Source organism: Haliotis cracherodii, unplaced genomic scaffold (assembly GCF_022045235.1).
Source record: "Haliotis cracherodii isolate W230 unplaced genomic scaffold, xgHalCrac1.p SCAF_24, whole genome shotgun sequence".
Lineage (NCBI taxonomy): Eukaryota > Metazoa > Mollusca > Gastropoda > Lepetellida > Haliotidae > Haliotis > Haliotis cracherodii.
In genome coordinates, this window is record NW_027266280.1 from 7,884,743 (window position 1) to 7,940,003 (window position 55,261).

Below are 55,261 nucleotides of genomic sequence, written 5' to 3' on the forward strand. Positions count from 1 at the left end.
AATCGTCTCTACATTTTGGTTGCAGAACATTCTTAAAGCAAGATTTCATCCTTTTTATTACCTGATGGCGATGAAGACGACATAAGGGCTACTTTATATGTTAGATGTTTTCTCTGTGAGTACCGGAAGCACAGGTGACGATACAGTCGGAACGTACTGTATGACTTCCATTAACGCGACAAGTATTGCAACGTTGCTATGGCGATTCATTCCGATAGAGTTCCGATTGAATCGCCGAGGTTATAAACCATGCACCAGGAGGAAAGGTTGACTTTGCATAAACTTTTCTTTCGATTATGTTTATTGTGGGAATGGATATTTTTATCAAGAGAAGAATGCTGATCGAGACGAAAAGAAATCATTCGTTAATGGAACAGGCTCCGGTTTCGCCATGTTCACATGTTTCAAGAGCACGTAAAATCGTTATTTTCTATGCGCATTCAGATAAATTTTCCATAATATGACTAAAAAGTAATTATCCTTCTGACGATTTTTTGTTTTCAGAGAATAAGAGAATGAAATATTTATATATTTTCTCTTGACAGATATGGTGGAAATGTATTTGCAGGCCCCACTCTTCTGCAATAAAACTGGAGCGACTAAATATATATCAAACACCGTTGTGTCGAAGTTGAAGGTCCACGCTTGAGTCATCATTTGAACAGCAAACAATGGCATATCTCATTTATCTTAAGTGTTACAGCAATAATCATCCGACTGTCAACACGTGGATATCCGGGGTTGAATAGGTCTTCAGCAACCCATGCTTGCCCTAAAAGGTGACTATGCTTGTCGTAAAAAGGCGACTTACGGGATCGGGTGGTCAGGCTCGCTGATTTGGTTGATGCATGTCATCGATTCCAATTGCGTGGATCGATGTTCATGATGTCAATCACTGGATTGTCTGGTCCAGACTCGATTATTTACAGAGCGCCGTCATATAGCTGGAATATTGCTGAGTGCGGCGTTAAACAACAAACCAACCAACCTGGGTTTGATTCCTGTCGTGGGTACAATGTGCGAAGCCCATTTCTGGTGTCACCCGCCTTGATTTTGCTGGAACATTGCTAAAAGCGGTGCAAAACAACACTCACTCACTCATTCACTTCTGCTATAGTTATAATATTCTGGTGCAGATACAACATGGGTGGTAACCTATCGGTAGGGCAGGACATGCTTACCCTTGCAAACACCCGGTGTCATAACTTGATTTTCAGTGATCCATTCATACAATTTTCACCCTATTTTGCCGTTCGGATAATCGAGACTGGTTATTCCCTGACGTTCTATATATAATAAAGATATACAACGATGGCCTGTTTCTGATATTTGTAGTTATACATTGTTCCATATATTCAGAGTATGTCTGAAACGTGGTTGTTATACCAATGGGGGAGGTGATATCTGATTTGTCACGTAACTTGTATCTGGTAGTATCAGATATAATTAGTGGTAGCAATGCACATGTGTTATATTAGATTTCTATCAATTGGTAAGCAGTTCAATGTCACACTAATCCTGACAGGTATTTGCATAATAATTTATGCTGTAGGAAATAGTTGTGCATTCTCTGGAAAATATATGCACTCGAATAACTTATCAAGACAAGATTTCAATTATATAAAATAATATTTGGTAGAAATCATCCTCTAGTACGGTGCGGTAGGGTAACCTAGTGTTCAAAGCGTTCGCTCGTCACGCAGAAGGCCAAGGTTCAATTCCCCACATAGATACAAAGTATGTAGGGTCCCCCTTCGTGATATTGCTATGCGCGGCGAAAAAAAACACCTTCTCCCTAAATCCCTCCCATCCACTCCATCTATCGTTTTTAATAATGAATATAACATATCGGGTACACATGCCCCTATACTAAGCGGACACCCTGATATTGCTGAAATACTGTTCACAGTGGCGCAAAACCCAACTCACTCACTCACTCCTTTGATACCCAGTCTCCCCCGACTTACCGAAGATATAAATGACGCTATGGGGATAGTAAAATATTCGGCAATGCGAGTTCACTATCTACCGACTCTTTGTTTGGGGCGGTGGGGTAGTCTGGTGGTTAAAGCGTTCGCTCGCTACGCCGAAGACCAGGGTTCGATTCCAACATGGGTACAATGTGTGAAGCCCATTTCTGGTGTCCCCCGCCGTGATATTGCTAAAGGCGGCATAAAACCATAGTCGCTCACTCATTGTTCTTGAAAACACTGATAACAGTATTATAACAATTCAGTTGCTGTCATCTACAGGGCGAAATTACCAAGTATCAACTGGGCCGTATTACCAAGTATCAACTGGTCGATGTTAAAGTAAAAACAGTACAGGCAAATTTTCATACGTCTTTATATTTCAGTACACAACATATTCTCATGACATAAACAGGTCTAGCGCCCCACGAGCACAACACGTCCACCTTTTTATGTACAGTAATTCATCCAGGGTGCCGTTGTACAAAGCGATCTTAGCGCCAAGGTGATCGTAACTCACATACCTTAACATAGACTTACGACCGTCGTAGCGCTGAGGTTGTTTTGTGCAACGGTACCCTGTAGACAACACACCGCTGCCTCACCACATGCAATGAAAGTAGGCTAGTGCGTTTGAACACGACCGTTCATAACCGTGACAATGGGGAAATTTACACAAAATAGGTGGCCTTTATGGTGATACATATTTTAACGGGACGTCACGGACAATGACATGTGCTTTAAATGGACGTCTTTAGTGTGGAAATAAATTCAGAGCGCTATTGTCACACCCTATTGTAATCCAAATAAACGCCTCCTTGGGACGAAAGCTTTACCAGTTGCCACTAAGAGGGAAATATGCTCTGAATGGACCGTATCAATAGGGCAACATGTACTATGAGGGAAGTATTCTGAATGGACGGTATCAATAGGGCAACATGTACTAAGAGGGAAATATTCTGAATGGACGGTATCAATAGGGCAACATGTACGGAGAGGGAAATATTCTGAACGGACGGTATCAATAGGGCAACATGTACTAAGAGGGAAATATTCTGAATGGACGGTATCAATAGGGTAACATGTCCTAAAAGGGAAATATTCTGAATGGACGGTATCAATAGGGCAACATGTACTAAGAGGGAAATATTCTGAACGGACGGTATCAATAGGGCAACATGTACTGAGAGGGAAATATTCTGAACGGACGGTATCAATAGGGCAACATGTACTAAGAGGGAAATATTCTGAATGGACGGTATCAATAGGGCAACATGTACGGAGAGGGAAATATTCTGAACGGACGGTATCAATAGGGCAACATGTACTAAGAGGGAACTATTCTGAATGGACAGTATCAATAGGTAGCAGGGACTAAGGGAAATATTCTGAATGGACCTTATCCATAGGGCAACATGTACTAAGAGGGAGATATTCTGAATGGACGACATCAATAGGTAGCAGGGACTAAGGGAAATATTCTGAATAGACGGTATCAATAGGGCAACATGTACTAAGAGGGAAATATTCTGAATGGACGGAATCAATAGGGCAACATGTACTAAGAGGGAAATATTCTGAATGGACGGCATCAATAGGTAGCAGGGACTAAGGGAAATATTCTGAATGGACCTTATCCATAGGGTAACATGTACTAAGAGGGAGATATTCTGAACGGACGGCGTCAATAGGTAGCAGGGACTAAGAGGGAGATATTCTGAATGGACGGCGCAATAGGGTTGCAGGGACTAAGAGGGAGATATTCTGAATGGACGGCGTCAATAGGTAGCAGGGACTAAGAGGGAGATATTCTGAATGGACGGCGCAATAGGGTTGCAGGGACTAAGAGGGAGATATTCTGAATGGACGGCGTCAATAGGTAGCAGGGACTAAGAGGGAGATATTCTGAATGGACGGCGTCAATAGGTAGCAGGGACTAAGAGGGAGATATTCTGAATGGACGGCGCAATAGGGTTGCAGGGACTAAGAGGGAGATATTCTGAATGGACGGCGTCAATAGGTAGCAGGGACTAAGAGGGAGATATTCTGAATGGACGGCGTCAATAGGTAGCAGGGACTAAGAGGGAGATATTCTGAACGGACGGCGCAATAGGGTTGCAGGGACTAAGAGGGAGATATTCTGAATGGACGGCGTCAATAGGTAGCAGGGACTAAGAGGGAGATATTCTGAATGGACGGCATCAATAGGTAGCAGGGACTAAGAGGGAGATATTCTGAATGGACGGCGCAATAGGGTTGCAGGGACTAAGAGGGAGATATTCTGAATGGACGGCGTCAATAGGTAGCAGGGACTAAGAGGGAGATATTCTGAATGGACGGCGTCAATAGGTAGCAGGGACTAAGAGGGAGATATTCTGAATGGACGGCGTCAATAGGTAGCAGGGACTAAGAGGGAGATATCTCGGATGGACGGCGCAATAGGGTTGCAGGGACTAAGAGGGAGATATTCTGAATGGACGGCGTCAATAGGTAGCAGGGACTAAGAGGGAGATATTCTGAACGGACGGCGCAATAGGGTTGCAGGGACTAAGAGGGAGATATTCTGAATGGACGGCGTCAATAGGTAGCAGGGACTAAGAGGGAGATATTCTGAATGGACGGCGTCAATAGGTAGCAGGGACTAAGAGGGAGATATTCTGAACGGACGGTGCAATAGGGTAATATGTACTGAGAAGAAAATATGCTCTGAAAGGATGGCAGATATTGGTAAAATGTACGGAATATACCCGAATGGATGGAATCAATAGGGTTACACCTACTAAGAGGGAAATATTCACTATCTTGAGGGAAATATGCCTTAATACATAATGGCTGTTAATAGTAAAATACTCTGAATAGACATTGTCACGAGGGTATACAGACTATACGCTTTTTGTGGACGCGACCCACATGTTCTAAATATTCTAAATGGAAGGCACCAATGGATAAATAAATCCTAAATGGACGGGAATATAGTGTATGGTTTTACTGGAATGAAATGGCACAGTCTGTGGTACATGTCATGTTTTCTGTGTAAACACCAGTCTGAAAACCACCTTTATACAATAACTTGATATAAACTTTTCTTGGGAGAAGTCCAGTAGAGAATATTTAAATATGCACAATGTGTTTGTGTATATGACAAATAGGACATCTTAATTTCATGGTGGGCAGATGTTGTCCCTTGTAGGCTCATGGTGATGATTCGAATCCATCTGCACTCTACCCTACATCTTCCTCCATCACAAAAACCCTTCTGTCCGGTATAATCATCTATATCCTGTTTCGAATCAAAGCTAGAGCTTACGTAATTTTATTGAATTTTCCTCTCTACCAAGAAACTAGAAATGGAATATTGTATTTTAAAACAGACAGTAATGTGATGAAAATAACATACTGGGGGAGAAACATGACTTAAGGAAGGAGCTGCATCATTGGAGCTCTCTGCAGTCCTGATGTTCCTGTTAGAGCCGTCATCGTTCGTGTTTGTTGTTGTCAAGTGACATCCTATGTTGATGTATAGCACAGGGTGTCTCCAGGTAGATGATTAGGCTTGCACAACGGGGTCCAAGAAATATAGTGGGTTGAGCTGAAGAAGTTCTCATTAGGGTCATCTGATGTTAGACTTCTTACTGGGCAGGGCGTATGGGGCTTCAGAAAGAATAACTTCGTAACGGCAGAGAAGGATTTCAGAAAGGGTCGAGAAGAACTTCATGAAGGTGGAGAAGAACTTCACGAAGGGTGGAGAAGATCTTCACGAAGGGTGGAGGAGAACTTCATGGAGGGCAGAGAAGAACTTCACGAAGGGTGGTGAAGAATTTCACAAAAAGTGGAGAAGAATTTCACGAAAGGTGGAGAAGAACTTCACGAAGGGTGGAGAAGAACTTCACGAAGGGTGGAGAAGAACTTCATGAAGGGCAGAGCAGAACTTCACAAAAGGGTGGAGAAGAACGTCATGAAGGGCAGAGAAGAACTTAGTGGAGGGCAGAGAAGAACTTCATGGAGGGCAGAGAAGAACTTCACGAAGGGGAGAAGATCTTCAAGAAATGGGGAGAAGAACTTCAGGAAGGGTGGAGAAGAACTTCAGGAAGGGTGGAGAAGAACTTCATTGAGAGCGGAGAAGAACTTCATGGATGGTGGAGAATAACTTCATAAAGGTTGGAGAAGAACTTCATGAAAGGCAGAGAAAAACTTGCTTACTGGTGGAGAAGCACTTAAAATCCCTGGTGAGAAACACATAATTAGAGGTGGAGAAATACGTCTTAAAGGATATATGTTTCATAAAGGGTAGAGATGGTTTAATAAGTGGGATATCAGAGTGGGCTATGTTGTGGACATTATAACAGCTTTTGAATGAGTGAGTGAGAGAGTTTATGCTTTACGTCACATCGGCAATATTTCAGCCATATCTAACGAGCTTTTGAATGAATGATTTGGGTTTTAAGAACCAGTTGAGATAGTGGATTTTGGACTGAAATGAGATTAGGGTCTTTAGAAGTTCAGCATAAGTTGGGATTTGAAACTTTAGGATTAATTGAGATTTCAGAGCATGGTCTGAGATATGCATCATAACAACTGAGCAAGCATGGACTTCACACTGTGTTGAGATCAGGGAAGTCTGGACTGTTTCAGACTTGGGACATTAAAATGAATCGGTGCTTAGGAATGCTTAAGAATTGCGTAAGAATGAGCCTTGAAAACAAATAGAGACTTAAAAAAAACACAGCCAACACAAAACTATTGACTAATAAGGAAGTATGTTTGTACAAAACAACACAACACGAATATATTTTGGCATAACCCTGCTCTCCAGACTTCCCGCAGAGTCTCTCCTGGGCCCAGAGGGACAGAGCTACTAAAAAAGGGTCACTGTTGACAGGACAATGTGTGTCCTGTCACCACATTGCTCCTCTGCACATATAAACTGCCAGGAAAAAGAAAGTATACACTTGAAATTGGATTTGACCAAAAGATTACAAATATTATCAAAACATTACAAGCCTAACAGTCGCCGAAACATGCCAGACTTAAGGTCCAAACATTACTTTGGTACCCGTATCAAATACATCACTATTGAAAAAACATTTCTTGTTTGTTTCATTTTTAGCCACCATCAAACATAGTGTATAATGTCTTTTACCCAGCAGATTATCAGGAATTATCAGTAACTCTGTCCTGAAACCAATCAAATAGGTACCCGTCTGTTTCACCCGTCTGTCTGGGGTGAAATCTTGGCATCATCACAGATGTGGTATCATCACGACATTCCAATACACACACTACATGCCCAGGAATTAATTCTTCCATGTTTCTCGAGAATCCTCCAGTCAGAACAATGTCCATCGATTTGTTGTCACTGGAATACATTCTGTACAGTCACTATATCTTAATTCAATGATCTCGCTTCGACAAGACACGTCACAGTTTGACCAGTTGAGCAAACAGGGCTTGTGTATGATCATAACGGTGAACACCACCTTGAAACTGGAAGAGATTTGGTGAATTTGGCTGCATAGATGAGAGCTTATGTAATAGTGCATCACTCCGACATGAAACACACAAACATTAAACACAGATTGTTGAGATCTTGTGTGACATTTCCTGGGAAAAAACACCAAGGTCACAGATCAGGGCCACCAAGAAAGATAACTACCAACGTTTTGTACAAAGGGAGGTAATAAATAACTGAAGGACACACTTGTTATTTAAATGAGGATCCATAGTTTGTTTCTTCTTGGTGTATTTCGATTTCAGTCCATTTCCCATACTGTGTTTTTGGAAATAAACTCTGACAAGAGACATGACACAATGATGCTCAAGATGCACTATCAGAGCAGCTATTCCCACGATGAGTGATTCCATAATGGCATCCAACACATTTCATAATTGTCAAAGGAACCTTTTACTTAATGCTACTATCACAGATCTGTTTGAGCGTTGCTATGGAAACATTGTGGTCACCTAATCGTGGATGACCCTGGATACAGTTTATGTGGGAGGTCTGACCGAGGTCGTTGTGACAAGTCATGTGACCTGGTGGCTAGCCGATGTTGCTGCTCGATCTCGCCCTCTAGCTCCCGCACCTCCAGAAGTAGCTTCTCATTCATGTCTCGGATGGCGTCTGAAACACAAACATGACAATATTTATGTAGATTATGGTGTCTGTAACAAAAATGTAACAATATTTATGTGGATGTGGGTGTCTGTAACACAAATGTAACAATATCTATGTGGATGTGGGTGTCTGTAACACAAATGTAACAATATTTATGTGGATGTGGGTGTCTGTAACACAAATGTAACAATATTTATGTTTTGGTTTGTTGTTTAACGTTGCACTCGGCAATATTACAGCTATATGACGGTGGTCTGTAAAATAATCGAGTCTGGACCAGACAATCCAGTGATTGACCTCATGAGCATCGATCCACGCAATTGGCAATATTTATGTGGATGTGGGTGTCTGTAACACAAATGTAACAATATTTATGTAGTATATGTCATCTGGGACACAAAAGTATCACTGTATTTATGTAGGGTATGGTATATGTAGCACAAAAGTATCACTGTATTTATGTAGGGTATGGTATATGTAGCACAAAAGAATCACTGTATTTATGTAGGGTATAGTATATGTAGAACAAAAGTATCACTCTATGTAATGTATGATATATGTAGCAAAAAAGAATCACTGTATTTATGTAGGGTATAGTATATGTAGCACAAAAGTATCGCTGTATTTATGTAGGGTATAGTATATGTATCACAAAAGAATCACTGTACTTATGTAGGGTATAGTACATGTAGCACAAAAGAATCACTGTATTTATGTAGGTTATAGTATATGTAGCACAAAAGTATCACTCTATGTAATGTATGGTATATGTAGCACAAAAGAATCACTGTATTTCTGTAGGGTATAGTATATGTAGCACAAAAGTATCGCTGTATTTATGTTGCTGAGGAATATTACAATATATCTATGGAAAACAGAAACAATGTATTTATAATACGATACGATCATTTATCTTCAGACCCTTATATTTTGACATGACAGAATGACAAACAACGCATGACACACACAGGAGGCAGAGACGTCTCACAACACAAACAAGATGGAGTGCAACATTACAAACATAACTGAAAATTGTGCTCTGTAACACGGTGTCAAATTTCAGCTTGGAGTCTCAGGGTTCAAACTCTATCAAACACTGATATCTATGATACTTAGGTACACACGATACCTGAATCATCAGTTTGTGAGATCGTGATACACTATAAATAGAACAGGAACTAAAAGAGTTACTTCCCTTAATGGCAGAAGTAGCACAGCGCCATCTGTAAGCATGGCAGAACACAAGGTTGTAGCAGCTGAGGTCATTGTACTACTAACTGTTAAATTTAACAACCATCCCTTTATTTAAAACTGTTTTGTTCTTGCGGTTTTCTTTGATAAAGTTTTTGAGACACCAATACAAAAATGTATGAAGAAAAAGGTTTTAGAGCTATATTTGAGTTATTTCATGATTTCTTACTATTTGATGTAGTGTATCGTGATGCCAGTAGTATCGTCAGTCCGTACCGTGATACCAATCATATCGCAAGATACCAGCCGATACTCAGCTCTAGTTCAAACCATTGCCATATTTATTTTACACCACAGAAATTCAGTCAGTCTGAGTGCCCGTGAAGATCCGGGGTAGAATAGGTCTTCAGCAACCCATGCTTGCCATAAAAGGTGACAATGCTTGTCGTAAGAGGCAACTAACGGGATTGGGTGGTCATGCTCGATGCCTTGGTTGATGCTTGCCATCGATCCCAATTGCGTGGATCGATGTTCATGTTATCAATCACTGGATTGTCTGGTCCAGACTCGATTATTTACAGACCACCGTCATATAGCTGGAATATTGCTGAGTGCTGCGTTAAACAACAAACAAACAAACAAACATTCAGTCCGAGAACACCACTCAGCTTCTCACTACCACTGTCAACTGTCTAATACCTATTCAGGCTGTCCACTATGTGCAGAATTACAATGTCTACACATATCCCCGTAAGCAGTAATAGTGCAAGTGGGCTTGTAAGTAGTCAATTTCATCTGTCGATAAATATTTTATTTTTCAGATAGCTTCTGATATTAGCGTGTTCGCTGAATGAACATTTGAGTTTTCGCAACAAACATTCAATCATTCGAGAAACATCAGGAAAAATTCCAGATTAATTATCTTTTCCTCCGGAGAGTCTTAGTCATTAACAGTCAAGCCATACTTTAAAAAAATTAAAACACTATACATAGTGCCGAACATTATTGGCTGAAGTTTCATTTGTTTGTTGTTTATCCCGCTGTAAGCAATAATCCAACTATATCACGGCAGCCTGTAGATAGTCAAGTCTGGGCCTGGGAAACAGAGAGTTGTTAACATGATCAATGTCCCCCACAAATCGGAGGGTGCAAACCTTTAGCTTTTCGTACGCCGGATGTTGGACCCTTTTTCCAGACGCCGCAGTGCCATATAATGTTCTTTCTTGTACGTGGATGCCAATATTTAAACGTTGACATTTATTTTTGATCTTTTTTTTTCTTGCAAAGGGTGACAAATCAATATAATATTTAGCCCTAAGTTTATGAGCATGCATGGTCATGCATTCTTTTAGAAAATCCCAGTCTAATGTCGTTGTACTAGCTATAAACACTGACCAAAACTTAAAAGTTAAACTGGATGCCAAGAAAAATGAAGCCTAGAGTGTTGGGATTGTCACCCTTGGCAGGGTATGATCACACACAATGAGCCAGGCCAGAAAGACTGACCACCCAGTCCTTAAAGTTGGCTATCATGACAAGCATGCGATAAAGGGACTTATTCTGACCCGCAAATATCACTGCTTGGGTTTGTTTGTTTATTTGTTTGTTTGTTTGTTGTTTAATGCCGCACTCAGCAATATTCCAGCTATATATGACGGCGGTCTGTAAAATAATCGAGTCTGGACCAGACAATCCAGTAATTGACATCATGAGAATCGATCCACGCAATTGGGATCGATGACATGTATCAACCACCCGATCACCCGATCCCGTTAGTCGCCTTTTACGACAAGCATAGTCGCCTTTTACGGCAAGTATGGGTTCTTGAAGACATATTCTACCCCGGAATCTTCACGGGTCACTCCTTGGGGATAGTGCTTTTGAAGTCACTTATAACATTTTTTTTGTATTGCATGGGCAATGGGGTAGCCTTGTGATTAAAGCATTTGCTCATCACACCCTACACCACGGTTCTATTCCCATTGTTGGAACAATGAAACCCATCCTTGACATGATATGGCTGGAATATTGCTAAGAGCAGCATAAAACCATAATCATTGTTATCGCAAACACTGGCCCTGTCAACTCTGAAGCTCTCGAAAAGCTCAAAGCTCCTTCCCAGCGCGTGACACCTTCGAAATTCATAAAAGGTGACAATGCTTGTCGTAAGAGGCAACTAACGGGATTGGGTGGTCATGCTCGATGCCTTGGTTGATGCTTGCCATCGATCCCAATTGCGTGGATCGATGTTCATGTTATCAATCACTGGATTGTCTGGTCCAGACTCGATTATTTACAGACCACCATCATATAGCTGGAATATTGCTGAGTGCTGCGTTAAACAACAAACAAACAAACAAACATTCAGTCCGAGAACACCACTCAGCTTCTCACTACCACTGTCAACTGTCTAATACCTATTCAGGCTGTCCACTGTCCACTATGTGCACTCTCGGTAACATCGCTGCCACCAGTGTGGGCGCGGCCTTTACAAGAATCTTCAAACTTACCCTCTAACCCAAAATGTTGAAACGTTATACTTTTGTTTATGTCTTTGGGAATGCCATTACAGTAAATTTTGACTGACCATATTTCCAAGATGAATTTACCTTTTTGTTTGTTTGATCGGATTGCTTCAAGATTGCAAACGAATGGAGAAATCAACTTTTCCCTTACATTCTTACTATACCAATTACATGATAGTTGTAAAGAAACAGAAATTCAAAAAATAAACAAGAGTTTGCCACTAACTTGGCTATATCCCCCTCCCCTGTTGCAGGATTTATGACGTAATTAAATCTAAACAAACCCTAACATTTTTTAACCGAGGTGGAACTTGTTGTCATGGAAATTGTAAAAAAAAAGACGAGTTTGCCACTAACATGGCCAAGTCTCCTGTCCAGCAAATGAAGTGTATATTATGTCAACAATAGTCAAATTTGATCACACAAACATACATTTTGGGGGAATTTAAAAGAAGAATTCATTAATTTCTAAAAGTCCATTTTGTTGCCATGGAAAAGTAAAAAATAAAAATTTCTAAAATTTCTAAATAGCAAAAGGTACCAGTTCAGCATGTATCTGACAGACCTGCAAAGTTTCATGACAAAATATTAAAAGGTTTATCAGTTATGCTCCAGAAATAAACCCTACCCTCACAGAACCTAAGTCCATCTTGTTGCCATGGAAAAGTAAAAAAAAATACAAATTTCTAAAATTATTAAATAGCAATAGGCACCAGCTCAGCATGAACCTGACAGACCTGCAATGTTTCATGAAAAAATATATTGAACAGTTAATGAGTTATGCTCCGGAGACGAATCCTACCTTCACAGAACCTAAGTCCATCTTGTTGCCATAGAAATGTAAAAAATAAAAATTTCTAAAAAGCAAAAGGCACCAGTTCAGCATGTACCTGATAGACCTGCAAAGTTTGATGAAAAAATATTGAAAGGTTTATGAGTTATGCTCGGGAAACAAACCCTACCCTCACAGAACCTAAGTCTATCTTGTTGCCATGGAAATGTAAAAAATAAAAATTTCTAAAAAGCAAAAGGCACCAGTTCAGCATGTACCTGACAGACCTGCAAAGTTTCATGAAAAAATATTAAACGGTTTATGAGTTATGCTCCGGAAACGAATCCTACCCTCACAGAACCTAAGTCCATCTTGCTGCCATGGAAACGTAAAAAATAAAAATTTCTAAAATTTCTAAGTTATGCCTCGGAAACAAAACGTGACAGACGGACGGAGCCCGTTTCTATATCCCCCGCCAACTTTGTTGGGCGGGAGATAATAATTTAGCGGAGGTAAGAGTATTCAGCATCACGGCAGTCATCACGTTTTTTTAAATATAATGGTCACTCAGTTGTAGCATGGTTGTAGCTACCTATAACAGTGGGGAGCTTTCACTAGTGGCAGCAATAGTAAAGAGAGCTCCGCGAACGGCAAATTGCTGGCAAAGCTCCTTCAAGGGGAGACCACTCTTACCTGACTGTGACGCCTGAGAAGACCTCCTCTCGGTAGCTCTGGGTGGTGAAGCTGAAAGGTGAATATGTGAGGGTGAACTGAATCAGGAGACAGTCTACCCACAATACACTCTACTTTTCTACCAGTCTTAGAAAATGTATTTTATAATTGGGTCAAACAGGACTGCAGTGGAAAAAAAATAAAAATAAAATAAAAGTGTAGAGAAAAAAATATAATAGTGAAGTGAAAAAATGTACAAAAACTGGAAACATGCAACAAGATGGTGGGATGAAGAATTGATTCATGAGACAGATGTCATGCATGTAGGACACCTTCAACTGATTTCAAAGTTTGTAGGTTATGACCTATTTACTAGCTCATTTATTTTATATGTCAGTACCTATCTACTCCTAGCCTAGATCTCATCTACCCTTTCTAGGCATCTTGTCAAAAGTTCAATGAAGCTGAATCACCCAGGTACTGGAGCTCACCTTATTTATTTATATATTTAATTAGTGAGTGAGTTTGGTCTAAATTGCTTCCAACCTTATTCCAGTTATATCGTGGCGTGTCAGTTACTGTGGGAGGAAAGCCTGAAGTGATACAGGTCTCAGGCGTTTACCATTTGGGTGAAACCCATGAGCAAGGGCATGGTGCTGATGAGCCTAGCTACATAATCAGGTCTAACTGGGATTCCAATCACAAATAAATGTATCTGGCACGGCTAAGCAACACAACTCTCCACGCCGATTTGTGGCACCTAAGAAGACTGACCACTTATTTAATTGTTTAACCTTGAGTGGGGAGGATAAGCTGTTTTATCCTAAAAACATATGACCAGTGGAATCTTTCCCCTTGAAATGAAATCAGTATTACCAGATTCTTCACCTGGCTCCTGATGTATTTTTTGACAGCAAGGCAATAACAATCAACACAGTTATTGCAAGGAGTAAACATCAAACAAAAATAGTGGTCAAGAACATATTCTCTGGACACCTGCCATTTTGGCAAGGGATGTGTATTAGCGCCTTCCTTAATAATGATTTCTAAACAAATTTAGATGCAACTTTGTAGCCGCCTCATTAAAATAACAGGGGGTTGAGGGAGCATGGCGCCAACACAACAGGTTGAATTAGATCCTTTTGTAAGTAAATGTAATTTTTAGTTACCAAGTTAACGAAACGTACGTTTCTTGAGATGTAGCCCTGATGTTGCACGTGAGGTTGTCGCATGCCAATATGGAATTTCTATTTAATATTATCAAGTATTTTTCCTAATTTTGATGCTTGTGAATTGCTTTGATGTTCTATTTCGAGGTTCAGTCATATAAATCCACTCAAATGCATGCAGATTATTATTCTGCTTATAGTGAGCTTATCGTCCTATTTTTCAAATAATAACCCAACCTATGGCCCTATGTTAGTAGCATCCAAATATGGCGGAAAGGTCTGTGGTAAAATTGGTCTGTATTTGGAAAAGTCACTGCCGGGTTTTCAAGGTATTAGGGTACATAGAGATAAATCACTGGCACAAAATAGGGGTTGCACACAGAGAAAATACACATATTTTAAACCGGACCACCCACAAACTCAGCTTCAGTGAACGTTTGAAAAGATGCCACATACTGTCTTCCAAACAACTGATTAACACAGGAAGCTATCACAAGGTCACTTCTATATCAAAGTAGAAAGGTATTAGTATTCAAGCTAGAAATTAATTACAATCTCAGTTCTAGATCTTTTTTTGAATTGACACGACCAGAGGGTCAGTGAGCTGCTCTCTCTACGCCGTCAGCTGGGGAGGTAGGGAAGTTAGTCCTGCAGCCTGTCACATACACCTAACATCTACATGCAAGAAAATCAAATCAGAAAACGATCATTACCTACGCTCTGTGTCTGCAAACAAAGTGGATACAACTAATCAGTAAAACTTATCAGTAAAACTAATCAGTAAAACCAATCAGTAAAACTTATCAGTAAAACTAGTCAGTAAAACCAATCGGTAAAACTAATCAGTAAAACCAATCGGTAAAACTAATCAATACATGTTTGTAATTCAATGTCCAGGTACTAATAGCATGAACAGTGATCAGGAATTAGATCAGGGTTTTTTTTAAAAAAAACATTGAAAGTTACCCAGGGTCTGGGGGACTAAACATATGTCTACATTGTAATGGTATGTGTCACAAAGTGACCCTTGACGAAACAAATCAATAGCATTCAGCAGATCAGCAGATAAAAAAATCTCCTCCCTGATTTTAGCATGCCTGGTAGAAGCTCCAGTCAACAGTCTGCAGCCAGAACAAGCACCTGCTGAAGGATGGGGAGTCCTCCTCTACACATCACCACGAGCATCTTCCCGAGGCAAGAGAGTTAACTGACTTTAAAAGTCCAGTTTCCACCCTTGCAGAACTAGGCTGGAAGTCCTGGGCTCGATCGTAGCGCCACCAGTGGCTATTATGAGTTATGTCCCTTCTATGCCTCGTTAGTCCAGCCAAAATGTAACTCCATAATACCAGCCTAGTTCGGCAAGGGTGGAAACTGGACTTTTATAGTCAGTTAACTCTCTTGCCTCGGGAAGATGCACCACGAGTTGACTACAATGTAGGTCTACAGTGTTCACATAAAACAAAATGTCACTTAGCAACCAAATTATAAAAGTACTAGCAAGATGACTGCAAGATTTAAATATATTTAAGGAACTGATCTAAAATTTTGAAATAAATCGTGTGAAGATAAAACACATCAGCATCTTGCCTTTTTATCTGACGTTATGTTTGACGGCTCAATTTCATTGGCATGAAATGATAGTAATCCTCAAATGACTTATTTGTGATGGGCTTATTAGCGGTTTTCTGGTAAATCTGATACTGATGGATACATTTGTCCCTTACACTGCCTCCATTGTGTACCTGAGTGAGTTGGGTTGAACGCCACTTTTAACAGTATTCCAGTTATATCACGGCGTGTCAGCTTCATGTTGGAGGAAAGCCCGAAGTGATGCAGGTCTCAGACGTTTACCACTTCGGTGAAACCCACGAGCACGGGTATGGTGCTGACAAACCTAGAAACATAATCGGGGCGAACCGAGATTCGAACCCATAATCATAGGTTTCTGGCGTGCCCAAGGGACGCATCTCTGCACAGCGAATAGCGGCACCTTAGATGACTGGCCCACCTGTGTCCCCCATTGTGTACCTGAAGGGATGTGGACAATCACCAGACTTTCTGCCATGTGTCTTACAGTGTGTTCTTACCATGAGCAAACTGTTATAAGGGCACATCTTTAAAAAAATCCCAAGAGTAGAAACAATATACTATTCTGTCACCTCAGCTTACCTTATTCTCCTCAATTTCTAAGAAATGTCAAAATATGGGGTGAGGTTTTAGGATCAGGAAGAGGTTACTATTAATATTCTGAATAACTCACCTCGCCAAATGGCTAGCAAGAAATTTGGGGAGCAAAAACTTCTGTGTCAGTTAAAAAAAGTAACATATGAACAATAATTATGTATCATTAGCAAAAAATGTTTTTCAAAATATTTACCTCAAAACAAATCATGATCTACTTTAAGAGAAAACTGAGAACTACAAGGCACTGTAGCTCACCTTACTTTGTCTGGAATATCATATTACATCAGAAAGTTTATACAAGGGCAAAAAAGAATATGCAAAAGACATCTTCACATATATTCTTCGAAATTATACAATCAGACACGGAGACCTGGGCCCACTTGCACAAACCGATCTTAGCGCTATGACTATCGTAAGCCTATGTTACAGTATGGGAGCAATCTCATTAAAACCAGATCTTAGTTTTCGCTACCGCTAAACAAAGATCTGAGGACATCCCCTTACGGGTGACGTCAGAACGACCTTTCATGAATTTTGACTGACAAATGAAATGACTGACAAGAAATCAACAGTAGCCAATCAGAAGGCAGCTTTCTCGAGCTTTACGACACTAGTTTCAAACTGGCGACTACGCTTCGAAACATATTTTGACGTATTCTCGATTAAAAATATAAAACTGATAAGAATAACATTCTGGAATGGCTTATAGATGGCCTAGATTGTATGGATATAATCATAAAACCCTTAACTGTTGTTCGGAATACCCCATGTAAAATATTTCATGTTTGCATGATTAGAAAACACATTCCGACTGTCACTTTCATGATCTGGTAAGCAACGCTCTGATTGGTTGGATGAAAGGTCATTCTGACGTGACCCTTAATGGGATGTCCTCAGATCTTTGTTTAGCATAGCGAGAACTAAGATCTGATTTTAATGAGATTGGTATGGGAGTTACGACCAACTTAGCACTAAGATTGCTTTGTGGAACAGTTTCCAGGTCATGCAGAGGTCCATGGTTCCATCGGCAGCCATATAAAGATGTACCAACTATCACAATAAACAGCCAAATATAACATGTCTATTGGCCACACGATGAACTGCATCTCAATAAGGAGATTAGGATACATGCAGAAATGGCTGAACAACAAACATGACATTTTCAATGAGGTGGCCTTGCTTTAAGTTGGATCAGAATTGTGAGCAGATCTTTGCGATCACATTGCTGGAACCAGATCATGTACACAAATCTTCTGCTTCATAATACCAAAGTTTAAGAGGAGATGTCAAAATTGTATTAAAACTTAATAAACAGGGCCTGTTTCACAAAGTTCTAGTGCTACAAGTGAGACTCCAGACAGTCATACTGCTATTATTCTACAGTGTGAAACATGGCGCAGGTATGTATAGGTCAAGAGAGAAACTGGGACAAAAAAAAGAAATTGGAATAAAACATATTTAGTTTTATTCTGCATACCACATAAGTTTTGCTGCAAACTAAATTTCATAATAATACATTCAAAAATGGCCAAGTATGGACAAAAATGACATATAGAACATGGTTGCAGTGGCACCCTACTTAAAAAAAGATTGGATCAGTTTTTTTCAGAATTAATGTAAAACACTATGGCTGGGATCATCCATGCAATGTTTTATCTTCATTGGCCTTGCAGTTACAGAGGAGGTGTTGAAAATAGCTTTAACTACAAACAGATTGACGTTGGACTATGTGCCGCGACATAAGCTAAAAAATAAGGTCAATTTAGACAATATTAACCAAAAAAGAACAATATCTGAAAAATAAGTTATTAATTTCTTAATTTAATTTAGCTCTTTAATTTGTGTTATTGTGGTTGTTGTATGTCTGTCGGTGAAGTTCTACTCTCCTCTAGACTCATTACCTTGTCGTACTGGTCCATTCATCCGGCCATGAGGCTGCATCATGTGGCCTCCATTCTGCATGGATTCCGGCATTCTGTAACCATAGTTACCTTATTAGGTACTGTCATTTAAGGACATTGGGCAATGTTAAAATATGTGGAAAAACAGTTCTTTGTAAGTGTAACAGTGTAAGGTAGTATTTGAACTGGGTATGATATTTTTCTGTTATCATTGATTTTTATCATTATCATACAAAGTATTTAGCCTACACACATCTGAAAAATATTTTTTACAACCATGAAGATGAATACGCCCATCCTACTACATGGATATATCATGGCTGGTAGGGGTGGGTCGGTTTCATGGGGTGTGTACATTGTGTCGACATGTATATCATGACTTACCCTTTCTGACCCCGCATTACGGGATCTGGCAGACGGTGAGGCGGTCTCATTGGGTGTCCACCAGGTGGCGACATCACCACATGACTGGCAGGGTCAGGATGGGGCAGGTCTTGATGCTGGAAGATATGAATATGTATGGCCAATAGGAGCAGTGATATAGGTGAAATTATTTTCAGTAATTCTCACTAGGCAGTATAATATCTGCTTCCTGCTGATGGCTAGTTCATTCCAATGAATAGTATCATTGTTTTCATTGTTGGTAAAGAGGCCAATAACAACATGATGTCACATGAACACAAGGTTGCAAATAACTGAATGACGCCATCTATTGTTTGTGATGTCCCAAATAGTGATTATTATACAAGCATGTGTGTCATACTGATTTTACCTCGCGAGAACGAGCGTAATACATGAATTCATACACGAGTTTCTTAATATCAGTAGGACACATATGTAAGTGTAATAATTTATTTATTACCCATTATTACTTAATCCTTTTGAGCTCCCCTTTAGAAAATGCATCGATCACCACCGTTGTCCAAGAAAAACACAATTTTTCGAATGACGTCATCAATTTTCAGCCATGACGTCGTTTCTAGCGTGACGTCATTCTGACGTTATGTCACAATGAGATTCGAATGACGTCAACAATGCAGTCCGGATGACGGACACAATGCACTGGTGCACAAGAAGTTATATTTGCACTATTGCATATAAAATTTATATGATCTTTGTTATTTCTAACCCTGTGGGTAATAAATGATTTTACGATTCCAACCATGAAGCAACTGATCTGATGTTTAAACTTGTGAGCAGGAAACCATCATTTTTCTGCAGTTCCCCAGAAAAATTACTGTAATATGCAGAATAACTTCCTCCCAACTTAGAATTAGGGGTTATTTGACCCTAATGAATTAATGTGAAATGTTCCTCGCCACAGGCTCAAATTACTCCACTCAGGACAGTTCATCCATAATAACTTGAAGCTCTAAGGTTAGTCACTGTCATGCATGGTAAAACAGCAGTAACCTAAGGCCTTTTATTTTTTATTCATTGGTTTACAAAAAATCTGGCCTTAAATTTGTAAAAGATTCAACTTCCAGATTAGTAGTGAAATGAGTACCCATGTCGGGAATCGAACCCAGGTCTTTGGCGTGACAAGCGAACGCTTTAACCACTCGGCTACCCAACCCCTACCATATCTGAAGTAAGATTGCAAAACAATACCAAAAACAGTTGATTGTGTTTTGGTTTTCTTTAAGAATAAGTAATTTATACATATTATGCACTATTTCTTACGAACATGGGTGATGAGATCTATTGGGGTTCTTTTTCAACCCAGAAACAAATTGTCAAAAGTCACTTTATTATTGTTCTAATTTCAGTTTTTCATGTCGTCAGTCTCATAAACCAACACCCACAAATGAAAGGTCTTACAAGGACAGCTGGCATTGACAGTTGTTTGTTGAATTTAACTGGTCAAAATGTACTTACTTATTTATCAAGGTTCTAAATCTAACCTTATTTATCCAGGAGTGATTGAGTGAGCAATGTGTCATACCCCAGTCATTAACATTGCAGCAACATAATGGCAGGCTGTAAATATTCAAGCCTGGCCCAGGCACACTAGTCTTTGACTGCACACACAATGATCCACTGTGATGTGTCAGACAACCACCTGATGACACATTATGCCCCAGGGATCTGGCCTGCCACAGAAAACTGGAACATTTTCAATGGGACCAAATATTTTCTCGGACGATCGATATCCAATTTTTTATGGTCAATAAATAAGTACAGATGAAAAAAGTATTCAAATAACTATTGCTATCAACGATATTTTTGTATTTGTGATTAATTATCTGTCTTGTTTTTAAAAAATCTTTAGTTTAAAAAAAAATAAATTCCCGTGAGGTCACGTGATAACCAAATATGGGATAATAGTCTCGATCCAAATGTTACAACGCGTACACTTGAGCAGACTCATGAATATAACTCATGAATATTAATTAGACCGTTCACTACGTTAACAGATGGTTATTATAAAAGAAACAAACGTATGTTTTCCATGTAAATCTAAAATGATATTATTTGTTATTAATTATTATGAATACGTAAACTTGTAATGTGTGTGAAAAGTCGTACTAAAATACGCTATTTGAAGGGGGCGTGGCCTAAATGCAAATGTCCGATTGGGATTTTAAATTTTCCGGACCCCTGGTTCTGGCTCCACTGAAAATGTGCCAGGTTCTTATCATAACGCTGCAAGCTTTATGAGGGCTATGTCTCTGTTTGGTTATTTCTATTTAAAGAAGGTACACATCCCAAGTTTGGTAGCTCTCTGCTAGTTTTCTTTGGTAGGCATCGAGATTCCAACCCAAAATGAGGCAATTACCTGACAGGAATATCTGAAGTACTATGCAACTAAAATTAGTACCAGTAATTTAATAATATTAATGATTATTAGCATGTCTGACAATATATTTTTCATGAAAAAAGATCTTTGGATTTTGTGTTATACAATGAAGTGAGGTCAATATGAAACCTTAAGTAATGGCCATTCTTTTTGGACAAGGGAGTTGCGTCCCTTGGGCACGCCAGAAACCTATGATTGTGGGTTCGAATCCCGGTTTGCCTCAATCGTGTTTCTAGGTTTGTCAGCACCATACCTGTGCTCGTGGGTTTCACTGAAGTCGTAAACGTCTGAGACCTGCATCACTTTCCTTTGTGGCTTTCCTCCCACATTAAGCTGACACACCGCGATATAACTGGAATACTGTTAAAAGCGGCATTAAACCCAACTCACTCATTCAATTTTTGGACAACATTTGTAACATATTTTACTTAATGTCATTTGTGGAATTTGGTTCAAAATATATTGATGGTTCTGACATAATTGTAATGGTTGGAATCTCTGTATGACTTGTTAGACCATCATCAGTCAGCTGATGCTGGGGTTGGTGACACTGGGCTCTGGAAAATAGGGTTTTATTAGCATGAGCACTCACAGGAAGCCTTTGTGGGATACGATGACCATTCTGTCCTGGGGACTGTCGAGGTGACCCCATGTCATACTGATTGAAGCCATCGTAACGTTGCAGGGGGCGCTGTGCCTGTTGCCACGCTGCCGGACTCTTTGAAACAATTCTATAAATAGCAGAAATGATACAATACTTGTATGTGTACATCCAGCACAAAATTTGCATCATTGTCAAAGGCATCCTTTGGGCAATTCAGGGTTCAAATCACAGTTTTGCCAGATATGGCTTGTCAGCACCATACCTGTGCTTGTGGCTTTTATAAATCAATGTTTCACTCCTGACTTCACATTGGGCCTTCCTAACAGATCTACCCACCTCTCTAGACCCTCAAATCCTACCGACAGTTCTACCCACCTCTCTAGATATCCACTCTCTTCAACACTCATCCTACTGACAGATCTACCCACCTCTTTAGACCCTCAAATCCTACTGACAGTTCTACCCACCTCTTTAGACCCTCAAATCCTACTGACAGTTCTACCCACCTCTCTAGACCCTCAAATCCTACCGACAGATATACCCACCTCTCTAGACCCTCAAATCCTACCGACAGATCTACCCACCTCTCTAGACCCTCAAATCCTACCGACAGATCTACCCACCTCTCTAGACCCTCAAATCCTACCGACAGATCTACCCACCTCTCTAGACCCTCAAATCCTACTGACAGATCTATCCACCTCTCTAGACCTTCCAATCTCTTCAACACTCATCCTACCGACAGATCTACTCACCTCTCTAGACCCTCCATTCTCTTCAACACTCATCCTACCGACAGATCTACCAACCTCTCTAGATCCTCCATTCTCTTCAACACTCATCCTACCGACAGATCTACCAACCTCTCTAGATCCTCCACTCTCTTCAAAACTCATCCTACCGACAGATCTACTCACCTCTCTAGACCCTCCATTCTCTTCAACACTCATCCTACCGACAGATCTACCCACCTCTCTAGATCCTCCACTCTCTTCAAAACTCATCCTACCGACAGATCTACTCACCTCTCTAGATCCTCCATTCTCTTCAACACTCATCCTACCGACAGATCTACTCACCTCTCTAGATCCTCCACTCTCTTCAACACTCATCCTACCGACAGATCTACAAACTTCTCTAGAGATCCACTCTTTAAAACTCATACTACCGACAGATCTACCCACCTCTCTAGATCCTCCACTCTCTTCAACACTCATCCTACCGACAGATCTACAAACTTCTCTAGAGATCCACTCTTTAAAACTCATACTACCGACAGATCTACCCACCTCTCTAGATCCTCCACTCTCTTCAACACTCATCCTACCGACAGATCTACAAACTTCTCTAGAGATCCACTCTTTAAAACTCATCCTACCGACAGATCTACTCACCTCTCTAGACCCTCCATTCTCTTCAACACTCATCCTACCGACAGATCTACCAACCTCTCTAGATCCTCCACTCTCTTCAAAACTCATCCTACCGACAGATCTACTCACCTCTCTAGACTCTCCATTCTCTTCAACACTCATCCTACCGACAGATCTACCAACCTCTCTAGATCCTCCACTCTCTTCAACACTCATCCTACCGACAGATCTACTCACCTCTCTAGACCCTCCATTCTCTTCAACACTCATCCTACCGACAGATCTACCAACCTCTCTAGATCCTCCACTCTCTTCAACACTCATCCTACCGACAGATCTACTCACCTCTCTAGACCCTCCATTCTCTTCAACACTCATCCTACCGACAGATCTACTCACCTCTCTAGACCCTCCACTCTCTTCAACACTCATCCTACCGACAGATCTACCCACCTCTCTAGATCCTCCACTCTCTTCAACACTCATCCTACCGACAGATCTACTCACCTCTCTAGACCCTCCATTCTCTTCAACACTCATCCTACCGACAGATCTACTCACCTCTCTAGATCCTCCACTCTCTTCAACACTCATCCTACCGACAGATCTACTCACCTCTCTAGATCCTCCACTCTCTTCAACACTCATCCTACCGACAGATCTACTCACCTCTCTAGATCCTCCATTCTCTTCAACACTCATCCTACCGACAGATCTACTCACCTCTCTAGATCCTCCACTCTCTTCAACACTCATCCTACCGACAGATCTACTCACCTCTCTAGACCCTCCATTCTCTTCAACACTCATCCTACCGACAGATCTACTCACCTCTCTAGATCCTCCACTCTCTTCAACACTCATCCTACCGACAGATCAACAAACTTCTCTAGAGATCCACTCTTTAAAACTCATCCTACCGACAGATCTACTCACCTCTCTAGACCCTCCATTCTCTTCAACACTCATCCTACCGACAGATCTACTCACCTCTCTAGATCCTCCACTCTCTTCAACACTCATCCTATCTACAGATCTACAAACTTCTCTAGAGATCCACTCTTTAAAACTCATACTACCGACAGATCTACTCACCTCTCTAGACCCTCCATTCTCTTCAACACTCATCCTACCGACAGATCTACCAACCTCTCTAGATCCTCCACTCTCTTCAACACTCATCCTACCGACAGATCTACTCACCTCTCTAGACCCTCCATTCTCTTCAACACTCATCCTACCGACAGATCTACTCACCTCTCTAGACCCTCCACTCTCTTCAACACTCATCCTACCGACAGATCTACCCACCTCTCTAGATCCTCCACTCTCTTCAACACTCATCCTACCGACAGATCTACTCACCTCTCTAGACCCTCCATTCTCTTCAACACTCATCCTACCGACAGATCTACTCACCTCTCTAGATCCTCCACTCTCTTCAACACTCATCCTACCGACAGATCTACTCACCTCTCTAGATCCTCCACTCTCTTCAACACTCATCCTACCGACAGATCTACTCACCTCTCTAGATCCTCCATTCTCTTCAACACTCATCCTACCGACAGATCTACTCACCTCTCTAGATCCTCCACTCTCTTCAACACTCATCCTACCGACAGATCTACTCACCTCTCTAGACCCTCCATTCTCTTCAACACTCATCCTACCGACAGATCTACTCACCTCTCTAGATCCTCCACTCTCTTCAACACTCATCCTACCGACAGATCAACAAACTTCTCTAGAGATCCACTCTTTAAAACTCATCCTACCGACAGATCTACTCACCTCTCTAGACCCTCCATTCTCTTCAACACTCATCCTACCGACAGATCTACTCACCTCTCTAGATCCTCCACTCTCTTCAACACTCATCCTATCTACAGATCTACAAACTTCTCTAGAGATCCACTCTTTAAAACTCATACTACCGACAGATCTACCCACCTCTCTAGATCCTCCACTCTCTTCATCAGCTTTTCATTTTCTCTGTACAGAGTCTGCTGTTCTCGTCGGACCTTATCCCTTCCAGCATGAAGGTCAGAATTCTCTCCCCTGTAGATGCAAATATACCTCAGTCACATCTTACAACAAACTGAGAATGTCATCTTGTTCAGATGTTATATCGTCTCGTTTTTGTCATGTCCTTTTACTTGTAAATGCAGAGGTTGTTAAACCTGTGGCAGCACACTGACAACTGACCTGAGGTTCTCGTTTTCCACCATGTATTCCTGAAGCATCTCGTACAGACCACTCTCTGAAAGACAAACACTGGGCATGAGTTTCCTAGGCATCATCAATCTCTGCCATTTCAAACACAATCCAGTCTATATATGTGTAAGTTTAGCAACTTACTACGTTTGTTGTTTCCCGCCGCACTCAGCAATATTTCAGCTATATGATGGCGGTCTGCAAATAATCGGGTCTGAGTCTGACTACCAGATCGCCTCTTACGACAAGAACAGTTGTCTTTTACTGCAATCATGGGTTGCTGAAGACCTATAAGAACCTAGATCTTAATGGATGAACTTGTAAATTAGACTGGGATCTTCACGGGACAGCAGTTTACTAATGAAAGAAATTTCTATTCCTATCGCTAAACAAAGATCTGAGGACATCCCATTACATCACGTCAGAACGACCTTTCATCCGACCAATCAAAACGTCGCTTACCAGATCATGAAAGTGACAGTCGGAATTTGTTTTCTAAACATGCAACCTCGAAAACGTTAAAACGGGGTATTCCGAACAACAGTTACAGCCCGTACGACTGATTCCGTCAAAACTATCGTCTGTCTCTCGCTTCCATAGGATAAATATTTGAACGGAGGAGGCGTTGCACAGTGTGTGGGAAGCACTGCAATACAGTCGTAACCATATATTATACATTCCAGATTGTTCTTTTGTTCAGTTTTCAAAATTTTAATCGAGATTTATGTCAACAAATTTTTCAAGCGTAGTCTGAAATGGAAGTCGCCAGATTGAAACGAGCGCCGTAAAGTTCGAGAAAGCTGCTTTCTCATTGGCTGATATCAACTTCTTGTCATTCATTTAGTGGTCGGTCAAAGTTCGCGAAAGGTCGTTCTGACGTGACCCGTAATGGGATGTCCTCAGATCTTTGTTTAGCGGCAGCAAGAACTTCGATCTGATTTTGATAAGACTGGAAGCCATTGCCCCAGGAAGGATTCCATGTTGTGCAGTATAGCTTCTGAAGGTCTGGTTCTGAGGGACTGAGAAGAGCTGCAATCACCTTTCTGTTGTTGCTCCTTCATAAACTTCATGAACTTCTCATCATTTTCTTTCTGCAGCTGCCCCTTCGGCTTGGCTGGGAACTCGAGCTGGGGAGGCAAAGAGAGATGGCTTACCAGACACGGAGCAATGTCATTCACTTCATATACCTTGTCCACAAAAATTGTTTTTACTTTTTCAGTAAGAAGTTGATTGTCATATTGTTTCCCAGTAATGTATTGTTACGTGTCAGAAATTGAGGTGTCCACCTGTTGTCTTGACCTCGTATGGTTCTACTGACTTCTGTCTGGTAAAGTAATTATGGTCAATTTATTCATTCACAACTGGTAATCTTCACCTGTTGTCTCAAAAGGTGGTTCTCACCCGTTGTCTTAAAATAGTGGTTCTCATATGTTGTCTCAAATAGTGATTCTCACTTGTTGCCCCTAATAGCGGTTCTCACCTTTTGCTCAAACAGTGGATCACACCTGTTATCTCAAATAGTAGTTATCCCCTGTTGTCTCAAATAGTGGATCTCACCTTTTGCTCAAATAGTGGTTCTCACCTGTTGTCTCAAATAGTGGATTTCACCTTTTGCTCAAATAGTGGTTCTCCCCTGTTGTTGAACATAATTGTTCTTACCTGAAGCTTTAAGAAGTGGATCTTACTTGATGTCTCAAATAGTCCTTCTTCCCCTGTTGTTGAACATAATTGTTCTTACCTGAAGCTTTAAGAAGTGGATCTTACTTGATGTCTCAAATATGGTTCTCCCCTGTTGTTGAACATAATTGTTCTTACCTGAAGCTTTAAGAAGTGGATCTTACTTGATGTCTCAAATAGTGGTTCTCCCCTGTTGTTGAACATAATTGTTCTTACCTGAAGCTTTAAGAAGTGGATCTCACCTGTTGTCTCAAATAGTGCTAATCCCGTGTTGTTGAACATAATTGTTCCTACCTGAAGCTTTAAGAAGTTGTTCTCACCTGTTATCTTAAATAGTGGTTATCACCTGTTATCTCAAATAGTGGATCTCACCTGTTATCTCAAATAGTGGATCTCACCTGTTGTCTCGAACAGTGGATCTCACCTGTTGTCTCGAATAGTGTTGTTCAACATAATTGTTCCTACCTGAAGCTTTAAGAAGTGGTTCTCACCTGTTGTCTCAAATAGTGGTTTTCATTCCGCAATATTTTTATTTCTCTCTTCAAACTTAGTATCAGCTTCTCCCTGGGATCCTGAGGACAGAAGACACAATAAACATTCAATAGTCATGGGGGAGAACTACGGGGGTCCTGGGATCCTTGAGGTTTGCTCCTGTGGTATAGGATTCTTGGGACCCCTTGAATGTTCAACAATTAACAGTATGTTTATGACAACTTTCATGCTTCAATTTGTATTGATAGGACAATGTTATTATGTTATTATGTTATTATGAGATCAAAGGGGAGGAAATTGGAACAGTGTCATGATGTCAGCCCATTATGATGTAACTCAAAAAGTGTACTTTATCGAAGGATAAAGCACAGTCAGGTACTGGTACCTAAGATACAACAAAACAGGGCCTATGTCACATGTTGTTTGTTGTGTTGTTTAATACTACACTCAGCAATATTCCAGCAATATGATGCCGGTCTGGAAACAATCAAGTCTGGACCAGACAATCCAGTGTTTGACATCATGAGCATCAATCTACACAATTGGGATACGATGACATGCATCAACCAAGTCCGCGAGCCTGACCACCCAACCCTGTCGCCTCTTATGACACGCACAGTCGCCTGTTACGGCAAGCAGGGGTTGCTGAAGACCAATTGTAACCTGGATCTTCACAGGGTTGTCACTGGTAGATATTAGGAGTGAGTGAGTGAGTGAGGTTGGTTTTACGCCGCCTTTAGCAATATTCCAGCAATATCTTGGCGGGGGACACCAGAAATGGGCTTCACACATTGTACCCATGTCGGGATTCGAACCCGGGTCTTCGGCGTGACGAGCGAACGCTTTCACCACAAGGCTACCCAACCGCCCAAGTAGATATTAGGAAGAACACGTGGATGTACGGGATATGTTAAGACAAGGAAGGAGTTCTGTTTAACGTTTCCCAGGTGTACGACTACTATTATTCTTCTCACCATCTTGACTGTAGGTTTTGTTTTTATCTTCTTGGCCCGACTTGCGTAGCGGAGAGTATTCATAGTTTCTGCGACATTGCAGGAGGAAGGCGTGATACATGTGATCTGAAACAAGGTCAAGGTAACACAATAAACATACAATATTCTCTCACATGTAACCCTGTTTGGTCAAACCAGATTCAGAGGTAAAAATATTTTCCAAACAAACATTCAGGCATAACAGCAGCACTGGGTTTTGTAATATGTGCCAAATTATCAGGGTATTTCTGAATTCCCCGCCCCAGTCAGCCCCCATCCTTCAAGTCCCTAATTTCTTGCTTCACCTCCTCCTATACATTTGGCCACCCCTTCTTTCACTGTGTCATTTCTTCATGATACTCTCCCCAATTTATCTCACCGGCCCACACTCCCCAAAACTAAATGACAGGTCACTTACTTCAACATTTTCTGCAGTTCTAATTATTTTAACTTACATAACACTTCCACATTACACATCATAAAAACGTTTATAATAAACATAATACATTTTCTGAAAGTATCCAGAGCCATGTGTTATGTGAAAGATAAAGTACGACTCTGAGGTTATGGTCGTGGAAGTCCAATACCCGATTGCCAAGGTCTTACTTCGTAAGGATAATAATTTATGGATGAACAACTTCTTTATTACAATTAAGAGCTGTTCATCCATAAATTCTTATCCTTACTTAGTACTCCCAACTTCTAAATGCCTATCAAAGAAGAAGGTCTTACTTCCTCGACCGTAACTGAGGCGGAGTGCTTTATCTCACTTATAAACCAATTAAATGCAAGAAAATAACAGAAAAAATAAGAAAACATCAAGATATCTTAAGTGAAACAATACAGTGTGTCGCAGTATAAAAGAAATGTGATCAAAGCGTGCGAGAGAAGAAACACGTGCAGCAGAGACAAAACTAAATCATGACATCTAAAATTGAATGCTTTTTTACCACCTGCTCTGGTGGCTCAGAGGGAAAACAGTGAGTTACAAATTTTAACACGATTATGTGAGGCTGCAGGGTCGATTCCCGTCATCAATTATGAAAAAGTTTCATTTCTTGGCTTCGATTTTAGAACACAGGACGTTTGAAACACTAAGTCCAAATTTCATGTGTAACTCAAATCATCAGGTCTTACTTGCAAAATGTAAAACCTCATACCAGGTCTTACTTGGAACATGTAAAACCTACCAAGAGCCAAGAGGTTATTTTGAGATAAAAAGATATCTACAATACAGTGAGTGAGTTGAGTTGGGTTTAACGCCGCTTTTAACAGTATTCCAGTTATATCACGGCGTGTCAGCTTAATGTGGGAGGAAAGCCTGAAGTGATGCAGGTCTAAGACGTTTACCACTACGGTGAAACCCACGAGCACGAGTATGGTGCTGACAAACCTAGGAAAATAATTGGGGCGAACCAGGATTCGAATCCACAATCATAGGTTTCTGGCGTGCCCAATGGACGCAACTCTGCACAGCCAATTGCGGCGCCTTCGACGACTAGGCCACCCGTAACCACTATCTACATTACAATAGGCCAAAGTGGCAGTAGGTTTATAAGCTATAAGCTATACCACTATGTTGTGGTTACAGACTCACCATCAGGGTCACACCATTGCCTCCCAGACTGTCCGCCAGGAGCTTGGTGAGTTTGCTGTCTCGGTACGGGATGTGTCCGTGTCTCCGTTTGGAGTCCCCCAGATGGGAGATGCAGTTACCTGGACAGACAAATGATGAGTGATGCGGTGCTACAATGATTGATGAAGATAACAAAGAAGTGAGCAAAGCTCATCTACCCTCCGTTATCCCTGCTGGTCAACAACAAATAGTAAATAGTTTAATTAATGAAATATACCTGTTGCTTTAAGTCAGAGGAACTGCCCTAAAAGTTTTAGTTTCTAATGTTTCCATGGAAACGGCAAAAATTAAAAAATTCAGAATCTTCAAAGAAACAAAAGGCACAAGTACTCATTGTGGTAAATGTGTGTAGCAAGTTTGGTGAAGCTAGGGTGCATGGTTAAAAAGTTATGGGCCATACAAAAGCTCGGACGGACGGACTGAACGCTATATACCCCCGATTTACTTCGTAAACGGGGGTATAATCAAGCAGTACTAGAGACCTGTTATGCCGGAATCCATCGTAAGTCTATGTTAAGGTATGGGAGTTATGATCACCTTAGCGCTAAGATCGCTTGGTACAACGGCACCCTGGAATCCATCAGGAAACAGACATACAATACTGGGGACCTGTTCTGCCCTGAAATACTTGTCAGGAACATGCAGTGCATTTACTCCCACATGCGCAATACAGGAAATTCTCAATACTGATACGTATGCATTTTTAATTTCCAAATTTTGTTATACCAAAGAGTAGGTTTCTTGCCTCGAGATCCTGTAAACTATTATAGAATATTATATTACAAGGACATGGGATACATAATCAATACTTAACCTAGAGATCAATTCATATTAGATATAGCAAGAGTCGGCAAACTTTCAGGTGGCACGTAAATAATCAAGTCTGGACCATTCAGACCAGCAACTGAAAGCATCGGCAAAAAAAGCAAGTCACCAAACCTGACAATCTGATCCTCTGTGGATGGTTATAACAACAAGCAAGGGATACAGGGGATCTATTCTTCACCAGAATCCAAAGAGCGTAATAAAATAAAACAGGGGTAAACTTTTAATAACTAATGGACCTTTCACCCATTAGGAAAGCAGATAATGTGTTATTTCAATAAGGTCAATTGAACAGTACCAATAGTATTAATGAGCAATTGGGTCAATGGTTGAAATATTTTTAGTCGACTTGTCATTATAATGATGATAACAGTTAGCAAAACTCTAAAAATGGCAAATTTCAAGTCCTTATGTTACCTTCCTATTGGGCAGTTTGGCAAGGAGAATAGGACAGTGCCAGTTTCAATCGCTGAGGGTGTTTTTCTCTTAAAATTGTCATCAGCATAGCAATGATAAATAATTTAATATAAAAACCCACCTAGGACTAATAGACTCTTGTTGATGCTGTTGGATTCATACATGACCCCTGCCCCAGCACCTGTCGTGTTGTCCTTGACCTTCTCACTCCCAGCAAGGTCAACGAAGGACAGCTTCCCTCGCTTTGTGACATACAGGTTCTCGTCTTCCTGGTCTGGCTGGGTCTCAGAGTCGATCGTCACGGTCAACATACTGTGGCTGCGGCTAGAGAACTCATTCAGACCATGTGACCCTGTCTGGCGATTTCGTAAACCTGAAAAGACAAATTAGAAAATATGACATCAAAGATGAACAAAAAGTTAACATTGTATAAAATGAACAGAAGACAAGAAAATCCATGCAGTGCTGTACCAACCCCATCTTCCTGAAGCAAGGGCGTTAACTGACTATAAAAGTCCAGTTTCCACCCTTGCCGAACTAAACAGGAATTCCAGAGTTACATTTTGTCTAAGCTAATGAGTCTATGCATAGTCCAATCAAAATCGCAAAACAAACTAGACATCCGGTTTGTAAACAACATGGATTTCAACATGCAGATCTCGGTCGACTGCAGGATTTGCAAAGCATGTGTACTGCCAAGTGGGCGTTGAGAGATATTTTGCAAATCTTTTCATGTTTTTAATCAAGCTGCTCAAGTAATTTGATGCACCTTACAAAGTAACACCCATTTTATTACAGTATAGATCTTGATTACCTATCAGATCGTCTTGACTGTGCATTGGAGATGTGGAATCTGATTGGTCAGTAGGAGGGACATAGCAGGGACGTAACTCATAATAGCCACTGGTGGCGCTACGATCAAGTCTGGAAATTCCAGCCTAGTTTGGCTGTTTCCTAGGGTGGAAACTGGACTTTTATAGTCAGTTAACGCCCTTGCCTCGGGAAGATGTGCAAACACTTATATAAAATATCATAATACAACCGGACGTAATCTCCCCATGTAGAACCTCAGTGTATGTCAGCAGCACAAACCATTACAACGTACTTCTCAGTACTGCATTTGAGTGACAGTAAGTCAAGTTTAATACCGTGGCGGAATGCCCGAAGTGATGCTTGGTATGATGCTGGCAGAACAAGAAATCAAATTCGGCCAAACCAGAATTTGAACCCACTATCATAGGTTTCAGGCGTGCCAAAGGGACGCAACTCTGCACAGTGATTTGCGGCACCTTAGATGACTGGGCCACCCATGCCCCCAATACTCATGAAGACTCCTAGAAGAATATTATAAGCTTTTCCTTCCATTTTATTGTTTTCCTTTCCTTTTATATTTGTAATCCAATATTCTATTTTATTTTATTTGACATTTACGCATCTTACACATCAAAGTCTCCCAATATACAACCATGCTGCGTGGGGTTGACAGATTCAAATCATTCAATTACAGTTATTCCTTCAACCTGCATCACATCTAGCATGCTTATGGATAGCATTACTCACAAAGGGAGATTCTCTGGCCAGTTGGCTGTCCTATCAAATCATTTAAAACCCAGTTTGTCTGTAAACTTAAGTTTTAACACATACTCACCGCCAAAAGAAATGCAAACCATACAAACATATAGAGAAGTATGTATGTTAAGAAAAGATGTTTCCAACGTGAACTGGGTGCATCAAACCCACCTAATATATCCTAAATATGAGTAATTCTTCATATCTTAACCAACATACCTATATGATTTGCGTTTCTTTTGTCAGTGAGTATATTTGTTTATTTAGCAGTTGATATTTACCAAGTTGCACAGAGAGAATGTTTCAGGCTCACATAAATCACTTGAGTTCATTACATAGATCAGATACTTGCACATGATCCCTGTTCAAATGACTCAAGGGGGTGTGGCATTTTATTTACCTATATTGGATGGGTTAGTTTTTCAAAACAAATGCATCCATATGCATTCCGTTTGAGTTTCTGCTTGAACATGATCTTGAGAAACTGGTCTGACCTACAGACAGACCTAACTACCTACAACACAGTACAGTCACCATCTATCCTCACTGACAGGCCTAACTACCTACAACACAGTACAGTCACCATCTATCCTCACTGACAGGCCTAACTACCTACAACACAGTACAGTCACCATCTATCCTCACTGACAGGCCTAACTACCTACAACACAGTACAGTCACCATCTATCCTCACTGACAGACCTAACTACCTACAACACAGTACAGTCACCATCTATCCTCACTGACAGGCCTAACTACCAACAACACAGTACAGTCACCATCTATCCTCACTGACAGACTTAACTACCAACAACACAGTACAGTAACCATCTATCCTCACTGACAGGCCTAACTACCTACAACACAGTAGAGAAACCATCTATCCTCACTGACAGGCCTAACTACCTACAACACAGTAGAGAATCCATCTATCCTCACTGACAGACTTAACTACCAACAACACAGTAGAGAAACCATCTATTCTCACTGACAGGCCTAACTACCTACAACACAGTAGAGAAACCATCTATCCTCACTGACAGACCTAAGTACCAACAACACAGTAGAGAAACCATCTATTCTCACTGACAGGCCTAACTACCTACAACACAGTACAGTCACCATCTATTCTCACTGACAGGCCTAACTACCTACAACACAGTACAGTCACCATCTATTCTCACTGACAGTCCTAACTACCAACAACACAATACAGTAACCATCTATCCTCACTGACAGACCTAACTACCTACAACACAGTAGAGAAAACATCTATCCTCACTGACAGGCCTAACTACCTACAACACAGTAGAGAATCCATCTATCCTCACTGACAGACTTAACTACCAACAACACAGTAGAGAAACCATCTATCCTCACTGACAGGCCTAACTACCTACAACACAGTAGAGAATCCATCTATCCTCACTGACAGACTTAACTACCAACAACACAGTAGAGAAACCATCTATTCTCACTGACAGGCCTAACTACCTACAACACAGTAGAGAAACCATCTATCCTCAATGACAGACCTAAGTACCAACAACACAGTAGAGAAACCATCTATTCTCACTGACAGGCCTAACTACCTACAACACAGTACAGTCACCATCTATTCTCACTGACAGGCCTAACTACCTACAACACAGTACAGTCACCATCTATTCTCACTGACAGGCCTAACTACCCACAACACAGTAGAGAAACCATCTATCCTCACTGACAGACCTAACTACCTACAACACAGTAGAGAAACCATCTATTCTCACTGACAGGCCTAACTACCTACAACACAGTACAGTCACCATCTATCCTCACTGACAGGCCTAACTACCTACAACACAGTACAGTCACCATCTATTCTCACTGACAGGCCTAACTACCCACAACACAGTAGAGAAACCATCTATCCTCACTGACAGACCTAACTACCTACAACACAGTAGAGAAACCATCTATTCTCACTGACAGGCCTAACTACCCACAACACAGTACAGTAACCATCTATCCTCACTGACAGACCTAACTACCTACAACACAGTAGAGAAACCATCTATTCTCACTGACAGGCCTAACTACCTACAACACAGTACAGTCACCATCTATCCTCACTGACAGGCCTAACTACCTACAACACAGTAGAGAAAACATCTATCCTCACTGACAGACCTAAGTACCTACAACACAATACAGTGACCATCTGTCCTCACTGACAGACCTAAGTACCAACACGGTACAGTAACCATCTGTCCTCACTGACAGACCTAACTACCAACACGGTACAGTAACCATCTGTCCTCACTGACAGACCTAACTACCAACAACACAATACAGTGACCATCTGTCCTCACTGACAGACCTAACTACCAACAACACAATACAGTGACCATCTATCCTCACTGACAGACCTAACTACCAACAACACAATACAGTAACCATCTATCCTCACTGACAGTCCTAACTACCAACAACACAATACAGTAACCATCGATCCTCACTGCTGACTTAACTACCAACAACACAGTACCATAACCATCTATCCTCACTGACAGACCTAACTACCAACAACACAATACAGTAACCATCGATCCTCACTGCAGACGTAACTACTAACAACACAGTACAGTCACCATCTATCCTCACTGACAGACATAAGTACCCCCAACACACCACCACTCTCCAGACTGACCAGTACGACAACTCCTGTTCACTGTGCGTGTGTGTTGTTTACAGTAATACTCCAGGATTACGGGATCTAAAAGCCTCACCATTCAGTCAATAAACTTTAATACATTCCACAAGGTTGGAGAGTTCTGATCAAACACAGCGCTAGTGAAGTAACTCCTATCAGATAACCCACATTATTCCTGAACACACCCCAGGCTAGATCACCAAGCATATCTCCCCCTGTGACAAACACTTTAAAGTATCGTGGAAATAACAGCTGACTGTGTAATCAGAGGCCATATATCTTTGTTATATGGTCTCTGCTGTAACCACAAACAACATAGAACAACTATCTTTGCCACCGAGCCATGCATGTAAGACATGCAGAATTTAGCCCCTGTTCTATATAAATACAGGTTAGCTTGAGGTGATTATAGTCAGGTACAAGAATCTACCCATCTTTGCTAGATCATAGCCTTGGGTTATTGTATGTGAAATCACCAGATTTAACATTGGGGGAATATTTTTATTTCGTTACCAGAATGTACCCCTCCTGTATTATCTGTGAAGTCACTAGAAGCTGTTATCATGGGTAACATCTGAGTAATTGTCAATATAATCTTAACACCTCCTTGACAGAATCATAGAAGTTCCCAACCACTCCTCTCTAGGCATCCGGAATACCACTTAACTTGTCTTAGCTATGTTTGTTTGTTGTTTTATGCCACACTCAGCAGTATTCCAGCTATATGACAAAAGTCTGTAAATAATTGAGTCTGGACCAGACAATTCAGTGTTTAACATCATGAGCATCGATCCATGCAATTGGGATATGATGACATGCATCAACCAAGTCAGCAAGCCTGAACACCTGATTGTTAGTTGCCTCTTATGAGGCGTCTTTTACGGCAAGCATGGGTTGCTGAAGGCCTATTCTAATCTGGATCTTGTGATCTTGTCTTGGCATCTGATTTAAGGACTTGTGAGTCATATCAGTATACACAGCTGGTTAATTAGACAGGGATTTTCACATAGAATGCATGACCATGTGTTCTCATGAGCTTAGGGTAAATATATGGAAGATTGGTCACTTTTTGCAAAATTAAGGTTGAAAAAATAGTTCAACATTGACATATTGGCGCCCAGATAAACATTTCATGGCATTGATCGTACTCCACTGCTGCACCGGAATACCACTTGACAGGGTTAAGCATCCAACTTATCAAAAGGGGTTTTGCACCCTCATCAAATATATGATGCAGCGTTAAACAATGATCACTCTCACACACACTACACCTATCTCACTTGTACCTCAGACTATATTATACACATATCATTACACCACACACGTGTGTCTCATCCTGTATTTTTGAACATTTCATTGCAGTGTATACCCAATAACAGTAACATTAAGCCAATCAAAACGATGGACTGTTCATGAAAGTTTCTGTGTAAAACTTACACATCCACAACAATATTTCAAAGCCCACACATCAACGGGTCAATGAAAGTGGAAATATTGCAAATATTATATTACTTGAGAACCATTTCCTGTCATGTGTGGAATGAAGTACATTATTTGTACATAAACTTCATGATTGAGTTTTTACTGTATTGTCTATCTGAAAATATAATTCTGATTTTGAAACAAAATAAATCCACATCCTCATCTATTTGTTTTCACCCCCTACCATCAGCAAAATAATTCTATCATACTCAGCTATCAATGAAAGGGCTGTCAAAAGAGGCTATTCTACTCAAACCACCTTGTATATTGTCACTGTCCTGGTCTTCCTCTGCAGTGGTATCACTGTTTACAGAGTGATCTTCATCCTCCTCTTCCTGGGAGTTATCTCCCTTGTCATCAGAGTTATCTCCCTTATTCATACCAGGAAGTCCAATCTCTATATCCTCTATGTCCAATCTCATTGGGCCAATAGTGGCCCCACTGTCTGTCATCAGGTAACACAAGTAAATGTCATTTCCATCATACTCCTCCACGATGTTGAAGTCATCCAGATGATCCAATATGTCCGAATCTCCATCCGTCTTCCCACTGCTGGTTCGCTTGACACTTTGGTCATGATTAGAGGAAGATGAGGAGCTGGAATGAGCTGTAACCTCGCGGGAGTTGTTATTGCTCCGTATCACATACTGAGGTTTCTCCTGAGCCATAACAAATGTATCCCCTCTTGGGTTAGTCTGATTTGACTTTTTTTTCAGCTCAGTGTTGAGTCTGCCTATCTTTTTCAGGTAATGTTTAGCACTGAGGCTCTTCAGGTCATCAGGAATTTCATCTGTGTTGTGCGAGTTTCGAACTTCTGATGGACTGTCCCTGCCTCCCGCCTCCTCTTCTTCAATCTCCTGGAGCCGGGCCTGGTGATAAGCTGCTACCTCGCGTGGGGAGCTTACACGCACTTTCTTCTTCTTCTTCTTCTGTTTTCCAGTTTTTGATTGTAAACTAGGAGGTTGTGTCACACCAACCCGACGAGATCGGGGACTATCATCGATAGCTCCAGTCTTATCGGGCTCACTGTCGTCCGTGCCACTCTGCTGTTTCCTACCCCCTCGTCTCCTGACCTTATTACCAGTGTCGGAAGAGCTGTTATCAGTCCCACTACGAGACTTCTTACTGGGCCGCTTTAGTTCCCAATCAGTGTCTGAGTGACTGAGTCCATCCCCACTGAGGTCAGTCTCAAACGTCAGCGATGTTGGAGAGGCAGGGGGAGTGTAGGTCTGCATGCCTCTGTCCACTGTGTCCCTTGAACCAGGCACTGGCCTCTTAGGGTTATATTTACCCCGAGTTCGGTTGGAGTGTTTGTAATCGGGCGTCGAGTGTCTCTCAACATATGGCTTCCAGTGAGTACTTGTTGCAACATTCTGATGTCGCAGTTTATCATCCACCTGCGTCCCCATGTCCAGATGCCAGGTTTTATCATTACGAAACTTCAGCTGTGGTCGACGTCTGCCTCTTCTACCCCTGGAGCGTGAGTTGGGGTCACTATTCCGCCGATGTCCTTGTCCTCTTCTCGGAGGTCTGATGCTATCGCTATGCGACCTCTGTAAGTCAGCATCATTGTCGGAGTCATCCCCGGTCTGAGGTGAGAACAGATACGCATCCCGCCGGAATGCTACAGCTATTGGGGACTGACTCCCAACACTGCCCTCACTCCGACCCTCCACATCAGCCCCAGCCCCCTTCCCCTTGAACTGTGGGTTGGCGTAGGGGTTATTGTACCCTCTCTGACCCGGGTACACATCTGAAGGGTACACCTGAGGTCCAGGTCCAGCATAACGAGACATGGTCACCAGACACAACTCACACAACAGACCCAAATTCTCCTTTCTCCATTATGAAGTTCACACACATATCCAAACAGAACACACAATTTTCAACCTTTCCGTCAAATTGGTCAAATTCTCAATTAGCTTGTGGCTAATATAAACACTTTCCATACAATCAAACTGATATGAAACATCACATATTTCTCATTTGAAATGGCATCAGTTTCAAAGGAACAATCTTGGCAGATAGTACACAACGAAATCCTCCAGTGTGAATCTGTGTGTAATCCTGGTCTCCATGTTAAGCCAGCAGTTGTTGCTGTGTGTCTGTTGTACAGTCACTACCAGCCATTCAAATTTCAAGTGCTATGTAAATGGTCGACATGCTGCCACCAATTCAGATCTTTATCTAATCATCCAAAAATCGCCGATGGACTCTCCCTCCCGACACTCAACAATAGCCACTTAACTACTTCGGGTACTTCTACCACTTGCCCCTTGAACAATCACCGTGCTGTTATTGGCATCAAATCTTACACAAGTTGTAGTTCTCAAGCCATTAACTCTCCCAGCTTCTTAATTAAAGGTTGTAGTCATAATCCGGACCTTGTACAGTTGGTACACTTTCTCATACAGTTAAAGAGTGTTGTCGTATTGAAGATCAGATTTCCCTAATTTGTCACTGTTACTATACACAAGTATACACACAGGGTCGTTCTTGTGTGTGGGATTATAAATATTCAATACATAGTTATACACTATCAGACAGGATTGTGCCGAGTAAAAGGCCCAGCCCATGTGAGGACTATCAATGCCCGGACTGAGAGTCATTCAATGCCACAATACACCCAGGCTGGGATATTCAGCGTAACAATTGCCGCTTGTATTGTGATGCCTTCACTGCAGCAATAAGCCTTTCACATAAATCGCAGGTTTCATTGACACCCGTCGTAAAGTCTCTACACAGAAATGCTGGCGTCTTCACAACCGATCACTTTCACACTCATTCGTTCGAGAAGGTCAACAATGAGAGTTTATGCAAAACAATAACCACAGAGGTTTGCTCTGAGTCAGACAGCAGGTCCATTTAGACATGGTGGATAAGAAAGGTAGACGCAAACTTTAAACTAGTGTCCTCTTTAACCAGTGTCCAGTATAAATAGAACAGATATTACATTAATTCTGACTTGACTACATTGAGACTTCTCAGTCAGCAATAACGTGGTTCTGGGAAGTTATTATTCTTTGACTTCCTAAACTTGAAAGAAATAATCCTGTTCGAGTTCCTGCATTAAATGGAACTGGGTAATTCCTGGCGTGGTATGTGAAGTCAGGGCAGACATGCCTCGGCATGGCTATAAGTATCACAGTTGATCTGGAGTTGTATGACATACAAACACAGCTAATCTCAGTAGCTCTCTAATGATCACTTTACTTGCTGTCAGCCCTCTCAGGAACTAGACTACTGGACAACCGATACGTGACTGTTGACTGTGTGATCCATCAATATGAGGAGTGACAGCAATACACAGCAATAACATAAGCTGCTTTGAACTTTAGCAATACAACTTGTAGTCCTAAATATAAAAAAGTGAACGCTTTAACCACTGGGCTACCCGACCGCCCTGTGTACCCCTCTGACAAGTTTAAATTGGCACAGCTCACCTGGCCGAAAGCTTATAAACATACAATGCCATTTAGAAAGTGGTCAAATATGTAACATACTTATTTAGTTTGCGTTTTTTTGGGGGGGTTGTTACTAGTATGTAACCAATAAACAGTTGTGTAATTAATAAACAATTGTGTACAATCAACCTGGGAAAGGGCCTCCCCACATAAATGTATTCCTTGATGAGTAAAATACTGGAATACAGTATTTGACTCTTGTTGGATTTTTAATTTATTTTTTTAAAATGGAAATAAAAACGAAACGTGCGGCAAACTTTCTAATGATGTGGGCGGTGGCCGAGAACCAAGACTATATTTTTTCTTTAGCCTTATGTTACTTTAATGTAAACAAGTCCAAACAGTGTAAATTCTATTATAAGGATTAGGCTTACGAAATTCATATTGCTGTGACAGGCTATAAAAAGAGTGGGCATAATTACAGGAGAAATCTCTCAGATGAGCAAACACTCTGTCATAAATAGCTCCAATAACACTTGAAGTGTCAGCTCAAGGTATTGACTGTGAGACTGTAAGGAAAAGGGGTGTTTAATGAAAGCTAACATGCGATACATCAATCAATTCACAGTCTTGATGAGAAATCAATGCGTCCAGGGTAGAGTATTGGGTACAGGGTATGAGTAATCACACATGGTAGAGTCCAGGCAGAGTCCAGAGTAGTCACACACAGAGTGAATCCTGGTAGAGTCCAGAGTAATCACACACAGAGTGAATCCTGGTAGAGTCCAGTGTAGTCACACACAGAGGGAATCCTGGTAGAGTCCAGAGTAATCACACATAGAGTGAATCCTGGTAGAGTCCAGATTAATCACACACAGAGTGAATCCTGGTAGAGTCCAGGTAGAGTCCAGAGTAGTCACACACAGAGTGAATCCTGGTAGAGTCCAGGCAGAGTCCAGAGTAGTCACACACAGAGTGAATCCTGGTAGAGTCCAGAGTAATCAAACAGAGTGAATCCTGGTAGAGTCCAGAGTAGTCACACACAGAGTGAATCCTGGTAGAGTCCAGAGTAGTCACACACAGAGTGAATCCTGGTAGAGTCCAGAGTAGTCACACACAGAGTGAATCCTGGTAGAGTCCAGAGTAGTCACACACAGAGTGAATCCTGGTAGAGTCCAGGCAGAGTCCAGAGTAGTCACACACAGAGTGAATCCTGGTAGAGTCCAGATTAATCACACACAGAGTGAATCCTGGTAGAGTCCAGGTAGAGTCCAGAGTAGTCACACACAGAGTGAATCCTGGTAGAGTCCAGGCAGAGTCCAGAGTAGTCACACACAGAGTGAATCCTGGTAGAGTCCAGAGTAATCAAACAGAGTGAATCCTGGTAGAGTCCAGAGTAGTCACACACAGAGTGAATCCTGGTAGAGTTGAGAGTAATCACACACAGAGTGAATCCTGGTAGAGTCAAGAGTATTCACACAAGGTATGAATCCTAGGTAGAGTTGATAGTAATCATAAATGGTATAGTCCAGGCAGAGTGGAGAGTAATCACACAGGGAATAGTCCAGGCAGAGTGGAGAGTAATCACACAGGGTATAGTCCATGCAGAGTGGATAGTAATCACACAGGGTATAGTCCAGGCAGAGTGGAGAGTAATCACACAGGGTATAGTCCAGGCAGAGCGGAGAGTAATCACACAGGGTATAGTCCAGGCAGAGTGGAGAGTAATCACACATGGAAGAGTCCAGGCAGAGCGGAGAGTAATCACACAGGGTATAGTCCAGGGAGAGTGGGGAGTAATCACACAGGGAATAGTCCAGGTAGAGTGGAGAGTAATCACACAGGGTATAGTCCAGGCAGAGTGGAGAGTAATCACACAGGGTATAGTCGAGGCAGAGCGGAGAGTAATCACACAGGGTATAGTCCAGGCAGAGTGGAGAGTAATCACACAGGGTATAGTCCAGGCAGAGCGGAGAGTAATCACACAGGGTATACTCAGGCAAGTGGAGGGTAATCACACAGGGTCTAGTCCAGGCAGAGTGGAGAGTAATCACGCAGGGTATAGTCCAGGCAGAGTGGAGTGTAATCACACAGGGTATAGTCCAGGCAGAGTGGAGAGTAATCACACAGGGTGTAGTCCAGGCAGAGTGGAGAGTAATCACACAGGGTATAGTCCAGGCAGAGTGGAGAGTAATGACACATGGAAGAGTCCAGGCAGAGTTGAGAGTAATCACACAGGGTATAGTCCAGGCAGAGTGGAGAGTAATCACACAGGGTATAGTCCAGGCAGAGCGGAGAGTAATCACACATAGAAGAGTCCAGGCAGAGTGGAGAGTAATCACACAGGGTATAGTCCAGGCAGAGTGGAGAGTAATCACACATAGAAGAGTCCAGGCAGAGTGGAGAGTAATCACACAGGGTATAGTCCAGGCAGAGTGGGGAGTAATCACACAGGGAATAGTCCAGGTAGAGTGGAGAGTAATCACACAGGGTATAGTAAAGGCAGAGTGGAGAGTAATCACACAGGGTATAGTCCAGGCAGAGTGGAGAGTAATCACACAGGGTATAGTCCAGGCAGAGTGGAGAGTAATCACACAGGGTATATTCCAGGCAGAGTGGAGAGTAATCACACTGCGTATAGTCCAGGCAGAGTGGAGAGTAATCACACAGGGTATAGTCCAGGCAGAGTGGATAGTAATCACACAGGGTATAGTCCAGGCAGAGTGGAGAGTAATCACACAGGGTATAGTCCAGGCAGAGAGGAGAGTAATCACACAGGGTGTAGTCCAGGCAGAGTGGAGAGTAATCACACAGGGTGTAGTCCAGGCAGAGTGGAGAGTAATCACACAGGGTATAGTCCAGGCAGAGTGTAGAGTAATCACACAGGGTATACTCAGGCAAGTGGAGGGTAATCACACAGGGTCTAGTCCAGGCAGAGTGGAGAGTAATCACACAGGGTATACTCAGGCAAGTGGAGGGTAATCACACAGGGTATAGTCCAGGCAGAGCGGAGAGTAATCACACAGGGTATACTCCAGGCAGAGTGGATAGTAATCACACAGGGTATAGTCCAGGCAGAGTGGAGAGTGATCACACAGGGTATAGTCGAGGCAGAGTGGAGAGTAATCACACAGGGTATAGTCCAGGCAGAGTGGAGAGTAATCACACAGGGTAGAGTCCAGGCAGAGTGGATAGTAATCACACAGGGTATAGTCCAGGCAGAGTGGAGAGTAATCACACAGGGTATAGTCGAGGCAGAGTGGAGAGTAATCACACAGGGTATAGTCCAGGCAGAGCGGGGAGTAATCACACATGGAAGAGTCCAGGCAAAGTGGAGAGTAATCACACAGGGTATAGTCCAGGCAGAGTTGATAGTAATCATAAATGGTATAGTCCAGGCAGAGTGGATAGTAATCAGACAGGGTATAGCCTAGGCAGAGTGGCGTGTCACATATTCACAAATACTGTTTTGTTTCTATGCCGATGATTAAAATAAGGAAATTCTTACAGATCATTTCAGGAACTATAGAATATGACTTCAGGAATCATGTAAAGTCATAGCCACAACACTGTAGCTCACCTGGATATGCAGTCAACAGTCTAAAATGTCAACAAACAGGACAAAGACAGCCATATAATGAAAATTGCTGTCAGCATGTATATTCAAATGTTTTCCGCATAAATACTGAAGATTAAAAACTATCACTAAATTCTGAATCATTACAACAAAATATGACATCATCATGAGAAGAAAAATACATTCCTAAGTTCACTTTTCATAGTCTAGCAATTTCAAATCAGAAGGGTTTTACAGGGGCAAATATAAGTTTTAAGACAATTAAAGAGCATGGTAAAAAACTAAAGGTCAAAACAAGGTCAAATTTAAAATATAGCCACAACGTCTGTGTTGAGTGCCATAACTAACTAAACATATACCAAATTTCATGACAATTTGATAAAAATGGCTGAGTAATGCCCATACAAAGTTTTTTAAATATGGCTGCTTTGGCGGCCATACTGAAATCAGATTTATCTCTCTTGAACAATTGGGTGTGGTCTTTGGTAGGAAGAACATGTGAAGTATCAGCTTCATTGCGCCAGTGGTTTCGGAGGAGACGATGTTTACAGTGCCAAGAAATGAACTTTATGAGGATTAAGGAGCATGGTAAAACTTCAGAGGTCAAAACAAGGTCAAAATATATTAAATGGAACGTGTTGAGTCCCACTACAAACTAAACATGAAATTTGATTACATTTCAAAATTAGTTGAAATTTCAGCTTCAAAGGTCCCTTGGTTTTGGAGTATAGTGGTTTACTATGGATGTACGGACGACAGACAAACAGGCAACATCAGCTCACTTTAGAGAATAGTTTAACTTCCACATTTTCTTTTAAATTTAGTCTCATGAAGAAATCAACTAGAAATGTTTATTTATATTTTTTATCTCAAAATGTGTTCAATCCAAGATTATTGCACTTATAGAGCGATGTGCATGTACGTGTGTGTGTTTGTGTGGCTGCTTGAAATAGTCCGGACTGAGGCCAATTTAAAGTGCTTGCTCACTGAGATACCATGCCGCAGTTTAACATGAATACCCCACTCAGACACAGTATACTGACTCCAAGCCTTGTTTTATCCCCTTAATGCCGAGCTCCAGACAGGGTAACAACAAGTACCATCTTTTAACGTCTTTTGGTATGATGTGGCCAGGGATCGAACTCCTGGACCTTCCGCTCTCTGGGCGGACACTCCAGCAAAGTAATAGAAAGACACAGCACAGACACAGCATGGACACAGACAGACAGACAGACAGACAGACAGCATGGCCATTAGGCCAAGAGACTCACAATCTTTTCTGGAAGTTGGACAGACAAGGACCCTGAAAGAATACATGAAGCACAGACACAAACACACAGACAAGACAAGCAAATCACCTTCTTCCAGGACAGCCATGAGGTCATCGAGAGACTCGCACTCCATGCTAAAAAGATTCTCCACATAAAAGCCCTTGTTCTTGGACCAGCGCACGGAGAGATAGCGGCGATGGGTGGGGTTCAGGAGGTCTATCACCTGCAGTGAACAAATGCATGTAAACTGTGTTCTCAACACTGTAGTGACACATTCAGATACTTCCATTGCTTCACGTCCTGTTCCATGGTCACAAGATGGTACAGTTGATATGAGTCTTCCAAAGTTGAGAAAAGTGATATTTTCATTGAAGTCAACACAACACTTGATATATTACTGCAGTGAACATAACACCTGATATTTTATTTCTGTGAACATAACACTTTGACAGAGCTATTGTCATACAAGAGTTGCCTTCCCGCAAATTGTCTCCCTTTATCGTAAGTGTCTAGCATGTACAGAAAGAGTTGACTTTCCTTTTATGTTAGTTCCACATTGACAAGGCAAAATAATAACAGATGGTCATTTATGGAGCTTTTTGCCTTTTGTTATTATCTTAAAAAATGATTTTAACTCATCAATTGAGACTGTTCGTTCACATAACGCCATTTTTGTTACTTGGCCAGCGTGCATTCTGTCACTTCTGACAGTGGTCTTGCAGATTTCAAGAATATTTTTGTTGTAGATGATTAATATATAATCATAACTAAATGTATGATCAATATTTTTCGTGACTCTAAACTTTTTTTGTTACTTTTGTTTATATTTTTATAAGGTTTTGCAAACACAAAACATCTCATGACAGGATGAAAGGAGATACGCCACTCGATCTCCTTTCCCCAGTCACTTGATGAGAGAAACATGATATTACACTTGACACATGAAATATCCTCCATATTTCACATGAACAAATAGATAAATGAGCTGTGGACCAGTGTATTAATCATCTATGGAATAAAGCAATGCCGGGGTTGGTTTGTTGGTTTGTTTGTTGTTTAACGCTGCACTCAACAATATTCCAGCTATATGACGGCGGTCTGTAAATAATCAAGTCTGGATCAGACAATCCAGTGATTAATATCATGAACATGGATCCACGCATTTTGGATCGATGACATGCATCAACCAAGTCAGCGAGTCTGATCACCCGATCCGTTGGTCGCCTCTTATGACAAGCATAGTCTTGTCTTTTATGGCAGTCCATGATGTCAATCACTGGATTGTCTGGTCCAGACTCGATTGTTTATAGAAGGCCGTCATATAGCTGGAATATTGCTGAGTGCAGCCTTAAACAGCAAAAAAAACCAAAAAAACCAACATTAGGCTTTCCTCCCACATTAAGCTGACTAGCTGTGATATAACTGGGATACCCTTCAAAGCAGTGTTAAACCCAACTCACTCACTCACTATCATTTGGGTCCAAGTAAAAATCTCGACAATTATGAAAGTTTCATAACCATTTAATAACACAAATAATTCCTCAGGAGCAGTTCTTCAACTCAGCCTCTGTGTGGGATTGTCTGAGGATGATTCATGATGCATGCTCTTACCTGTTCATTGTAAATCTCCAGGTAAGACGCCCGGATGATCTTGTTAGCACCCAACTGTTTGAGCTGTCGGTACATGTAGCGGAATGACCTCTGGATCAGGCCGAACATCTTCGGGTCAGGTTTGAGGCCATCCAGGAACTGGCAACAATCCAAGGGAGATAATTACACTGTTACAATTTGTGCAGCAATAGTACTGCAATACCATTCCTCAAAGTGATCTTAGCGCTGCGACTATCTTGAGCCTATATCAAAGTATGGGAGATACAATCATCTTAGCGCTAAGATCACCTTGTGAAATGGGGTCTCGGATGAACACTGGTGGACATTAGCGATGATTTAAGTCTTAGTGAGGTACAGTTGCTGAGAGCTTTTGTTCCCTTACTAATCATATGCCCTATGAACAGGAGAGTGTGCTATAATCTGGTTGTCAAATTGGACACCGTTAATACAATTTGAGCCCAATTTCATTGTCTGTTATCACTTTTTCAGTGTTTTCAAGTTTTATTTCACCTGTAAACACCTTTAATTAGAAAATAACAAAGGTTAGAGACAATAACAACAAATGATATTACAGCATTTTCAATCCTCTTTACAATGGTATATGATAAGTATATATTAAAAGCAAGTTTCTGGTAGAAAAAGTGCCTCAAAAATGATAGTGTGATTTTCCAATAATACTGCCAGGGAGGCCAGTGTGCAGGCCTTGTCAGTGTCAGGGACTGCAGTGTTTCAAGGGACATAACTCTGGCGCAGCCAGGGATGAAAGAGTTAATCTTTCAGACTTTTCACAGTGTACAAATACATTTCTTGACAAGGATAATTATTTCTCAATCTCAAATTTGAAAAACGTGCAATTTGCTTAGCAAAATGGATACCATGTAAATTAAACATTACCGGAAAGTTTCATCAATATTTATCAGGACAACAAACTTAAGTTTGTCTTTTTTCAACATTGTGTTAACCAGGTGAGTTGAGTTACCATGGACACATGGCAGAAAACTTCTTGTGTATATACTTCAGAGCAGGTTCAAAAGGAAAAGCTGGTTGAAGACATGTTTTGTAGTTGCTATTTTAGTAGTGAACTTGAAACGCTAATTAGAAAACATTTATGATATTTGACAGAGATGCTGGGAGTCATTAAACGAGTAGTAAGGAATTTATTTTAGCAAGTGTATCGTCTTGTATCGATACAGAAGAAAACATATCGTGTATCGTAATGTCACATGGAAACTCACGATGCACCTGTGCACTTATGTATCGTTTCTCCCCTACTAAACACTTCAAGCTGAAGGTATAAAACACAGCTATGATACCCATATTAAATACATCACCATCGAATAACCATTTCTTGTTTGTTTAATTTTTAGCCACCACAAGACGTGGGTGTAATACTTTTTTTTGCCCGACAATTTATATAGAACGTGATTCATTCTTGTCGGAAAAATAGCTTTATAGCTCATGTTCTTTGTACAATAATATCCAACGTTAAAAAAGGCTTTTTATACCTTGTACCCCACAACATAACAATGCATTAATTTCAACAATTAACTAGAAAGTGGTTTTACTCGTAAAAACATATGTCTCCCCCCACTCCCCTAACCCCCATTCATTCGTTTACTTCACGTTAAACCCCATCTCTTCATTCCCACCCTCCATTGCTAAATAACAGAGACAAAAATAGAACTCCTAGCAATTTCAAACAACTAATGGGCACCACTTCAGTGCTGGGTTAATGTGTATACAAAGTTTCGCAAAAAAATATTAAACGGTTTCTGAGTTATGGTCCGGAAACGGTGGGAACGCCGACGCCGACGCCAAACCGTGCCAAAAACAATATGTCTCCCTCCATTCTGGGGGAGACATAATAACTTTGCAACCTAGTTGGAATTAACTGAACAATAATAAGATTGTTTTGAAATAGTTACTGTTTGATATATGCATTAACTGATTAAAATGATTATTGCAACACAAGGTATGTGTTTACTGTGTTAAACACACAGAATATCAGTCATATACTGAATGTATCCAGCAGCCATGACACTAGCAAAACAAATTGGAGAGGAACCACACAAAGGATTGACCAAATATTTGGCCAACCTCTGCCAGTACCTATCGTTACATGCTTTAGCCTAAAAAAAGGGGATGACCAATATATATACACAAAAATGAGGTAAATGTTCACTCGGTGTACATGTAATATATAATAAAATAATAAAGTCCACGTTAGTCCATCATCTTCTTTATATAAACTGATATAAAGAAGATGATGGACTAACGTGGACTTTATCATTTTATTACTATAGTTAATCTATTACGGACGGTGGTATTACAACACATTGCCCTATAATTGTGGGTGTTCTTAACTTTATTTGAGTAGTATATCTGAAATGGCGGCAGGATTTTCTTTGCCGAAGATTTACATAATTTAATATTTTTCTCTTTCTAATCGCATAAAAATGTTTCCTTTGACTGAGCAGTAGCAGGTTTTATTGGCCCTGGTGTTGTGATGCTAAATTCTTTGTATTATTGAGGTGTAACAAGGTGTCTAGCTGTTTTGTCACACACTGTTACACTGAGACACACACATTGACCACGTCAGTCGTTACCTTGCTTCTCTCCGCCATCTGCTTTACGTACTCGTTAATCTCAAAGGAAACAGATATTTCTCACATAATGAATAGCATCATCGATGCGATATATAGATCCAATAGATTTGTTAATACAGTCAGATATATTATGCTTGAAGGAACTTAATTGTACATCGTATCCAAATTGTGTGGATTGATGCTCATAATATCAGTCACTGGATAGTTGGGTCAAGACTTGATTATTTACAGACGGACGAGTGTGGCGCTAAACAACACACAAACAAACAAAAGGAATACACAAAATATTTATTGTGCAAGCCTTTGGCGAGTGTAATACATACTTGTTAATTCCTAATATATGATATGCATGATATTAACACATCCTGGTTAATCTCTATATTCCAAATGTTCCTTCAATAGACATAATGCATAGTCAGCTGCTTCAGCAGATACATTTATATATGCATATAGTCAGCTTTTTCAATAGATATTATGCCAACAGTCAGGTGCTTCAATCGATATATGCATATAGTCAGGTGCTTCAGTCAATATATACATATTATCAGGTGCTTCAAAAGACATTATGCATATAGCCATATTGATATATGTATCATGGTTAACATTTATACTAAGTTATCTTATAATAATTAGATCTACATCAAGTGCTTTAATGAGTTATCATGGTGTAATATTTATACATCATTTCATATAATTAGAGTTTAGCAAGTAATAATTATCATTAGGTAAAATGCATATATAAAATACCAGTAGTTTCAGTTATAGCTTTTTAGATGGTTGCTAGCCTAAGGTAATGGGAGCGCATCTTCTAGACCTACTATTCAAGATCCATTTAGCTTAGGACACAACCATCTAAAAAGCTATAACTGAAACTACTGGTATTTTATATATGCATTTTACCTAATGATAATTATTACTTGCTTTACTATAAATATATGAAATGATGTATAAATATTACACCATGATAACTCATAAAAGCACTTGATGTAGATCTAATTATTATAAGATAACTTAGTATAAATGTTAACCATGATATATGCATACTATCAGGTGTTTTAAAAGAAATACTGACTTATTATAATTTATGACTTACAGATTTTTGCAGACTAACCTGACTGATATTATAAAATATTTTACAAACTGGTGTCTTAAACATTTATTGAACCATATAGTATCACTTCTCACTTCTTGGTGAGGCTGGAATAGTGAGTGAGTGAGTTCGATTTTACGCCGCTTTTAGCAATATTCCAGCAATATCACGACAGGGGACACCAGAAATAGGCTTCACACATTGTTCCCATGTCGGGATTCGAACCCGGGTCTTCGGCGTGATGAGCGAACGCTTTAACCACTAGGCTACCCGACCACCCCCGAGGCTGGAATAACTTACTTGTTCATGTATTAAAATAAAGATTGTGCAAACATGCAGCTTAATACGTACAAATAGAATGTGGATAGACAAACATGCAGTCTAAGTTACAGATACTATAGAGTGTAGAAGGACATACATGCCATGATTAGATACAGTGTTTCCGTTTACCGGTAATTACCAGTCATTTACCAGTAAAATTAGGCTTGGACAGGTAGTTCTTGTGACTGCAAGTCCCTGTGGACGGGCAAAGAAAGTACCTTATAAATCTTTGTTTTTGAACAAAACATTGGCTACATTCATATAAATATATGTTTCAGGGTTTCCGCTTGTCTATTTTTAGTGCAAGCAAATCAGATTTTCGCTTTGCTTTGAGGTTAACTATATATCTGTAGCAACTTTGGCTTGAAATATTAACAAAAAAAAGGAGAATATCGGACTGAACTTTATGTAAATGACATGTCGATTTAACGAAGTTACTTCAGAGATGACGTCATTGCATTGAACATGATGTTAAAAGTATTAAAACCAGGTAATTTTCATACTTTTTTTTATTCGCTAAAATATGGGACTGAGAAAAATTAGGGGGGACTGGTAATGTTTAGAGTTGCCATTCCTGGTGGACTGGTAGTTTCAAAAGTAAACGGGAACACTGAGATATACTCCTCAACAGAACCCTGAACCTCACAGATGGAATTGTTGCCATGCAATGATGAAAGGGAGACAACTCCAACTACTCAGCCCTCAGATCAAGTGACAACTTGGTGATAGAAAGTTGGAAGTGGTGTGGTCTGGGTTGGTGAGGGAGAGATGAGATCCAGAGGTTTGCAAGTGGAGTGGAGTGGTCTTGACCAGACAATCCAATGATTGATATCATGAGCAATGAATTGCATCAACAAAGTCAGCGAGTCTGACCACCCGATCCCGTTAGCCGCCTCTTACAACAAGCATAGTCGCCTCTTACGGCAATAATGGGTTGCAGCAGACCTATTCGGACCCAGATCTTCACAGGCTGACAGTGAAGTGGAATGCAGAGCGGTGATGGTGACAGTGAAGTGGAATGCAGAGCGGTGATGGTGACAGTGAAGTGGTGCAGAGCGGTGATGGTGACAGTGAAGTGGAATGAAGAGCGGTGATGGTGACAGTGAAGTGGAATGAAGAGCGGTGATGGTGACAGTGAAGTGGAATGCAGAGCGGTGATGGTGACAGTGAAGTGGTGCAGAGCAGTGATGGTGACAGTGAAGTGGAATGCAGAGCAGTGATGGTGACAGTGAAGTGGAATGCAGAGCGGTGATGGTGACAGTGAAGTGGAATGAAGAGCGGTGATGGTGACAGTGAAGTGGAATGCAGAGCGGTGATGGTGACAGTGAAGTGGAATGAAGAGCGGTGATGGTGACAGTGAAGTGGAATGCAGAGCGGTGATGGTGACAGTGAAGTGGTGCAGAGCAGTGATGGTGACAGTGAAGTGGAATGCAGAGCAGTGATGGTGACAGTGAAGTGGAATGCAGAGCGGTGATGGTGACAGTGAAGTGGAATGAAGAGCGGTGATGGTGACAGTGAAGTGGAATGCAGAGCGGTGATGGTGACAGTGAAGTGGTGCAGAGCAGTGATGGTGACAGTGAAGTGGTGCAGAGCGGTGATGGTGACATCAAGAGGAATGCAGAGCGGTGATGGTGACAGTGAAGTGGAATGCAGAGAGGTGATGGTGACAGTGAAGTGGAATGCAGAGCAGTGATGGTGACAGTGAAGTGGAATGCAGAGCGGTGATGGTGACAGTGAAGTGGAATGCAGAGCAGTGATGGTGACAGTGAAGTGGAATGCAGAGCGGTGATGGTGACAGTGAAGTGGAATGCAGAGAGGTGATGGTGACAGTGAAGTGGAATGCAGAGCAGTGATGGTGACAGTGACGTAGAATGCAGAGCGGTGATGGTGACAGTGAAGTGGAATGCAGAGTGGTGATGGTGACAGTGAAGTGGAATGCAGCGCGGTGATGGTGACAGTGAAGTAGAATGCAGAGCGGTGATGGTGACAGTGACGTAGAATGCAGAGCGGTGATGGTGACAGTGAAGTGGAATGCAGAGCGGTGATGGTGACAGTGAAGCGGAATGCAGAGCAATGATGGCAAGAGTTTTAGTCAAGTTGTGTGGGTGGTGTTGTGGACAGTAGTGACCATGCAGATGGACAGACATGCCCACATAGACTCACCCCGTTTTTCTCAGTTCTCTGGGTTGGCAAGCAAGCAGCAGACAGCAGGTAGACATGAGATTGTAGGTTGGAGGGGGTCACAGGTATTGTCTCAGTACATACATTGCAATATTTGTGTTTCTCATTGAGGAGAACAAAAATCAATTGTTTTTCAGCAGAATCAAACCATTTAAAATGGTGATATAGCAAGCTGTCAAAGTATTCAATTTATCAAATATACTGAACAAAAAAGTCAAGGATCAAGAATATTTCTTGGAATGTTTTTATGAATTTTTCACTCAGTCATGACCATTAAAAATATCCCCCAAAATATTGATGTTTTATACCCTTTTTGTTTTTTGTTCAATATAAATAAACCTCAACCAAACTCACAGAATAAATAACATATTGTAAAAACTGCTGAATTAACAATAAATTAATCAGTTGTTGTATTTTTACTACTTCAGTCATTATAAAAAGGCAATTTCTTGTTTTCAGGAGCAGTGGCACATTGTTAAAGGCTACAAATTCATTGGACAAGATAGAACTTTTTGTGATCGCCATGGTAATATTATGATCTACAGGAGAGGATGAAGCAGAGACTGACACGAAGAATGATTATTCTCTACCGATGTTTTGGGGAAAGACTAACCTGTTGTGGGGGGTCCCGTCATGGTGTGTGTCTTCCCTGACCCTGTCTGACCAAACGCCAGGGCAGTACATGCATACCTGCAGGCAGAGAGCACACAATTACACAGATGGGGACATGTATTCAGGAAAATAACATTAAAACACCTGTAGTCCTCTTGAAATCATAACCAAGGTCAAGGTAGGATAATGGCCCTTTCTGGCCTACTAAAACGGTCAAAACATAAAGTGTCGAAAAACTTTGAAATATTGGTACAAACATTACCAGACATGTGGAAATTAATGACAACTTGTCTTTTGTCTTTCCCACAGTTGCAAGTTTTGGAATTCTGACATGAACACATACAAAAGTATGGCTAAAATGAGTAAAAGGGGCCAATTTTTCAACTTCAAACGACAATTTACATATGTGCACGTCTGTGACTGAAATTGACTTTTTTAACCAAATATTTGTACAGTTTATATTTACATCTCCTGTGAAAATCAGTTTGGGTTAAAGATTTTTTCATTTTCAAATGTTAGTAGAACTGCATAAAACCTGTACAATGAGTTTTTTTGACACACATTTGCCTCACCTATGCATTTACTGTTGTCATAAATCCCACACATGCAGTTTTTGAAAGGAACAAAGTCAATATCAACAAAACTGATTACTCTTATGAAAATAACTAAACAGTTTTTCTCAGTTTTAATATTATGCAGATTCTGAGAGGGGAAAAGGACCTTATCCTACCTCGTCCTCACTGAATTACCTCATCCTTACTCTTCCTTACTGGATCAATGTGGAGTAATGTCACTTTCAATCTATGCAGGGCTTTATCTTTGGAATAAAGTATCCATGCCACTCAGACATAGAAATAACTTTGTGCTTATGTCCAAAATTTGACACTTTTGTAAGGTTCTGGTATTCTTACATTTAGAGGTATTCTAGCATTGCATTCAATTATGTCAATCGAAGTTATATTTAAAAAAAAACTATAACATATTACAATAAAAAAGTAACATATTATGATAAAACAATAACATATTATGATAAAACTATAACATATTATGATAAAACAGTAACATATTATGATAAAAAAGTAACATATTATGATAAAACTAATGATAATGTAAAGTTAATCCTGATTCAAAGAAAAATCCTTTATTTGAAATGTATCAAGAGCTTGCTGGAATGAAGCCGCAATTTTTAAAGTTGATCTATGCCAAACTGTCATTAAGACAAGTCATTGTTGAGTTCAAAATGATGAGCGACAGAAATTCTGCACGAGGTTAACTATGGGAGATGGAGATGGTGATGTCACTCTCCAATG

At 40.9% G+C, this 55,261-nt stretch overlaps 1 protein-coding gene across 1 annotated transcript; it reads right to left on the bottom strand.

Annotated features, from left to right (window-relative positions):
* Positions 1–6,427: 6,427 nt before the first annotated feature.
* On the bottom strand, positions 6,428–39,746 carry LOC139472450 (uncharacterized). Its single transcript, XM_071254927.1, has 13 exons — positions 37,538–39,746; positions 31,654–31,905; positions 30,252–30,370; positions 28,637–28,741; positions 27,662–27,742; positions 26,533–26,620; positions 25,485–25,539; positions 25,230–25,337; positions 21,892–22,030; positions 18,884–18,999; positions 18,500–18,573; positions 13,267–13,317; positions 6,428–8,091 (listed from the first exon to the last, which is right to left on the bottom strand). Exons 1-13 carry the CDS (start codon positions 39,072–39,074, stop codon positions 7,928–7,930), a joined length of 2,889 nt encoding a protein of 962 aa, XP_071111028.1. The 5' UTR covers positions 39,075–39,746; the 3' UTR covers positions 6,428–7,927.
* Between the last annotated feature and the right edge of the window lie 15,515 nt (positions 39,747–55,261).

What these genes read in the sequence shown, in the direction of transcription:
- LOC139472450 (XM_071254927.1), bottom strand. Translation starts at nt 39,074, where the DNA reads ATGTCTCGTTATGCTGGACCTGGACCTCAGGTGTACCCTTCAGATGTG. An exon ending in GAAGGAGCAACAACAGAAAG is followed by an intron (nt 25,540 to 26,532) that starts GTGATTGCAGCT and finishes TTTGTCTTTCAG; the next exon opens with AGAGTGGTCTGTACGAGATG. An exon ending in GAATGGACCAGTACGACAAG is followed by an intron (nt 13,318 to 18,499) that starts GTAATGAGTCTA and finishes TTCACCTTTCAG; the next exon opens with CTTCACCACCCAGAGCTACC.